The 72,089-nt window shown below is 38.0% G+C and overlaps 1 protein-coding gene and 1 long non-coding RNA gene across 8 annotated transcripts; both read left to right on the forward strand.

Moving 5' to 3' along the window:
• Window positions 1-13,258: 13,258 nt before the first annotated feature.
• Window positions 13,259-55,624, forward strand: LOC148848954 (bZIP transcription factor (DUF630 and DUF632)). 7 transcript variants are annotated; one of them, XR_016100845.1, is made up of 9 exons: window positions 14,343-14,463; window positions 15,096-16,235; window positions 16,687-16,758; window positions 18,379-18,593; window positions 44,202-44,437; window positions 44,710-44,876; window positions 45,180-47,300; window positions 48,392-48,615; window positions 54,437-55,624. XR_016100845.1 is itself a non-coding variant. In XM_088950153.1 (7 exons), the coding sequence occupies exons 3-7, from the start codon at window positions 15,125-15,127 to the stop codon at window positions 55,113-55,115; spliced, it is 2,301 nt and encodes a 766-aa protein (XP_088806279.1). In that variant the 5' UTR covers window positions 13,323-13,489; window positions 13,579-13,822; window positions 15,096-15,124; the 3' UTR covers window positions 55,116-55,624. The 7 variants fall into 7 exon arrangements, 6 of the variants coding, with proteins under 6 accessions (XP_088806277.1, XP_088806279.1, XP_088806280.1 ...); XM_088950153.1 differs by lacking the exons at window positions 14,343-14,463; window positions 44,202-44,437; window positions 44,710-44,876; window positions 45,180-47,300 and adding exons at window positions 13,323-13,489; window positions 13,579-13,822; XM_088950151.1 differs by lacking the exons at window positions 14,343-14,463; window positions 44,202-44,437; window positions 44,710-44,876; window positions 45,180-47,300 and adding an exon at window positions 13,259-13,489.
• Window positions 22,425-22,969, forward strand: LOC148848955 (uncharacterized). The gene is made up of 3 exons (XR_016100846.1): window positions 22,425-22,553; window positions 22,628-22,726; window positions 22,844-22,969. It is a non-coding gene; the product is annotated as an uncharacterized LOC148848955 (long non-coding RNA).
• Window positions 55,625-72,089: the final 16,465 nt, after the last annotated feature.

The raw sequence follows: 72,089 nt of genomic DNA on the forward strand, positions 1-72,089 counted from the left end.
TCGACTTTGATGAAGAAAGTCATGGCCGGCCTCTACAAAAAAATGTGAAAAGGAAGGCTAGTGGAGGTAATTTCTGATGTAGCGCGATCTGGTCACTCCTATCTGGCGGTGGCCTAGCTCCTAACCGGCAACGGACGATACCTGATATAGAGAAGACAGTGAAGGATTCCTAGGGAGTTCGATCGACGGGAACACTCTGATGCTTAAGTTAGAACTTTGAGAGAGAACTATAGAGAATAGTAAGAGAGCTCAGAGTGCAGATAGCGTGAAATCACTTCGTAGGAGTCCTACGTCCCTTGGGAATCGGGACCTTTATACATTGATGTCCTATCAAATTGGGTGTAACCGCCTTTGATCCTCTACTACAGCCGTTATTCGTCAGGCTGATTCGATTGGGGTAGGTATCTGTCGCAGAGTACGGTCCTGTCGGTCGAGAGACGTTATACAGAGCTGGTGTGTACCATGCCACATGATGTGAGACGTGGGTGCAATCCTCTGGGCTGGCAGGTGTTGTGCCGTCAGACAAGAGACGTTGGAGTAGTCTGACAAATACAGTCTTGTCGGATAGGAAGTTTCCTGAAGACTCTGAGTTACTCAGTAGCGAGCTCCTTTGTAGTGAATTCCTTTGTAGCGAGCTGCCTTGAGCTATAGCGAGCTGTCTTATGGTGAGCTATTCTGTTGGGGTTTCAGCGAGCTCATCACACTGAGTCTTGGCCAAGCTGCCATGCTGAGCTCCCACTTACGCTGAGTCATGTCCACGTGTCACCTGGTTAGGAGGTCAAGTCAAATCACCCTCCATCAATTTGCTCGTTTGTTTTTCCATCTATTACCATTTAGCTACTTCTTTTGTTTCAATTGTATCCTAATTTTTTGCTCGGTTCATTCAAAATTCAAACCGAGACCATTAGAATTTCTGATTTTTTTGCAAAATTATTGTATCATAACTTCTACAATTTTTGCTTTTTTGGTATTTTTATGCATTTTCTGCTTTTTTATTTTCATTAGAGGCAAAATTGGAAATCATGGCTGATTCCGATTCTATTCTCTTGATGAACCAAACAATATCAATCGGAATCTGATTCCGATTCCTGTTTGAACCAAACAGGTAGGGGGAATAGACCATTCCGATTCTGATTCCAAGGGATTCCCATTCCGATTCTAATTCCGATTTCAATCACGAACCAAACAGACCCTTAGATTTAGACAGGGTCCTCTGCTACAACGTAGCCTTGTCAATTAGATTGCTAATTGGATCTCTATGGATGTAATTCTTTGGAATATTTGGCTAGCCCGCAATGGAGCCTTCTCTCAACATATACTTGTTGGAGCCTGGAACAAATCATAAACAAAGCTAATTTAATGACTTATCTTGGGTATTATTAGTCATGCACTACAATCCATCCACTACGATGTCCCTGGCCAATTCAACCATCACCCGAATAGTTGTCTCCATCGACTGAAAGTATAAAAAATAACTTCCAGAGCTGGTATTGTATTGTGGGATGATAATTGCTCTTCTTGAAGGTGATTGAAGCAATAACCCTTCTTGAATGTATTAAATTTGCTTCCAATTTAGGTATCCAATATGTTGTTATCGAAGGTGATGCAGATTCTTTGACTAATTCCTTCTTGGAGGATTCCTCTTCACCTCCTTGGAGTGTTCATACACTCATGCTCAATTGCAGGAGATATTTGCATAACTTTCCACTTTACTTAGTTACCTTTGCTCCATGTACTTTTAATTGGGTTGCTCACTGCCTTGCCAAATTGTTCATACTCCACTAGCTTTTCAATGATAAAAACATTGAAGTTACCAAAATACCCTTATCATTGTTAAGGTATTATCATACACAATTTAAAATTTCAACTTCACCCTCCACCAATTTATTTTACCTAACAACTTTCAAAGGTAATTCTCTCTCTTGTTTTTCAAGGTATTTTAGTAAATTTACATTTGAATGATGTTTGTGAAGGGTAAATTTGATATTTAAAAAAAATCAATGCATTATATCAGTGTTTTCCATTTGCAATGCTGATGGAAGTAAAGTATTTGTACCTTTTTCCAAAACAATAGGGGAGTTTTTGTTAAGGTCTATACATAAGGGAGGTTCATAGGATTCTTAGAAAACCCAAGGAGGTTTTTATAATTTTTCCTATTTTTAAATGGATTTTAAATTAATTAAACTAGATTTAAAATTAATTAAACTATATTTAAAACTAGTAGAAATTGCTTATAAACTAATAATTGTTAGATAGTTCGGTTATTTTTGTAGTAGTTTTAAATAAATTTAAAATAGATATTAGTTTTTAATTTATCTTATTACTTTTTATTAATTAACTTGTTTTATTATATTATACAATGTTTTGACGACTTTTGAAGGACTTAACTTTGTACCCAATTGTTCGATTGGGTGATAACTTTTTCTATTTTCGGTAACTTTTTGCAATATTCACAACCCTATTATACAAAAAACATAATGTTTTGCCTCAAATTTCAATTTTCAATCTTATTCATAAAAAATTAAAAGTTGAACAAAAAGAATAAATTAGAAATATTATATACACACACAAACAAGATGTAATTATGTTATTTTAGTACAGATGGATAATGTGTTTATTCATCCAATTCGCACAATTGAATCATTGACCTGTTACCTAGAGGCAAAGGCTACTCAACCTCTAAGCTAGTTTTTAAAACAGTAATTTTATTTGTTGAGTGAAGTAAATTATATTTATTCTAAGAAGCAAATAACATGATTAATTAACTTAAAAGTTAAATATCTTTTAAATAGAACTAGATTGTTTAACCTAGTAATATAATTAATCATTGTATATCTCTATTTCAATATAATTTATTTTTATTAATAATTATAATTTTATGTAAATATGTCTAATTATCTAAAATTATAGTTAAACTAAAATGGATACAGATATAGATAAAATTAATGAATTTAATGGAGTAATGAAGAGGAGAGAGAGACTTAATGAGAAATAAAAGTATTAAAGGTGATTGACCACTTTAGCTCTTTTTTTAATTTTAAAATTAGAAAAAAAAATAAAAAGATAAAAGATAAAAGATAAAATATAAATGCCTTTGAAGAACAACAACTAGAAAGAAGGAAAATGCCAACTTAGCACATTCCATTTTAATATGTAGATATAAATTGGGTTTCAATACTCTCAACATGTTTGTGTTGGCCAATACAAAAACTATATGGTTCTAAAATTCACATTTTAAAGTAAATTAAGTCCATGTTAAGGGTAAATCTATGATGTAGGAGAAGTACGACATTGGAAGAACTTTGTATCCCCTTAATGCCCATTAATTGTAGTTAGATACAGATCTTCCACATTTAAGTTTGTGCGTCTAATTAAAATAAAGAACACCACATATGATTTATTGTATTAATTAAGACACTCCTATAAGTTTATTTACTAAAATACCCTATCATTTACACCCACCTGTCTTATTTAATTCTTTAACCCATTAAGGGCCATTTATAGTGTTTGAAAAGGGCCACATAACTAAAAATAGTGAAATAACATGGCCAATTTTTACCAAAAAAAAGAAAGAAAAGAAAGAAAGGACATGGTCCATAAGTCTCTAGCTTTATCCCAAAATACCCCTAACATATTGTTCATCTTCTCCAACCTTACAAACTTGAACCAGAACCATTGAAATCATCCCTCTCTCTCTCTCTCTCTCTCTCTCTCTCTCTCTCTCTCTTCTTCTTCTTCTTCTTCTTCTTCCTTCCTTCCTTCCTTCATTCTCTGTTCCTTTCTTTCTCCCTTATTCTACACTACAGGGAATTAATTTTGCTCCATCCAGATGTTAGCAACCAAATTACTACCATCGTTGGGTTTTCAAGAGGAATAAGCCATAGAGCTATAATCATTTTGGCCTAAGAGTAAGGATCCGGAGTCCATGAACAAATGGGGGGATTTCCATGACCTTAATAAGGCCTGCCCAAAGGAGAGTTCCCTCTACCAAACATAGAACTCCTGCTACACTCAATTGTGGGCCATGAAATGTTCTCCTTCTTGTTAGACATTGTATTCCCTTATCTCTAATCAGAATGATGTACATTATGACAATTAATTTAAATGAATAAAGTATATATTTGATTCATGTTATTATGGTGTGTTTCTATGTAATGCCCTTAAACTGGACACATATGAGACTCGTGTTAATTTAGAATCTTCACAGCCTTTGGATAGATCTGGGGAGATTTATCCTGCCAATGTTGACATTGATGTGCTGCCAAATTGGTTGGAGTGGCTTACCTTAGTTGCCAGGGTGAGACCTAAGGTACATGTAGTGTGGATTTTCTTGAAACCCTGAACCAGAGCAAAATTCCAGTATTGCCCTGGACCTTGGAGATAGATGGGCAAAACTGGAATGTTACACCTGACCCCTAGACTCGATTATGATGCTACACTAGGTGTTGGATTGGGTTGTTTTTGATATGCCAATCAGTGAGATCCTTAGAGGGGTCAAAACCTAGGTATGTTGGGACAGTCCAAGGACAAAGTGAATGATCGGGGATGCACTCTCTCTGATGGAAACCAAAATTGCCAACAGTTGATTTCAACCGTTGAAATTTGTTTTGAAAAATATATTTATATAGAGATATACATACACACACACACACACAGATATATATATATATATTATGGTTTCAAAATGTTTGCAAAAGTTTTTAATTCCCGGGATCCATGTGAGTAGAGAGTGCAATAGTGTACCTTGCAACCGAGGGAGAGGTCCTCTCTTGTCGGGTAGTGTTTGATCATTATAGGCTGAGAGGTTCAGTGTAAAACCATTGAGGGTAATACCTGATGGGCTAATCTCCATCTACCCATATCCTTGAGTTTTTATAAGGTGGCTTGACACAATGACCATTTAGTGTAAATGCTGGGCCCATTAAGAGCCCATGGTGATGGAATCAAGGGTTCACTGTCTCCTACAGTGAATTCAGCCAGGTCTTGTAACAGAGGCTGAGCTGAACCCATGTGGCTGATGTGTAGATCAATGTTTGGGTCCCATGCCATACAAAGATATCCAATTGGGCAGTAGTTTGGAGGGTAAGTGAGCAGATGGACTTAATGGGCCTAAAGCCCAATTCGAACTGGCTTAATGAGATTAATTAAAAGGGGGCGGTTCCGGGATTTAGATCAGCGATAGGATAAGGGATTGTCCCTATCCACTCAGAGAGTCTAGATCCAAATAAAGATTTGGATCAGGAAACTCCTAATTAGATTAGGAGGGCTGATCTTTATCTGTAAATAAGATAAGGGATTATCCTTATATCTTAAAGAGAGCCCAGATCCAAATACAAGATTTGGATTAGGAAGCTCCTAATGGGATTAGGAGATGCTCTCTTTAAAGATTGTAAATAGAGGAGCAGGGAGAACCTCCAAAACACAATTCTTAGTTCAGAGATTAAAAAGAGAGAAGAACTTGCAATTCGACTAATCCTGTCTTCTGCTCTTTCATGCTCTTGCCGCCATACCAGATCGATCTCCATCTGTGGGAGCGATCAAGAAGTGTTTTTGATATTACCTTTTGGCAAAAAAGGTAATCATAAGTCGTGCTCACTAACTCTCCATCAGGTTCTTGCTAAAGAATCAGGTTCTTACTGAAGAGCCATCCTACTGATTCTGCTTCATCCTGCACCGTGTCATATTCGGTGGAAACAGTCTTTGGATCTTTTGTTGAGCGTGAACACCTTCATTGGAGGTTATTGTTACTTTGTATCAGGTATAACCCTCCACTCCCTTTTGGTTTCAGATCTGATCGGGTTAGGTTCAAGATTAATCATTGAAAATGCAGTTTTCTAAAATAGGGAATGTGATTCCCACGTGGGAGAGAGAGAAATTTTTGAAATTTCGCTTAACTTTCCTGTAGAGTTCGACCATCCATATGATGAATCTCTCATCCCTTCACTTCTTAGATGCCTATAGTAGTTATGATCAGATCCACTTGAGCCCCATAAATGCATTGCATAGAGCTTTTAGAACACCCATTGACAAATTTTACTACAAAATAATGTTCTTTGGGTGAAAATGGCATAGCCACATAGTAGAGAACTATGACATATATCTTCTATGATATGGTGTATAAAGACATTGAGTGCTATAATGATGACATGGTTATCAAAACAAAGAAATAAGAGGATCACCTAGCAGTATTAAGGATGTTAGGACTGATGGCCTTACCTAAGAGGGGGTGAATTGGGTATAGCATAAAAAATTTGAACTCTAGAAAGAGTTATCCTAAAAACCCTTCCCCAAAAATTGAAGTTAAGCCTTCTTGTTAGTTTGAAAGAAGATGTAGCAGAATAAGGCTTAGTTAATGGATTCAACAATTAATCAAGAATAAGATCTTAATAATTAGCTTTATTATTTACTACTGAATATAAATATGGAACTTCAAGGCAAATAAACAATATAACAACTAGTGGTGCAAAGATTAATACTTAAAGAAATATATAACAATGAGCACAAATACTTGCTTGAAAGTAAATAGCAACTAAAAGTAAATATAAACGAGAAATAAACAAGATGTTATGAGGTTAGATGTAATGTAGTTATATAAAGAATGAATAGTGAATGTAATTAGCTGTAGAATGTAAATGACAGTTGGGAGTAAATAAATTGAAATGTAAATAGTAGCTTTTCAAGTGAGTGCGCCAAGTTAGATAGTTAGAGAAGAAGGATCAACCACAAACGTAATAGCTATAAGATAGACCAACTATTCAAAATAATCAACTTGGAATTCAAGAAATTATGAATTGCTATTGGAATCTTAAGGACAAGATAACTGCCTAAAGTAAATAATACAATTGAATAGTAAATAGAACAATGAAAGTAAACAAGTATAAATGTAAAACAATTAGATAAGTGATTTATGGTTGGTGAGGCTTTTTTACAAGGCTTTTTTTTGAAACCCTAAAGTTTACTACATTAAAATTTTATTAAAATAAACATTAATTATTGGGAAAACACATATACAATGAATGCATTGCTCTCAAGAAAAACCCAACAATACAAGATAATAATTAACTATTTCTAATACGAGGAAAATAGAGAGAGTCATAAAAAACTAACGCATGGTTATAACATGGAAGAGAGGCCTTAAGTCAAAGACCAAATCAGATAGCCCATGTTGATGCAATGTCTACCACAAATAAACCACTCCGCTCATCATGAAAAATACCCTAACCAAATGTCAAAATTTTGTCATGTATCAGTTGGTACATATCATATCGGAGCCTTCCTGATACACCCCTACAGAGGATATTTCGGGTTGGTGAGTGGTTAAACTCCAAACTAGAAATTGAGTGTAGGGTTAAGGAGAGCTTGAGAGAACCCTTCGATCTGGAGAGAAAAACTTAAATCGCAGGTTGATATTGAAGGCCTGAAGTCCAAAAAAAGGTTGCAGTCCAAAAATGGAAACTGTAAGTGTTGCCGCCCCAAGAAGAAGATCAGAACTCCTTTGAAAACTTACCAAATCAGATGTTGTTTGTAGGTGGAATAGATCAAGTCTAGGCGACACCAGATCTGAAGTCCAAAGCTATTGCAGTCCAAAAAAGGAACCTGTACAGTGTTACTACCCCAAATCAGATGTTGTTTGTAGGGAGAATAGATCAGGTCTAGGCAACACCAGATCTGAAGTTTGACCTCAAACCAATGTCTCCCAAGAGAGATCTAAAGAAATCTCTCTTGCTGGTTGCACAAAGAAGAAAGAGCAGAAAAGGGTTGATCAAGACAACCCTAATACAAGTTTAATGCTTCTAGTAAGGTTCAAGAGAGCGAGAAAATAGATTAGAGAGCAACCTGCTCTGATACCATATCAACACTCTTGGCCGAATAGAAAAAAGAACAAGAATAATATTAGAGGTGTTAAGAATGACCCCCACCTCAATGAGTCTCTTCTATATGAAAAGATATGTATAATTACAAGAATGCCCATACATGGCTGAAAGAGAAAAGAAGAATAAGATGTAAAAGTAATATACAATAGGGACTATACTAATAAGGTACACCAAGTTATAGAGTCTCCACAATTCAGAGGGTACATGTTGTACGGAAATGAAACATGTGAGAAAAGTTTCGAAGAAAAGAACAAAAGTCAAATTTTAGGAAGAAGAATTCTTCACTAAACAATTAAGAGAAAATTGATAACAAGAGAACTGGCTTAACATTCCCCTAGCTACTCCTTATATAGGCATACACCCTTATGTCTCCTAATCCTAATATGAAAATACTCCATAATAGAATCATACTAAAACTTCTTAAAAAATAAAATCCTAATCTAAGAAAACACTCCAAAATAGAATCCTACTAAAATCCTTCAAAAAGAAAGTCCTAATTGAATATAAATTCGAAATAATGCTAATTTGGTAAAAACAAACTAAGATAGAAACTCTGTGCTGGAGCCAACTTGGTAAAAACGAACTAAGATAGAAATCCTATGAAGATTCTATCTCGGGAAATATTTACTAAGTTGGGTTGGTGGCATCATCCCTACTTATGTGTCTTGTCTTGGAATGGTCCCAACTTGCATAGAATTTATTGGCCTTCTCATGTATTGCATCAGCATATCAATCTTAAACCGATCTCTTTGAATCAATTTCGAGAAAAAAAAAACATAAAAAACAATGCCTATACAAGTTGATACGCTCGTATCGGCCTGTATCGATATTTTGAACCTTGCCACCCCTAGAGACATTGGGGGTCCCATCAACATTTACTTTAGTCCAACCTTCCCTAGATAAGAACCACAACATGGTTCTTGTCTTCTTATTCCATAGAAGAACAACTTGAATATTAAAGTTTTTCATAGTAATGTAATCACCAAAAGATGGTTCTTAGAGTGGAGAGGACCAAGAAAGCTCGTGAAGACATTCATAAACCTTATGCATCACCGTGGCAACAAACTTAGCTTTACCCTCCATTCTTCTATTGCATCTTTCCTTCCACACCTCCCGAAGAGTTGATCAGTTGTTTTAATCGTACACCATTCACAATAGTTTCAAGATGAGACAAGGGGAATCAATGGGAATACCCAACCTTCTTATGCTAAGTACATCACCTCTCAGAATTTTCTAGGCCAAGAAAGATATTTATGGAGGGATTCTCTTATTCAAAATCACCTTGTGCCAAGGAGCTATAACTAAAGGCTACCTAGTGACCAAACAAGCTGATTTGCATGTAAAGTCCCCATGAAAACTTCGTCTCCAAATCCTTTGATCCCTACCCTCATATAGAGTTCACTGTAAGTTGGCTAGTGTAGTTTTAACATCTTTAGGAAGATTATCTGCAATCACCTCCAAATGCCATGCCCCATCTCTATCAAAAACATCCTTTAACGTAATTGACATATCCATAAGAGAGGGATCCAAGGAAAATTGGAAAAGTGGAACATGTCCACACCAATTCTCATTCCAAAAAGGAATGTTACTGGCTCTAATGTGCCACATAGTATGTTCAAAAGTTTAATAGTTTGATGTTTCTCTTCCATGAAGAGGAACCCTATACTCCATCAAGCCCACGACACTATCTTGATGATCAAATTTTTGCATTGAAAAAATTGACTAGTAACAATCTTGAGCAAAGGTTCTCCAAAGTGCCTTGAGTCTTAGTGATGTATTAACATCCTTCAAATGTTTGAGACCTAAACCCCCTTCTTCATCTTGTTTACAGACTTCAGACCAAGATACCAAATTGTGCTTGCTATCATCACTAGTTTTAGCCCAAAGTAAAAAATTAAGTTTCTTCTTAAGGGTGCACTTTGGAATATCAAATGCCAACATGAGATGCAATTGCGTGGAAGAGAGAACATATCGAAGGAGGATTCCCAAGCCCTAGTAGAGAGTAGTTTACCCTTCCTAGAGTCAATTTTTTATTCTATTTTATTCAACAACTCATCAAATATAAATTGTTTGCCTTTACTTTGCACCTATCGCAAGCAACATGGGCATATATAATATATGAATGCCTCACTTTTCCATGGTCAATTCAGATGGTGGTACTATCCCTTCCCCTCCAACACCTATTTCAGTCAAAGATGACTCCTCTTTAACCATTTCTTTTGCATTTTTTGCTATTAGTCTATCTGGTGAGCCTTTCATTTGTTGTTCTTCTCCTAATCATTTTTGGCTATTTGACAATGGTGCCTCCAATTGTTAGATAGTGTATGCCTTTAGATCCAATCAGCTTGATGTATATTATGGCATTTAATATAAATGAATAAAGTACATATTTGATTCATGTTATTGTGGTGTATTTTTGTGTAATACCCTTAAACTGACTTCACAGCCATTGGATAGATCTGGGGAGATTTATCCTACCAAGGTTGACACTGATGTACCACCAAGTTGGTTGATGTGGCTTGTCTTATCTGCCAGGGTGAGACCTAAGGTATATGTAGTGTGGGTTTTCTTAAAACCCTAAACTAGATCAAATTCCAATGTTACCTTAGACATCGAAGACAAATGGGTAAAATTGGAATGTTACACCTGACCCCTAGACTCGAATATGATACTGCACTAGGTGTCAGATTGGGCTGTCTTTGATATGCCAATCAATGAGATCCTTAGCGGGGGTCAAAACCTTGGTATGTTGGGACAATTTGAGAATTTACTTGAGTGGGTGATCATAGTGGTAGGATCAGGCCATTTGTCGGACAAAGTGAATGATCGGGGAATTGCACTCTCTTTGATGAAAACCTAAACTATCGGCAGTAGATTTCAAATGTGTTTGAAATTTGGTTTTGCAAAATATATTTATATGAGATAACTTATATATTATGTTTTCAAATTGTTTGCAAAATGTTTTAATTCTCGGGATCAATGTGAGTAGAAAGTGCAACATTGTACCTTGCAGCCGAGGGAGAAGTCTTCTCTTGTTGGCAAGTGTTTAATCATTAAGGACTGAGAGGTTAAGTATAAGACCATTGGGGGTTATACCTGATGGGCTAATGTTGCATTTGCTCGCAGTCCTTGGGCATTCATAAGATGGCTGGACCCAATGACCATTTAGTATAAGTGTTGGGCCCATTAAGAGTCCATGGTGATGGACTTAGGGATTCACTATGTCCTATAGTGAATTCGGCAAGGCCATGTAACTAAGGTTAGGATGAACCCATGTGACTGATGTGTAGATCAATGATAGGGTCTCGCGCCATACAAAGGGAGCCAAGCTAGCTAGCATTAAAAGGAAGTGATCTTGAAAGCTTAATGGGCCTAAAGCCTATTTCGAATTGGGTTAATTGGATTAATTAAACATGGGCGAATCTGGGTATGGATCAGTAGATAAGGATAAGAGGATAACTCTTATCCACTTAAAGAGTCTAGATCCAAATAGAGATTTGGATCAAGGAATTTCTAATTTGATTAAGAGTAGTTGATCTTGATTTACAGATAAGATAAGGGATTATCCTTATCACTGAAAGAATTCAGATCCAAATAATGATTTGGATCAAGAAACTCCTAATCATATTAGGAGATCATATCTTTGAGGATTATATATAAAGAGCAGGGCAGACCTAAAAATCAGATCACAGTTTGACTATTCTACCTCCAGATTACTCTCTTTGTAGGAAATCTGGACAACAAATATTACGTTGCTTCACCCCTAAACTAGCATAATAACAGTTTTTTAAAAAATGGTTTGGGGGACCTCCCACCTTATTACTTAGCTCGTCTCTTGCATGTATCTATGTATTATATAGGTATAAATATGTATTATATAAATAAAATAATGCATAATTATATTTTACAAGTAATATATGTATTATAAGTATTAATTTATGTTGTTAATTTAGTTTTAATTTTTTACTTGTATAAAAAATGCTAAAAATTACATTCATAAAAAGGATTTTTTAAAAGCATATTAGGATGCATACATGTTGAAACGCTATCCAAAATAAGAAAAAATCATTCCAAATTCCAATTGAACATGCAATTGAAAAGTTTATACCTTCTAAAAATTTACATGCTAACTTGTGATTAGTGACGGAATCAAATGGATCACAGTTCAACTGCCTGATAGGTTTTTCACCGAAAGTCCGGGTTTTAGAAAAAAACCGAATTGAGAATCTTAACGACGATTCGACCATCTGCATCAATGGCGGCGAGTGGAGGGTATAAAAACATTGGACAGGAGATCCCTATCTCGCCCTGACCCTTGAACACTCATCTAAGGCTGTCAACGGGTTGGAACCAGTTGGAATTTGAACCGACCCAATACGAAAGGTTGAGGATTTGGACCCGGACCCGATAAGGTTATAATTTTTGGATTTCGAATTGAATGGATCGGTTCCCACGACAATCGGGTGTGACTGAACAGACCCAATTATAATAAATAAAAAGTAAATATTTATGTATAATATATATTAAATATTAAATATTATTATATGTATAGTATATATATATAATTTATTAATATATTATACAATTTATTTATAGTATATAATATTATATATTATATATTGTATTATATATATATTGGGTCAGGTTTAAATGGATTTGGGATTAGGTAGAACAGGTTTCAAACTGATAATAATCGGGACTCTATATCAGGACCCATAATCGATTCATCGGTTCCAATTCTCAGAACCAGAACCGGTCCAATCAGTTTGGATCCATCGCCCTATATTTAGGTCGGACCCGACCCATTAACAGCCCTACACTCATCTTCCTATATTTAGGAAAATAATTTTTATTTTATTTTTGAAAATATCACCTCATCATCACTCTCTCATTACATTACAACTTTGGCAGTACTTGACCGGACCTAGGACACATTTTCCGGGTAAATTAGAATGCAAATCCAATTAATAAAGTGGGCCCAAATCTGCCTAGATGGTCCAGATCCAACTCGACTACAAGTAGGAAAAATATTTCTTCTCTCGACTTATTACTATCAAGTGTCAACCAAACAGAATTCTCCCACTTATGACGTTCCCCTCAAAACTGTTTTCTTTGGAAAACTTTAACAGCATTTTTTTTACGGCCTGGGAGAGAAAACGTATAATATCTAGTGGTATTTCCGTCATTTCGCGTGTTACTGAACATGAGTACATGGCGGTGATGCAATATGACTGTACATCACTGAGATAGCAATTGGATTTGAATCATCAACCTTTTCAGATCAGAAAAATTCCAATCCAAGGATCGTGGTACTTATCACAGACTAAGAATCTGTTCCATGGTGTTCTATATCATATTACTAACTTTGGATTTCCTTTCTATTCCATAGAGGGGGCTCCACATACACAGTCGTCTGTCTTCATGCTTCTTTTTTGGTTCTGTAAGGATGTCTTTATGCTTTTCAAGTGGTAATATACTCTTTCTCATGAAACCATGGCCGGTTTGTCTCTCTCAGCAGACGCTTCTTAATTCCATTCTCGATGTTTCATGATTCCCTTATATGGGTCGTCTCTGAATTCCAATATAACCGTACACTGATTGAGATTTAATTGCAGGTACTCAATTTTTTAATCTTAATTCTATATTTTTTTTGCTTCTTTTCCATGTCCGTCGAGATTTCCAATTTTCTGTATCTGGGTTTCAGTTTAGCTGGTCGGTTTGATCGAGTTATTGTGAATTCGATAAGAAATGGGTGTTCTGCGTCTGCCTTGAGACTCTCTCTAGGGACTGAATTTTGGTGTTACTTATTCTTCTTTTGCGGAGTCTTTCTTCATTTTCAGTTCAGAGTTTCTGTCTTTTACCTAAACGGTTTAGAGTTTCTGTTTATTTTACCGAGGCTTACACCTTGAATTTGAGCTCGGATTTCTATGATTTCAATTTTTGACAAGGTGAGTACTTCATTTCTTTCTTTCTTTCTTTCTTTACTTGTGGTGTTCTGAGTTCTGAAGTATGTCCTCTATCTCTATCTCTATCTCTTGTTTTGATGGATTAATTATAGTAAGAAAGGGGCATGTTGCTCTTTGATGGGTTTACAGATTAATCTTGCAAGTATTAGAGTTCACATCTGCGCCCCACAATGTCTTACAGCGCATCCCCGCCGTGTATTGGGAACATCTCCCGATGATAATACCATACCTGATGATGTGATCATCGGGAGATGTTCCCAATACAAGGCGGAGATGCGCTGTGGGACGTTGTGGGGCGCAGATCTGAACTCACTTGATTAGTGATTGTTTTTCAGGTGGGAAAAATGAGCTTTTTGTATTTAATTTGAAGATTAAACAAGAAATTTATTGCTATATACAGATTTTTGTTTCATATGTACTTTTTAGATCTTTGATTCCAATTATAAAGGTTTACTTTGAACTCTCAGATGTGAATTTTTGTAAAGTTTCTCTCTCTCTCTCTCTTACACACACACAACACAGCTAGAATTTCTCCTCTTAGTTGCCATTCCCTTTCTCTTCTATCATACCATTGTGCTTTTAATTCGGGCTGACCACCTAGAGTAAAGATACCATATTAATGAGTAAGTTGTGTCAGTGGCGATAGTAACTACCTTTCCGAGGTTTGATCTGTCTGACTTAAATTTCTTGTTCGTAATCGGAAAAAATCCTTTACTTTGTTCTTGTATGTTAATTTTTCAAGGTTCTTTCAAATTTGTTTTGGGTCTGGATTTAGAATTCAATGAATATTTCCGTCAATTCTTTTGGTTCCTTTTCTTTCTTCTTTGCTATTATTTGTTATGCGGCTGATTTGATTTTTTCCCACTACAGTTACTAAAATTGGTGGTGTTAAGGTGCTTCTGGGATGATTCTCTGTTTCTTTAATTCCACTCTGAAAGTAGTTGTGTAGTTGGGTACCTCGGTTGTTGCTTTTGAATTTCTTTAAAATTTGGTTGAGCTATTGATGTTTCATTTAGGTTTCTTAGTTGTTTCTGTAAATGAAGATGTGGAGATTTAAATTGTGGATAATTATATTTGGAAAGGTTGGGTCTTGGGCAATGTGTTTTTCTCAAGGAAGAGAAGTTCTTGAGTAATGGTTTTTATATTCTTCTAGATTTTGGGTTGGACTGAAATGAATGCGTGAAATTTGGAGAAACTGGATTGTCAACTTTGGTTGCATGCCTCTTATTTCTTTCTGAATAATTTGAGATTTCAGGAGAAATATCTGTCAACATTGTCTTGAAAATGGGAGTCTCAAGCTCTAGAATAGAAGATGACAAGGCCCTGCAACTCTGTCGGGAAAGGAAGAAATTTGTTAAGCAAGCACTTGATGGAAGATGTTCACTAGCAGATACTCATGTTGCTTACATTCATTCACTAAAAAACATGGGGACTGCACTCAGGAAGTTTGTTGAACCTGAAGCTCCAATAGAATCTTCATTGTATACTTCCACAAATGCAACACCTGAACCACTTGTTTTGACTGACAAGTCGCTTTCCCAATTTTCATACTCTTCTCCATCTATGTCACAGCATGTTGATGCAACTGAAACCTTTTCTCCAACTCCTTCGCCTCCCTACTCTGGCCGGTTTCAGGTAAACTACATGAAAACAGGCAGTTCTTCCACAACAGTTGAAGAGAAGCCTCCTTTTGCAATAACTGGGACTTTAGAATCCTCTATGAGTACTCATCAAAATCTCACACCTCGAACTGGAGAAAGACCTGAAACATCACCATTTCGAGAAAGTCCCCTTGCCCCTGCAACTCCACCTTGGGATTATTTTGGTCCATTACATCCAATTGATGATCAGTTTTCCTTTCAAGATTCTAGGGGATTGATCCATGGGCTGGACAATGCTGATGATATAAGACGGCTTAGAGAAGAGGAGGGAATTCCTGAACTAGAAGAGGAAGAAGAAAAGGCTGTTTCTAATGGAAGAGCAGAGTCCCAGGAGTCTGAAGATGAATTTGATGAGCCTTCTACAGTTAACCTTGTTCGAAGTTTTAAAAATCTTACTCGGGTGTCGGATTCTCATTTGACCAACGGATCCACTACTATGCCATCTACCAGAAGTATGAGCTCAGAAACTGAACTCTTGAATGGGGAGAAAAGTGTTTCCCCTGATTTGACTCCATTAAACACTAAATCTTCCGTGGTTACTCTTCCCTTGGATGAAAAGAAAGCAGTAGAGAAAGAAGGCAGTTTTGAAAATAAACATGGTACTAAGGATTTCTTGGCAAGCATAAAAGAAATTGAGTTTCTATTTTCCAAAGCTGCTGAATCTGGAAAGGAAGTTCCAAGGATGCTAGAGGCTAATAAATTGCATTTCCGACCAATATTTCCAGGAAAAGAAGGTGAGGTGACATTTCCCATTGTTCTTTTATAATAATATTTCTCTTTATATTTCTCCGGAGTCTTTCAAATAATATAGAAAATGTAAGGAGGTGCTCTGATAACTTCTGGATCTTTTCCCAAATCCACCATCTATGTGATATTACAGAGGTCTAGACCACCCTGAAGATGGGTCTACCTGTAAAGCTCCCTAATAGTGGTAACCCCACTACATCCTATATGGTTGATTTGGTAGTGTAATTCTGAATGGGAGATTTTACTAGTTTAGGCTGATTAAATTGAACTATTTGAAAACCTTAGTCATGAGAAGGATAGATGATTGGCTGCATAAGAGCATTGATTACATTGCCTCATCACCATAGACTACTTTAAGAGGCAATTCTAGGTCTTGATTAGGAAGATTTTGACATGAAGAGTGGGATAATCTAACCAGGAACTTTTATGATGTATCAGGGAGTTCAACAGCATCTATGTTATTCAAGGTTTGTTTCTCATGTGGTAAAGATCCAACTCATTTTCCTGAAGGTAGGTCTCCCCATCTTTGTTATATTGCTCCTACTGAATTTACCTCTTTGAAAGACACTTAAATGATATTAATTTAATATTGTTGTTCGACCAGGAGGGCAGTTTCTCATTGAGAGGTGATAAAAGAAAGAAAGAAAGGGGGGGGGGACTAGTAGACAAAAACATTGACCTGTCTCTGATAAGAGTGAAGAGATTCTATTCACAATTTCATATCTATAAGCATCAACCCATGATATGATATTATCAGGTTTCTCATTTCATTAACTGATTAACATAAAGAATAGAGGGTGATTTAGGGAAATCCATTTCTGATAAGGGGTCACCCCAAATTACTAGTTAAAAAGTGCATGCTTTTGAAAGGTAAAAGCATCCTATGTATTAATCATTATCATAATAAACGGGTCCTTTTGATTTGATCTTGAACTTATGCTTGGCAGCCTGAGATTTAAACATTGCACCAAGCATGGTCCCTTAAACGTGGATGTGCCTGATTCATAAAAAAATGGGACATATTCCCAAATCAATCCCTAACAGAAATATGTCAAGTTGTCTCTTTGGAGGTGGAATGGGGTAATTGTGACAGAAATATTGCAAATTAGATTAAATTTTACATTACTTGGCAAACAAAGGTCAATGGTATACATAGTTGTCAGCCTAGGCGACAAGGCGCCCTTTGAGGCTCGCCTCACCTAATCGCCGAGTAGTTTTGTACTATGTATTAAAAAATACTTTTTTATTCTTTAATTTTTTGATATTATAATTATAAAATAGGCACTGTTAAACTAAAATATTCATTTTGTGTATTTATGTACTAATTTCTTTTTATTATTTTTTTATTTGTTAGATTTTAATCAATAGAAACATTACTAAATGCTGTATTGAACCCTCAAAGACTTTAAAAACTGAACCAATAAGTAAGGAAGAAATTAAAATTTTGTCCAATCAACACATTTTTTGAATTTTCTTCTTTCCTTTTCCTCTTTTCCTATAACAAAAATAAGGGTTCAGCTCCTATATTTTTTGAATTTTCTTTTCCTTCTTTTTCTTCTCATTAATATGTTGATTTTCTATACTTTAACATGAACTCTATACTTTTCTTATGAAAATTATGAATAATTATTAAGGAAGTATGGTTATGGTACCTAGGGAAATACCCTAGGATCTATATTTTCCACATAAAAAATCCATTGCCTAGGCGACAAGGTGCCTCCCTGTCACCTAGCTTCGCCTTGGCGCCTTGAAAACTATGATGGTATACTTTGTTTAGGAAACCTGATTGCACTAATTAGGGAGCATCGGATTATCCATTTTGTGTTGAGTCTTGTGATTTTGTATTTAAAAATTGCTACTTTACAGATAAATGAAGTATACTTTCTTTTTTTTTTATAAATTATTTGTATATGTACATTCTTCTACACAAACATGCATATTTCAGTATCACTGACAATATTATGAAATTTCTAGTGATTAATTATAAAACCAGATAAATTTCTTTCTTTTGAAAACTAGCTTCTTGTGTTTCATTGGTTACAACCTTATACCTTTCTAATTTAGCAAATTCTATGATATTTCTTGTTTTGATTCTGATTCAATTCTGTTCCTTTATTCATGTATGCTTAGAGTTAGAACCTGCTCCAACTGAAGTGAAATACTTAACTTGGCATAGATCGGCATCATCTTGTTCCTCATCATCCAGGAATCCCCTCTGCTCAACTTTGAAGGATGACATGGAGGACATAAACAACAACAACAGTTTCTGCATGAACTCGGGCAGCCATGCATCAACCTTAGATAGGCTATATGCATGGGAGAGAAAACTTTATGATGAAGTCAAGGTAAACTTTCTTTAAATGTAATTGTGATACTGTTATAATGATGGGTGGTTGTGATTCTACTTTATTCATTTATATATTTTTAATTAGGTAATTGTAAAATGGCTTGAAATTTTTTTACTTGTAACTTAGCATCATGGCCTAGTGAATCAAATCAGATGGAGACCCAGTCCATTACCAAGTCTCTGAACATTCAATTCTTCTAATGTTTTGAAGTATAGATTTCACAAGCTGAACTGGCAAGATATTACTTGATGGCCTCATTACAGGTTTCTGGTGCAAGGGATGACTGCTAGACCAATTATGGAATTGAATAAAAAAAAGGCTTTCTAGATAAGATTTAACTTTGTGTTTTGTTGCTGAAAAATATTCAAGTACCTAATTTTTTTTCTTGTTCTTCCATTTGTCCTGGAGAAATTCATGGCAACTCAACATTCCTTTACTATGGGCTTTGTTTTTTATTTTTTATTTTAAGTATGTCCTCTCTAATACATTGAAGTTATATGGTGACGTAAGGATTTAGGTTTTATTTTAAGTATGTCCTCTCTAATACATTGAAGTTATATGGTGACGTAAGGATTTAGGTATCCTAAAAGTTTATATAATAACATGAAAAACGTCCTTTCGATTAATTGATTAAGATAGTGCAAATGTTAATACCACAAAACCAGAGGAAAGAGAAGCATAAATATGTTGTCCAACTCAGTGTTATAAAACCTTGATCAGAGGTTGAACAACTTTTTCCTCTTGGTCATTGGGTCAGCGGTTCAACTGTATGGGCCACTTTTCCCTCTGGGTCATCAGGTTAGTTGTTCAACTGTATGGGTCAATGGGTCAATCCATAATGTCATCAATATTAAGATATTGACGAAAAAGCAAAAAACCAGTAATCCATTGAATATGTCAGACAAGTCAATTGTTTAACCTTCAGGGTTGACAGGTCATTGACCGAGTCAACAGTTTTTTGTAACATAGCTGGTTAGAGGTTTACCAAGCTGGGGTTGAGATTGGGTCACTGGGTCACTGGTCTGATCAGTTGGGACAATGATGGGTTCAAAACATTGATCCAACTAGCTTTCTGGGTCACTGCTCCTATGCTCATTGGCATAATTATGAAGATGTGGGGCCACATGGGAGCTAGATTAGCAGTGGATCAACTTGGGAAGACCCTAGAGCCTTCAATCCACCTTAAGATGCTCTTTGTGTGGATATGTTTGCTGCTCGACATGATTTATTTGGTTTTCTTACATTTCTGGACAGTAAGGGTATTTTTTTTTTTAAATTTTGCATGCCTAGGGGGTTATGTTTGGGAACAGGTCTTAGTCTAGTATTTTCCCTATGTTTAGATTTATGTTTGTAATTGTTTGGGGCAGGTTTAGTCTAATCTAGCTTCTTTTTGTAAGTGGCTTGTTGGGCAAGCTAACCTGGGGGGCAAGTTTCTTCCTTTGGAAGCTGCTTCTTATTAAGCTTGCAAGTTTCATTTGGAAGGACAGTTTTGGGTGATGAACAAAGAAGGTTTCTCTATAGAATTTGGTGTGATTGCCAAGTTGGATGTGTGATTGCCTAGGGTTATCTTCTTTCATCTTCTCTTCTTTTCTCTTCTTTTAATCTGATATTTGTTTCTGTTCTGCACACCTACAACCTGAGTTTAGTTGCAAGAATAGTGCTGAATCACAAAGGTCCTGCATCAGTTTGGTATCAGAGCCAGGTTCAGCACTATGACAACTTGTAGTGGGAAGAATTTCAGAGGGAGATTGATTCATAGGCAACAGGATGATTTCCTTTACATGATCATGGAAAGGGTTGATGCCTTGGAAGCTCAAGTCAAGGAGTTACAGAAAGGTTCTTAACAGCCACAAGTTAATGCTACAAATACCACTAGAGAAGCTTCTTCTAGTGCCCCAAGGAATGGTGGAGAACCTGTGGATGAAGCTGAAACAAGGAGGGAGAGGGTTTCGGCATCACCAAGGCCAAACCCACAAGCAATGCCGCTGTACGAGAGGCCTCAACCATCTCTTTTGGAGATGGCACATGAAGTACTAGAGCATGATCTGCAGGAGAGATATGATACCCATGAGGTAGCTGGAGACATCACCAAGAAGGTACGAGTTGAAGTTCCCGATTTTCATGGTAAGATCGACTCAAGCTTTTTCTGATTGGCTTGATACTTTAGAAAGGTACTTCGATTGGTATGATATGTCAAATGAGAGGAGGGTTAGGTTTGCTGTCATGAAGCTTGTTGGACAAGCCCAAGTTTGGTGGACGAGAGTAACAGGAAGGTCATGGAAGCTCACAGGGCTTTGTGGAGGCGACAAGGTGGAGGAAAGCCCTGAAAGTGGAGGCTAAAGATTTTATGTTTGAAGAAATAAGAATCAAAGGGTGTCATAGCTTGAAGATAAGGGAGTTGAAGAAAGCTACAGTTCTGGTGGAAGGCTTGGAGATAGTCGAATGGCTGAAGGAGTTTTTGCAAGAAGCAGCAACAAGAGGAAAACAGAAATGCTGGAAGGAAAATAACACAAAGTCTGGAAGGAGATGTGTGGTGGAAAGTAAACAAAATGCAAAAGGTTTATTCATATCTCTCTCAGAGTTCTTTGACAGAGGAAGGAAACAAGTGGTCTGCTTCCCTGCTGGAAAAAATAGTCAAGGATGGCAAGGAGTGACTGAAATCTTGACCAGTTTTTTAGTTCGAAGGAACCCAGAAATGAAGAAGAAGGAGGAAACTGCAGAAGTAGTTGAGGGAGTACCTGTTGGAAACAAACCATCGGTGGAGGAAATGACTCTTAACCAGGACTTTCTAGCCATGGCAAACAGCAACAACAATCCAATACTGAATGTAAATTTCAGAAAAAAATCACTGGAACAATATGTTAGTGGTTGAAGCTAAAAATCAGATTAAGGATTGAAGGAAGACGGCAGACTTGTTGATTAGTAAGCTGGGACTGAGGAAGACATTTATTCCAACTCCTTTTGACAGTACGAAGGCAGTGCTTGATCCTCTTCAAAACATGATGGAAGTTGAGGCTCTAAGCATTCAAGAGGACAAGGAGACCTTTACTTTGTATAGATGGTCCCCTTTATCCAATTCGAAACCTTTTGCCATTGAAGATGGAGTGACAGTCAGGGTGATTGGGTTGCCTTTCCGCCTGTTGAAACATGATGTTGCATGTGGAGATCATTTGGTGGGGGAGTTCTGGGGAGATTTAAGATCTGCTGCTTTGCTGTTAAATGGAGTCAAACCAGAAGAGATACCTAGGAAGATTACTCTTCAGGTTGAAGGACTGTCTTTACAGGTTTGGTTAGCTTCCTCCATTGAAGCTTCTCTGTGGTTAGAGGCTAGACAAGAAGAACTGAAGATGTATGGGTGGAAGAACAGGCCCTGCACAGCTGCCTAGGATTGGAGTTTCAGAAGAAGATGGAAAGTTTCACTAAAATAGGCAAGCAAAACTTCGACTATTCAAAAGATATGGGTAGTAAGGTCGGTCAAATATGTGGGCTACAAGGCAAGGGACTGACAACAAAAAGATCCTTTGCCCAGGTGTTAGTTTCTGGAGCCAAAACTTCAAACAAGTTACACTATTCATTTCCAAGAGGAAAAACCTGTCGGGCCAAGGACTTTGAACCGGTTTATCAGAAGGTTGAGCCATCGGGTCAACCTGGAAGGGGTGGCTCTTTAAAAACTCACGTGACTGAACAGTTAAGTGGGGCTGGGCTTAACATTTCGTGTGGGCCTTCTCAAACAGGAAATGGACCAACAAAAGATGGCCCATGTTTTAAGTTGTCACATGAGGTTTTAAAACCACACGTGACAAAGGAAGGATTGATGCTAGACAAGTTCAATCGTCTAGCATCATCCTCTTTGTGCTCTTCTAAGGTCTCGAAGAAGTCGAACCAGAGAACAGGTTCGCTACAATGGATTCCTTCGAAAAATCTGTCGCAACTTTCCAAAGATCGTCATAATCCAAGGTCAGTTCGAAGCCTTGACTTGGAAAACCTTGATGCAGAGATGTCATCTGTAGCTGAAAGTGATTTTGGTTCAGATACAGACGACACGATCAGTATAAGAAGTGTACATCTGAAAGATTCGAAGGACTTGTGGGAAGATGAAAACACCCAGAAAACAGAGGGAAGGAGCTCTGGTCAGAATTCTATTACTGATATCCCAACACAACTTGTTGACTTTTCCCCTCCTATCATGCCAGGTATGTTTGTCCATTCAGGTTTTGTTACTAATCGAGGTTTTGTGCCTGAAACAGGTACCTTGGCATCACAGCTGGAGAGAACAGCCGGAGGTGAAGGAATAGAAGTTGAAAGAGTGAGGTCAGAAACAGAGGGAGAAGCTTCATTGTTAGAAAAAAGACAGAGGAGTTGTTGGAGGCAACACCAAAAAAACTAGAACCCCTAGGGAGCAACTGTTGTGAGAAGAAAGGAAGGGGTAAATCAGTGATGTTAGGAAAAGAAACAATTAACAAAAGCAAAAAGAAAAAGAAAAGGTCCGAGGTGGAAAGATTTCAGACATAAAAGGGAACTTTGAATTTAGTGGAAGAGGGGAGAGGAGGAAGGCTCTAAAGTGAAGGAAAAAGGAAGGTGTGGAGGGTCTCGTTCTACAACCGAGTTGATGAAGATCATTAGCTGGAATTTGAGGGGTCTAGGAAGTGCGAGAAAAAGGAGGGTGATAAAAGATCTGTTAAAGAAGGAAAGGCTCGAGATTGTATTGATACAAGAAACCAAACTAGCTGATCTAGACAAAAAATGGGTTAGAAGTGTGGAAAGCAAGAGGTGTGAGTTGGTGTTCAACTCCATCTTGGGGGATAATTACTCTTTGGAGAGAGGATGTGGTAGAACCATTAGAGGAGCTGATAGGTAATTTTTCTATATCACTAAAGTTTAGGATGGTGGAGGATGGTTTCATATGGGTGTTAATCAATGTGTATGGGCCGAATAATTATAGAGAGCGGAATGAGCTATGGGAAGAACTCTATGGAATTCAAGGACTATGGGAACGCCCTTGGTGTTTGGGTGGAGATTTCAATGTAATAAGGTTTCTAAATGAGTCAAATAATCCCCAACAATTTATCGCAACTAGCATGAGGAGGTTCAATGAATTTATCAATAGTTGTAATTTGAAGGAGTTTCCTATGCTACAGGCTAATTTCACTTGGTCCAATTTCTAGGAGAATCCATCTTGTTTGAAACTGGATAGATTCCTCTTCAATGAAAGTTGGGAAGCACACTGGAGGGGTTTGGTGGCTAGAGCTCTGCCTAGAGTTGCCTCGGATCATTGTCCCATAGAGCTAGGCCAAGAGACCTTTGGGATTGGACCTAAACCCTTTAGGTTTGAGAACATGTGGTTGACACACCTAGATTTTGTGCATAAGGTGAAGGAGTGGTGGAGAGAAGAGATTAGGGGAGTAAAGTAGAAAGGGGTTAGATTCCAGAAGAAATTAAAAAGTCTGAGATCCAAAATAAAAGATTGGAACAAAGAGGAATTTAGGAGATTGGAAGAGGTAAAAGCCAAATTGTTAGCCCAAATTGAGGATTTAGATTTAAAGGAACATTAAAGGACCATGAGTGCACAAGAAAGAGAATTGAGATGGAAGTTGAAGAAAGATTTGGAAGATGTCCTATTGAGGGAGGAGATGTCTTGGAGGCAAAAATCTAGGCATAAATGGATCAAAGAAGGGGATGGGAATACCAAGTTCTTTCATGCTATGGCCAATGGGAGAAGGAGAAAAAATTGTGGCCAAGATTGAGGTTGAAGGAGTAGAAATTGAGTCACAATAGGAGATAGCCAATTGCTTTGTAACTCACTTCAAATCCATTTTGAGTAGGCCGTTGGAGAGAAGGGTGAGAGTGGAAGATCTAGATTGGCTAGGTCTATCAGCCGTTGAGGTAGATTGGTTGGAAAGAAACTTTGAAGAGGAAGAGATAAGACAAGCTGTTTTCACTATGGACAGGTCAAAGGCTCCTGGACTAGATGGTTTTACCATGGCTTTCTATCAAGAGTGTTGGGACATTATCAAAGAAGATTTGTTTGAGGTGTTTAGGGAGTTTGAAAACAACCATGTGATTAGTCGTGGAGTTAATGCCACTTTCTTAGCTCTCATCCCAAAGAGATCAGATGCCAAACACCCTAAAGATTTTAAGCCGATTAGTTTGGTGACTAGCATCTATAAGGTTGTGGCAAAAGTGCTTTCTTTAAGGATTAAAAAGGTCCTTCCATCTCTCATTACTCAAACCCAAGGAGCTTTTGTCCAAGATAGGCAAATTATAGATCAGATCCTTATAGCAAATGAATGTGTGGAGGAAATGAGGAGATCAGGCAATCAAGGTTTTATTTGTAAACTAGACATTGAGAAGGCCTATGACTTAGTGGATTGGGATTCTCTATTAGAAGTGCTAAGAAAATGTGGATTTTGGGATAGATGGTGTAGGTGGGTGAGAGGATTTATAACATCTTGCCAGTTTTCAATTCTAGTTAATGGAGGGGTCAAGGATTTCTTCCCAGCATGTAGAGGGCTCAGGCAAGGAGATCCTCTTTCCCCCTTTTTGTTCACACTTGTGGCAGATGTGCTTAGTAGAATGATTTCTAAAGCAAACAAGGAAGGGCTAATAAGTGGTTAGAGGATAGGCAAGAATAATGTCACGGTGACTCATCTTCAGTTCTTTGATGATATCATCATCTTTTGTGAAGAGGGAGACTTAGGGAGAGTGAGGAACCTAAAAGATCTTATTAAATCCTTTGGTTATGCTTCAAACCTAACGATTAACTTTGACAAAAGTTGTATGGTCGGAATCAATTTGGAAGTTTGGGAGGTAAAGGCTATAGCAAATTCTCTAGAGTGTTCAATGTTGTTGAAACTGAAGATAGGAGAGGAGACTTGTGTGTTTCGGCATGAGGGTTCTGAGAAGAGTTTTCGAACAGTCTCTATCTCAGCCCTCTAACACTGTTTTATTAGATATTTTTGAGTAATTACAAGGAGGCCCTTAGTTGGGCAGAATTTACAAAGAACTTAAAAAATAACTTAACATTGACAGGATGGGCCCAAAAAACAAGAAGAATAAACAACCTATGGGCCATTCGGCCCATCTTCTCTACACTCCCCCTCAAGCTGAGCATAGATGTCAATCATGCCAAGCTTGCTCGTATCATGCTGAAGTTTTGCCTTGGGAATGCCTTTGGTAAGAAAATTTGCCAACTGTCCTATAGATGTGATGAAAGGAAGACACACTTCACCTGAAGAAACCCTTTCCCTAATGAAGTGTCGATCAACTTCAATATGCTTGGTCCTATCATGTTGCACTGGGTTGTGAGCAATGTTGATGGCAACCTGATTATCACAGTATAACATCATTGGCTTGTCATATTCAACTCCAAGTTCTTCCATCAAAGATTTTAGCCATAATAATTTAGAAACCCCATGTGCCATGGCCCTGTATTCTGCTTCAGCAGAAGACCAAGCAACAACCGATTGTTTCTTGCTTCTCCAAGAAACAACATTACCAGCTACCAAGCTGCAATACCCAGATGTAGATCTTCAGTCATCAATGTTTCCGGCCCAGTCAGCATCGGTGTAAGCTTCAAGTTTCATATGACCATGCTTGGTAAACAGAATACCCTTTCTTGGGGAGCCCTTCAAATAACTTAGGATTCTCTCTGCAGCTGCCAAATGAGTGTCTCGAGGAGAATGCATGATATGGCTAATGCAACTGACTGCATATGCAATATCTGGCCGAATCATGCATAGATATAAAAGTTTCCCAAGAAGTCTCTGAAAGATTCCTTTGTCTTCTAACAATGTCCCTTCTGAGGCTGAGAGTTTATGACTCATATCAATAGGAGTAGCAGCTGGTCTAGCACCCATCTTTCCAGTTTCAGAGAGCAAGTCAAGAACATACTTTCTTTGGGAGATAAGAATCCCATCATTGGATCGAGCCACTTCTATGCCAAGAAAGTATCTCAATTCCCCCAAATCTTTAATCTCAAACTCTGTATGGAGAAATGATTTTAGATCTTGAATTCCTGAGGCATCATTACCCGTCACTACAATATCATCTACATACACAATGAGGTATACTGCCAGAGGTCCACTCCTCTTCACAAAAAGAGTATGATCGGACTGTGTCTGCACATAACCAAAGTTAACAAGTGCTGTTCTAAATCTCTCAAACCATGCTCTAGGGGACTGTTTTAGTCCATAAAGAGATTTCTTCAGCCTGCATACCTTCCCTTTTATATCAGTTCCATACATCCCTGGAGGAAGAGACATGTAAACCTCCTCATGTAATTCACCATTCAGAAATGCATTCTTCACATCCAATTGATAAAGGGGCCAGTCAAGGTGAGCAGCTAAAGATAGAAGAACCCTCACAGATGTCATCTTGGCAACAGGTGCAAAAGTCTCTAAATAATCAATCCCATATGTCTGTGTATAGCCTTTTGCAACTAGCCTAGCCTTGTACCTTTCAATGGTACCATCAGCTCTGTATTTGATAGTAAAGACCCACTTGCAACCAACAAGATCCTTCCCTTCAGGCAAATCCATCACTTCCATGTGTCATTCTTGTGTAGGGCATCTATTTCAGATTTCATAGCATCCCTCCATTCTGGAATCTTAAGAGCTTCTGACACAGACCTGGGAATAGGATGAGAAGCAACAGAAGAGAGATAGGCAAAGTATGAAGGTGAAAGCAAACTGTAAGAAAGGTGCTTGGAAATGCAGTGTGCAGTGCACTTCCGTTTTCTTTTTCTAACAGCAATGGGAATATCAAGGTCAGGGAAGGATGAATCCAAAGGTGCTGAACCAGTACCTGTTGTCTCTTCTGTGACTAGAAGTGTAGGAGGCTCATGTGTTGTAGGAGAAACAACCTGCACATTTCTAGATCTTTGCCTTTGATACACCTTGGGATTGAGGACAGGACGAGGAGGTAGGGTACCAGGACAAGGAGAATGGAACGACTGATCCAACCTTGATTCATTTGAGGGAGAGGCAGATACATCAAGGGACTCAACAGGGATAGGAAGAGGAAGAGCAAACACCTGTGTCAAATTCTCCCCTTGTGGACAATGTCCTTCTGGAGAGGAACCATAAAAAGGGAAGACTCATCAAAGGTGACATCCATTGAGACATACCGATTGCCAGACTTTGGATCAAAACAGCAATAACCCTTCTGTTTGGGGGAATAACCAAGGAAGATACACTTTTGGGCTTTGGGTTCAAATTTATGCCTTTGGACACTTGGAACATGTACATAACAGGTGCAACCGAAGACATGAATAGGAATAGGAAAAATATCTTTGTCCGGATGAAGAAGAGTGAAGGGAGACTTAAAACCCAAAACCCTGGATGGCATGCGGTTTATGAGATAGGTAGCAGTAAGTACAACATCACCCCAAAACCTGGTAGGAACATTTGAGGCAAATAAGATACTTCTTGCAACCTCAACAATATGCCTGTTTTTCCTCTCAGCAACCCCATTCTGTTCTAGGGTCCTAGCACATGAGCTTTGATGAATAACCCCCATGTCAGAAAGATAGCATGATAGGTTTTTCTCAAAGTATTCTTTTGCATTGTCTGATCTGAAGATTTTAATCCTGGTATCAAATTGGGTTAGAACAAATTCATGGAATTGTTTTACAAGTCTTGGGACTTCATCACGGGATTTCATCAGGAATATCCAAGTGAATCGTGAAAAGTCATTAATAAACAGGATAAAATATTTGTAGCCACCCATGGAGGGTAAGTGGTATGGCCCCCACACATCAGAATGCACAATATTAAAAGGAGCAGAAGATCTTTTATTTCTCAAAGGATACTTGCTTCTACAATGCTTTGACAATTCACAAGACTCACAATGAAGACTGGACAGACTAATTCCCTTAAACAGTTCAGGGAATAGATGACTCAAAGCCAAAAAAGACAGATGACCAAAACGGCAATGACACAACGTAATCTGACTAACAGACTCTGAAGAGACAGATCCAAGAGCAACATTCCCAAGATGATCAGTGCATTGTCCCGGAGTATCAAGCAGGTATATTCCGTTCACCTCATGGCCACTCCCAATCACCTTCTGAGACTCCAGATCCTGAAAAACACAGTAGGAAGGAAAAATGTTACATAACAGTTTAGTGACTTGGTTAAACTGCTCACAGACAACAAATTTGTATTTAGTTTAGGTACATGAAGGGCAGAAGGGAGGTACAAGCAATCTGTAGCCTTGATGGTTCCCTTACCAGAGATAGGGGCAAGTGAACCATCAGCTAAAGTGATTTTATCACGTCCAGGAAGTAAGTCATATGAAACAAACAAGGTAGATAGATTGGTCATATGGTCAGAAGCACCTGAGTCAATAATCCATGGGATCTTGAGATTATCTGAAGAAGTAGCATGATTAGCAGAAGCCCTTATACCTGAATGAGCAAATGCTGAAGTAGTAGATTTTCCTGAATGGTCGGTAGCAGAGGTCACATCACTCAGCTGACTGATCATCTTTCCAAACTTTTCATATTCTGCTCTCATGGCTGCCAACTATGCAGAAGCAGACATCTCTTCACTATCTGGCCCCGCAGTTACATTTGCACTTCCTGATCTTTTACTATCATATTTTTTCTGAAACCTGATGGGAACAAGATTAGGATGTAACTTTCAGCACTTGTCTTTGGTGTGATTCGGCCTCTTGCAGTACTCACATACAACTTCTTTCTTTCCTGTGCCACTAGAAGTTCCAACATTCCCTTTAGGTTTAATCCCCATATTGGCAAAGTGATCATTAATATCAGCCCCTTGAACCTATACAACTCTTCTGCTCTCTTCACTACTCACCAATGCATAAGCTTGTGACAAAGATACACTCCTTGGAAAGAATGTTCTGTTTTGTGATATCATATTCCGGGTTTAGTCCGGTTAAGAACTCAAATACCCTGTTTCTTTCAACCAGTTTCCTGTAGGTCTTTGCATCATTGGTGGTGTCCTAGGTTACAGCTTCTATCAAGTCTATTTCTTGCCACAAAGACTTCAAAGTTGAGAAGTATACAGATAATGGTTTCTCCCCCTGTCTCAGATTCTTCACATCACTTCTCAACTTATAGGCTCTAGCCACATTTAGTTTTTGGGAATAGGTTTCAGCAACACTATCCCATATTTCCTTTGCTGAATTCATCCATAGATAGTGCTGGCTGATCTGTGGCTGCATTGAGTTCACAAGCCACCCAATGACAGTGTAATTTTCTTGCATCCACTTCTCGTAGGATGGATCATCTTCTGGGGGAGCCTTCTTACTCCCGGAAATGAACCCTCACTTTCCTCTACTACAAACATGAATCTTTACTGATTGTGACCATGCCAGATAGTTAGTTCCATCTAGCTTAACTGTGGTCACAGTCAATAAGGAATCACTTGGAGTCCCCTGACCCAGTCCATATTCAGCACCACTTTTGTTTTCAAACTCTGAGGAGTACATCATGTAAACACTCCAAATATGATTTCAGATGACTTCTACAAGTATGCTGGATAAGAACAAGCAATAACTGAATTCAGCCGACCACAAGGAGACAACACACTGAGTTCAGGCTTCAAGAAGAAATCAGAAACTCCTAGGCACTGTGCACTTAGCCGAAGTATCTTCTCAAGGTTGTACACTCAACCAAGAAGAGTAAGTACCAATCGGTATTGCTGAATAGGCCCTTTCACAAACACAGTGTGGGCAATAGAGACAACTCCACTGTCAAAGAAGAGAAAAGACCCCAAAAACTGTTTGTACAGCCCTCTAAAGACAGCCGAACAAGAGTAACAATACACAGCCTTGTTACAAGGATGTTTCGGCAGGTTTTAACAGTCCAAGAAGAAGAGAAAAACAGCCCAGAAATTTCTGGGTTAAATCAGATTTAATGCAGTTGAAGGTAGTACAGAACAACTAGAATTTTCGAACACTTCAATAGTCCAAACACAGTCGAAGGTAATGCAAAACAGAACCAGAAAACTGAGCACAACTTACAGTTCGAGCTTCAACAGTCCAAACACAGTCGAGCTTCAAAAACAGAACCGAGCTGTTCCTCTTCCCTTTTTTTCTTCTTCTCTGATTCTTCTTGGTCACCGAACCCCTTCTCCAAGAGATTCTAGTCTTGGGCTTGTCCAATGACCTCCAAGAATCAGGCAGTACGTGACTAATACTCCAGCCTTAGGACGTTCAAGTTCAGATATGCTCTGATACCATGTTGAAACTGAAGATAGGAGAGGAGACTTGTGTGTTTCGGCAATGAGGGTTCTAAGAAGAGTTTTCGAACAGTCTCTATCTCAGCCCTCTAACACTGTTTTATTAGATATTTTTGAGTAATTACAAGGAGGCCCTTAGTTGGGCAGAATTTACAAAGAACTTAAAAAATAACTTAACATTGACAGGATGGGCCCAAAATAACAAGAAGAATAAACAACCTATGGGCCATTCGGCCCATCTTCTCTACAAATGTCTAATTGGCCTTTAACCTACTTGGGTCTTCCATTAGGAGCTAACCCAAAAGAAAGTCGGTTCTGGTATCCAACTGTGGAAAAGTTTGAAAAGAGGTTGGCTTCTTGGAAAAAAGTCACATTTTGATAGGGGGTTGAGTGACCTTGATTAGGGTGACACTTGCTAGTATTCCGGTTTATTTTCTTTCTGTATTCAAGATACCCTCAAGGGAAGCCAAGAAGCTAGAAAAGGTGATAAGGGATTTCTTGTGGGAGCCAGGGAAGAGAAGAAGGATCATTTGATTAGGTGGGAGATAGTCAGCAGGAGTAAGGAAGAAGGGGGATTAGGATTGGGAAATCTAGTTCTTAAGAATGAAGCTCTACTAGGGAAGTGGCTTTGGAGATGGCCGTTAGAGAGAGGTTGTGGCACAAGGTGGTGAATAGTATTCATGGCTGTTCACAGAATGGTTGGGATGCCGGGGTATCTCGACGGGTGACTCTTGCAACACCCTAGAAGGCCATACATGGAATTCTTCCCCATTTTCTCAATTTGGTCAGGTATGATGTTAATTCTAGATACAATGTTCTTTTTTGGGAAGATATTTGGGTGGGAAACCTGTTAGACAGTTTTGTATGCCCTTAGCTTCAATCTGATTTGATGTACTTTTGTTATTTAGTGGAAATAAATAAAGTGCATATTTGATTCATGTTGTTTGGTTTAATTCTGTGTAAAACCCTAAAACTGAACACTTAATGGGCCAAAAGCCCATTTCGAGGTGGGCTGATATGATCACCCATCCTTGGGGCGAATTTGAGATTAAAGTTAGTAAAAGGATTGGGCCTTTAGCCTTATCCACTCTTAGAGACCAAATTCAAATTAGATTTAAATCTGGTAACCTCCTGATAAGATCAGGAATAAGCAAACTCTATTTGCAAAAGGGATTAAGATTATCCCCTATCCAAATACTAATTTGGATTGGGATAACTCCTAAAAAGGAGGTTTCTTAATCAAGAAGAAAGGAGGAGATTTCGAACCACCTTGAAGAGGTATAGGATACCTCTTGCGAATTAAGATCTGATCTGATTCATACTCTCCAGAAAAACAGAAAAAGAAGTTCAGCCTTTTTCGATTTGGAGATCTCCTCCTGCCGCCGCCATCTGCCATTGCAAGATTAGATCTTTGCAGAAAAGAAAGTCAAGAAATCTGTTCTTGACATCAGTCTTGCAAGAAAGACTGAAAAGGATTCAGTGTTTAGTACTTCCAGAGGATTCTTGTGTAGGATCCAGTGTGTAGGACGCACCCTGCTGGTTCTGTTCCATCCACAGCTGTGTCATCTTCAGCAGGAACGGATCTTGGAGCATTCTTTGGGCGTGAACACCAACTTTGGGAGATACTGTTTCTCCGGATCAGGTATATTCCTCCCATTTATCTTTTGGTACAGATTTGGTTTGATTATGGTTCAAGTAGGATCCTTGAATATTGTATTCTTAACTTTGGGAATATGATTCCCAGTTGGGAGAAGGTAGGAAATTTTTGAAATTCGCCCACCCATTCCACAACCTTTATGGCGTCCATTAGATGGATCCTACCATTCTTTCAAAACCAACCTCTTAAAGACCTTTTCTCCTCTCTTTATTCTCTTTCCCTTTATAAGGAAGAGCCAGTTTCCAATTTTATTTCCTCCTTAGCTTCTTTGGTGGCCCTAAATTGGGATTTTGGTTTCCATAGAGTTACGTGATGATGAAAGTGCTTGTGTTTCAGAACTATTGTCTTCACTTGAGTCTATTTATTTAGATCCCCTCAAACCTGACACAAGAATTTGGACCCCTAATCGAAAGGGTTTTTTACTTGCTCCTCTTTCTTCAAGTCCTTTTGCTCCACTTCTGCACCTCAGAACTTCCCAGTTAAAGAATTCTGGACTAAGCCCATTCCCCCAAAGATTGTTGTTTTTTGTTGGGAAGTTTATTATGGTAAGATTAATACCTTTGAAAACCTATAAAAGAGGAGACCAAATTGGTGCTTATCCCCTACTTGGTGTGTTCTTTTTAAATCTCAGAATGAGGACTGCCACCACTTATTGATCTCTTGCTCATTTGCTACAACTTTATGGAATTGGAGTCTTATGTTGTTTGAGTGTAGGTGGAACCTACCATCTGATACTAGCTTATTGTTTAGTCCATCTATCTTTGAATGACACACAGAGAGGGAGAATTATGTGGAAGTGCATAAGAGCAGTTTTGTTGTGGACAATTTGGGAAGAAAGGAACACCAGAATCTTTTGTGAAAAAGAAAGGAGTTTCTTGGAAGTTAAAGAGTGTATTCTGACAAGGGCAATTCAGTGGCTGAAAACTCTAAAGCTTTTTGATGCATACTCTTTTGATGACCTATGGAGAAGCTGGTTAGCAGTGGCTAATACTTCTACCAGGAAGAACAGACATGGGGTTGAATGGATGCCACCAGGGAAGGAGTTTATCAAGCTGAACTTTGATGGAAGTAACCGATGAAATCCAGGACCTTCAGGCATAGGAGGAGTGCTGAGAAACAAAGATAGTAGCATTATATCTTTGTACTCAGATCCTTCGGGTGTGGGAGACTCTTTAAGGGCCGAATTACTTGCTACTATACAAGGAATCCAGCTTGCAAATCAGCTAGGGTAGAACATTTGTTTATTGAAGGGGATTCCCAGGTGATAGTGGGTTGGCTGAAGGATCCAGACACTATGATTTGGGGTTTTAGAGAGCTCCTCAAAAAGGTTGAATGGTTAACAAGGAATATGACAATCAGAGTTCACTGGGTAGGCAAATCAGCAAACTCAATGGCTGATTCACTTGCAAAACAAAGGGGTTCTCCGGGATACTTTATTTTGGGCTTCTGTGTAATTTCTTTTGTACTTATAATTCTGTAACTAGCTTTAAAGGAAAGGTCGCATCTTGTGCCTTTCCATGGGTTGCATGTAACTCTTATTTGCTGGTTTAATAAAACCTTACTCATTTATCAAAAAGAAATGCCCAAGTTTGGTGGGCTGGTGTCGAGAATGATTGAAGAGATGTTGGACAACTGCCCATCCTCCATTGGGAGGAGATGAAGCTAAAGCTGAAGCGGAGGTATTTGCCTTTTGACTACCAAGATGATCTCTTTGATCAACTCAACCATTTGAAACACGGAAGCATGTTGGTGGTGGAATATATGAACAGATTTGAAGAGTTGAAAGTTTGGTGTAGAGGAATTGAAGATCCACGCCAAACACTTTCACGTTTCAAATCTGGACTGAAGGCTGAAATAAGGAGCCAGATGGTTGTTCATCGTTTTTTTGATGTGGATGAAGCCTTCTAAATAGCCTTAAAATTTGAGAAGAGCATGCGGCAGCCTCCTATTAAGAAATTTCCTCCTCAAATTGGGGAAATAGCAGCTAGAAGGCCTGCTGATTTGTCCAAACCTATGTGGCCAGCACCTCCATATAGCACTACCAATTGGCCAAATAGCCCTAGAGTTAATGATCCATATGATCCTGATGGTCAGCCCAAGGGAGATAACAAGCCATTTTGCTTTCGTTGCCAAGGACATGGCCATATGGCTTATGAGTTTCCAACAAGAAAATCTTTGCATGTAGCTATTGAGCAACATGAAGAGAGGCCTGAGCCACAAGCCCATGATCCACAAGATTATGGGTATGACTCACCCAAAGAAGATGATTTTGGAAACTGACAGTGCTGATTTGCAAGATGTAGATGCTTCCCTTGTGAATGCGGTGAGACGAATACTTTCTATTCCAAAGAAAGAGGAGAATTGGAGGTGAACTACTATTTTTCAAACATTGGTTAGGTGTGGAAATCAAGCTAAAAAGCTTATTATTGATGGTGGTAGTTGCATGAATGTGGTGTATGAATCAATACTTGAACGCTTGAAATTTCCAACAGAACCACATCCTCACCCATACAAAGTTGCTTGGATCGACAACACCTCTCTTATAGTAACTAAACGATGTTTGGTTTCTATTTCTATTCATCAATATTCAGATTCTATTTGGTGTGATGTTATTCCCATGATTGTTACTCACATTTTACTTGGACGACCTTGGCTATATGGTCAGGATGTATACTATTGTGGAAAGCTAAACACCTATGACTTCATGTTTAATAACCAACAAGTTATTTTAAAGCCAATAGTAACAGAAAACTATGCTAGCAACTAGAGTGTATCAGCTTTATCAGGAATACTTTAATCTACAACAGGGTAATTAGAGTCTTGAGGAGTACTATGCTAGTATGAGAAACATTCACAATGAGCTAAATGTGTACCATCCCCTTACCTCTGATGTTAAAATTTAGCAACAACAGAGAGAACAACTAGATGTGACCAGATTTTTGGTAGGACTGAAACCTAAATATGAACAAGTGAGGGCACAAATACTAGGAGGGTCATCTCTTCCATCTTTAGAAGAGGTGTTTGCTCGTCTTCGGAGGATATCTATCGGGCCTATAGAGAATTCTAGTATCTTTGACAGGTTGGCCTTTGCAGTGTTAAGAGGGGAAGGTTGTGGTGTTAGAGGTGGAGCTTGAGGAGCTCAATCTAGCCGTAGTGGTAGCAGTGGACTGGTGTATTGTTGTAGTGGTGGTGGTGGACCTATGTATAGTCATGGTGGTGGACGTATTATCTTGACAGTGGTGGCAGTGTGTCAACAACTCTTCAAACATCTCTTTCTCCTCTTCAGTGGCACTATAGATTTGGTCATCCATCAATTTAAGTTTTGGAGTCTCTTGTTCTGTCGTTGAGTCATCTTTCTGTTTTGGATTGTGAGTCATGTCAGTCGGGGAAACATCACCGTGTTCCCTTTAGTCCTAGGGTTGATAATCGTATGTCAAGTCTTTTTTCTTTAGTTCATTAAAATGCTTGGGGTTCAAATAAAATAATGTCATACAGTGGTTATAGATACTTTGTTATTTTTGTTGATGATTATTCAAGGATGACGTGGCTTTACCTAATGAAAGAAAGGAGTGAATTGCTTTCCATTTTCCAAAAATTTTATGCTAAAATTTGCAACCAATTTGGTGTACACATTAAGATTCTCCGTTCTGATAATGGCCGTGAATACTTTCATACACCATTTTAGGAGTATTTGGAACAACATGGCATTATCCATCAGACTTTATGTACCTACATCCCACAACAAAATGGGGTAGCTAAGAGAAAGAACCATCACCTTTTGGAAACTGCTCGATCCCTTATGCACCATATGAATGTACCTAAACTTTTTTGGTATGATGCTGTGCTTACATCTTGCTTTTTGATTAACCGGATGCCCACGCCCATCCTTGAAGGTGATTCTCCCTTCACCACTTTGTTTCCTACCTTGTGTCCATTTCCCCTTACTCAGGTTTTTGGGTTTGTCTGTTTTCATAATCTTGGACCGGGAAGGAACAAGTTAGATGTACGACCCATTAAGTGTATTTTCCTTGGATATTCCCGGACTTGGAAAGGGTATAAGTGTTATAACCCTAACTCCCGATGTTCCTTTGTGTGTGCTGATGTTATTTTCTTTGAGTCCACTTCGTTTTTCTCAGGGTTAGGTGATGTTTCTTCTTCTTCACCACCTCCTCCTCTTCTAGTCCTAGTTGAAGACACCATTCCACTTGTTCTGGCTGTGACCAAGTCTTTGCCTCCGGTGCAACTTCCTGTTGAACGGCCACCTATTTGTCAAGTGTATACACATCGACAACATGTACCGACTCCTCCAGCTCCATCACCGTCGACAGATCCGGCAATTGTTCCCACACCAGCTACAACCCTAGTTTTTGATCTTGATCTTCCGATTGCCTTGCGGAAAAGGTAAACACAGTTGCACTCTTCATCCTTTTTCTAATTATCTTTCTGTCACTCATTTTTCTGCTTCCCATCGCCAATTTATCTCCTTTTTATCTTCTATTACTGTTCCTACGGATGTCCAGGAAGCCCTTGATTCTCTAGGGTGGTGCCATGCAATGGAAGAAGAACTCTTTGCCTTAACTCATAATCATACGTGGGATCTCACTACACTTCCTCCTAGTAAGCAGGCTATCGGTTGTAAGTGGGTATACACTGTTAAGTATTTATCTGATGGTAGTGTAGAGCGGTTAAAAGCTATACTGGTTGCCAAAGGGTATTCCCAAACATATGGTATTGACTACATGGAGACCTCTCCTGTTGCTAAAATTGGTTCAGTTCGTATTGTGATATCTCTAGCTGCTATGTATGATTGGCCTCTCTTTCAGCTTGACATCAAGAATTCTTTCTTACATGGTGATTTACTTGAGGAAGTCTATATGGAGCAACCACCGGGGTTTGTTGCTCAAGGGGAGGATGGTAAGGTGTGTAGACTAAAAAAGGCCATTTATGGACCTAAACAGTCTCCTCGTGCGTGGTTTGGTAGGTTCAGTGAAGTGGTAAAGAAGTTTGGTAGGAAACAGTGTCAAGTTGACCACTCAGTCTTCAGTCATGATTCGCAGGATGGAAAGATCTTATTGGTGGTATATGCAGATGATATTGTCATTACTGGGAGTCATAGAATGGGAATTGATAGGTTGAAGATCTTTCTGCAGAAACACTTTCAAACAAGGGACCTTGGTAATATGTTCTTGATTTGTTGGAAGAAATAGGATTATTAGGTGTGAAACCAGTTGAAACACCTATTGAATCAAATACCAAGCTGAGCAGTGATATGAGTGAAGAGTTTGAAGATTCTGGAAGGTACAAGCGGTTGGTGGGTAAACTAAACTACCTAACCATTATCCGGCCTGATAATTCATTTGTAGTTAGTATGGTGAGTCAGTTCATGCAGAAACCTTGGGTTCCACATTGGGATGCAGTTCCAAGGATTGTAAGGTATTTAAAGGGAGCTCTTGGTCGTGGTTTGATATATAAGAGTGGAGGATATCTCGAAATAAGGGATATACTGATGCTGATTGGGCTGGCTCTATATCTGACAGAAGATCCACTATAGGTTATTGTACTTTCCTTGGGGGTAATTTGGTGACATGGAGAAGTAAGAAACAGACAGTTATGGCAAATAGTGCAGAAGCCGAATATAGAGCTATGACACATACCACATGTGAATTAGTGTGACTGAGAAATCTTTACAGGAGACGGGATATTCGATTGACACTCCAATAAAGCTTTATTGTGACAACCAAGTTTCAATCCACATCTCTTCTAATCTGGTGTTTCATGAGAGAACAAAGCATATAGAAGTTGACTGTCACTTTGTGAGAAAGAAGGTGCTGAGTGGAGTCATAGATACTAATATTAACACAGGAAATCAGACCTGTTCACCAAAGGGTTGAGTTGCGGGAGAGTGGACTACATATGTAACAAGCTGGGACTATATGATATATACTCACCAGCTTGACTGTTGGGGTATTTTAGTCTTTATATTTATGTTTAAAGCTGCTGATGTGTAATGTTTTTGTTAGATGATGTGTCCCATACTTAAGTTGGGACAAAGTAGTCTTTTGTTATTGTTAAAGTGAGCCGAATAGGGGCAGTTTAGTCTTCTTATGTGTGTTAAGTAGTTTGCTTATGTGGCAGTTTTATTAGAGTACTCTGCCCCACACTTAAGTATGGGCAATTTAGTCTTTGTAAAGGTTATTAGAATCTAATTAAGATTAAGGGGGTCGACTGTATGGGAAGTCTATTAGATTTCAATAGACCCTTGTTTTCTCTCTTCTTCTTCCTTCTCTTCCTGGTTCGAGTTACTGTAGTAGCATTCGAAACATGGTATCAGAGCCATGTTCCTGACCTACTTCAGTTGGTAAAGCACCTCAGTAGTGTTCGTGACTCTTCTTCTTGCGTTTCTGGTCTGTCAATGGAGAGAACTGGTTCACCCTAGGTCTGAAACCTAACAGCTTGTCTCTCTCTGCCGCGCATATTCTTCTTCATCAAGAAAAGTGACTTCAACAGTGAATGGTTGGTTGAGACCCTCAAAGGAAGGTCGGTTATCTCTTCTTCTTGTGTTGCTGGTATTTCTGGGTAGAAACCCTTCAAGAGGCTGTTAGTACTATTCAGAACCTAGAGAACTAGGTTCATTGTTGCCCTAGAATGGGCTGTGTGTACAGCAACCGAATGGTGTAGGGGCTGCTGTAAGTTATTGAGTGGTGTTAGGGCTGCTGTAAGTGGCCGAGTGGTGTAAGGTGTAATGCTGTGACCTAGCCGAACTTTAGTGATTGTGTAGTGCCCTCTTAAAAGTGTTAAACTAGTCTGAACTGGGTGTAACAAGTTTGACTATGTTGTGGTGCTTGTGTTGCACAATCCTTGTTGAGTGGTTGTAAGAGGTTTTACATGTGATTAGTGAGTGTTAAATTGATTCTTATGTGGTTCGTGGTGTTGTGAAATCAGCAGTAGTGTGAATAAGAACAAGGCGTGTGTATTCACTGTTGTGTTTAGGGGTTGCTATAAGTGCTGGAGCATCAATTTTTGGATAACAACAGTCAGCTTGTTGCTGAGAATTCAGGTTAGAGGCAACTGTGAAAGGTACCATGGCAGCAATAGGAGATGGGTGTAATGATCAGAAACCTAGTGTGGTGGTTTCCCCTGACTACTTAGGTGTACAGATGGCCTCAATTAAACTGAATGGGGAGAACTATGTTCCATGTGCTAAATCTGTGGAAGTTTTCCTCAAGGCAAAGAGAAAGGTGAAGCACATAAAAGATGAGAAACCATCGGCTGACTCCCCAGGGTTTGATGATTGGGTACAAGAAGATGCTCAAATCATGACTTGGCTATGGAACAATATGGAACAAAAAATTAGTGCCAACTTCATGTTTCTTGATACGGCTAAGGATATATGGGAACATGCTAAGAAGTTGTATTCTGGACAAGATAATACAACAAGAGTATATCAACTTTATCAGGAGTAATTTGATTTGCAACAAGGAAACAAAACACTAGAAGAGTACTATGCTAGCATGAAGAATATAAGGAATGAACTCAATGTCTATCATCCCCTCACTCCAGATATTAAAGTTCAACAACAACAAAGGGAACAACTAGATGTTACAAGATTCTTGGTGGGGCTGAAATTGGAGTATGAACCAATTAGAGCCCAAATATTAGGGAGCTCCACCCTTCCTACACTTGAGGAAGTATTCTCATGGCTTCGCATAATTTCTTTGGGACAGACAGAGAATCCCACACAGTCTGATAGATCAGCACTTGTGACAGCTAGAGGAGGTGGACACAGTACAAGAGGGGGAGGACATACCTCTCGAGGTGGCCGTGATAGTTCCATGATTGGTCGAGGTGGTCGTGACTTAGGGGGAGGCTGTGGCAGAGGGAAGAATAACTCTGCAAGGAAGTGTACTCATTGTGGTAGGGAAGGACACAATGAATTTCTGTTATGACCTACATGGCCCTCCCTCCAAATGGGCTAATCATGCTGTAGCAGGTGAGGTTGACATCAGTGACAGTAAACAGGCAGACCGTACTCCTCTCCCATCTACATCTACTTCTGGGAGAGAGATGGTGAGTATACCGCGTGATGAGTATGAACGGTTCCTTTAAACTACTTCACAACATACCACTACCACACTTGCCCACTCAGGTATTGCTTGCATGTCATCTAAAACCTCTCCCTGGATTATTGACTCTGGAGCCTCAGATCATATGACCGGGATTCCAGGTGTGTTCTCTTCTCTTTCTGAAACCTCCACATCACAAACCGTTACACTTGCCAATGGGTCCTCATCTCCCATCTGTGGTGTTGGTAATGTTGACATGGCTTCTGTGCCCTTATCATCTGTTTTATATGTACCTAAGTTTCCATTCAATCTTATGTCTGCTAGTAAAATAACCAAAGCTCTTAACTGTTCTGTTACCTTCTTTCCTTCCACTTGTGTTTTTTAGGATCTCAAGACGGGGAAGAAGATTGGTGGGGGGCATGAAGCTGGTGGATTGTATTATCTTGACGGTGGTGGATCTTCAATTGCTCTTCAGACTTCACTTACTCCTCTACAATGGCATTGCCGACTGGGACATCCATCTCTCAAGGCTCTCAAGATATTGGTTCCGTCATTGAGTCATTTGTCAGTTTTGCAATGTGAGTCATGTCAGTTTGGGAAACATTGTTATGTGTCCTTCAGTCCAAGAGTTGAGAGTCGTATGTTGAGTCATTTTTCTTTGGTTCATTCAGATGTTTGGGGTCCAATCAAAATAGAATCTTATAATGGGTACAAGTATTTTGTCTCCTTTATTGATGATTGTTCAAGAATGACATTGATTTACTTAATGAAAGAAAGAAGTGAATTATTTTCCAATTTTCAAAAATTCAATGCTGAAATACGCACACAATTTGGTGTTCCAATCAAAGTTCTCCGTTCAGATAATGGTCGTGAATACTTTATTACTTCATTTCAATAATATTTAGAACAACATGGCATTATTCATCAGACCTCATGTGCATTCACCCCTCGACAAAATAGGGTAGCTGAACGGAAGAACCGTCATCTTCTTGAAACTGCTCGGTCTATTCTTCACCACATGAATGTTCCTAAACGGTTTTGGAATGATGCTGTACTCACTGCACGTTTTCTCATTAATTAGATGCCCTCCTTCATTCTTCATTGTCGGTCCCCCTTCTCTATCTTGTTTCCCACTTTATCTCCTTTTCCATTAACTCCTCGTGTCTTTGGTTTTGTGTGCTTTGTCCACAATCTAAGTCCTGGAATAGACAAGCTAGATGCACGCTCAATTAAATGTGTCTTCCTTGGCTACTCTCGGACTAAAAGAGTGTACAAATGTTATAATCCCATTACCCGAAAGTGCTATGTCTGCCCTGATGTCACATTTTTTGAGTTTGTACCCTTCTCAAGTCCTGAAGCTCCTTTGTCTCCACCCTTACTTCCTATTCCTCTTCTTGTCAGTGATCCAGTTCCAGATGCTGTTGTTGGAGTAGACTCATCACCTCATCCAGTGCAGATCACCACCGAACGACCACCGATTCGACAAGTGTATACACGTCGAATGACACCGGCCCCTCCTCCAGCTTCTACCTCATCTGCAGATCCTCTCATGGCTCCTATTGCTGAACCTTCAGACCTTGACCTACCCATTTCCTTACGGAAAGGTAAACGCAGTTCTACCCTCCATCCCATTTCCAATTTTGTTTCATTATCTCGTCTTTCTATCTCTCATTGCCTGTTTGTTTCACTTTTGTCCTTTATTTCCATACCTAACAATGTTCAAGAAGCTCTTAGTTCACCTGGATGGCGGCGGGCAATGGAGGAGGAACTTTTTGCTATTCAACATACTCAAACGTGGGAACTTACTACTCTCCCACCTGATAAGCATGTTGTGGGCTGTAAATGGGTGTATACTGTGAAATACTTGCCAGATGGTAGTGTGGAGCGTCTGAAGGCCAGACTTGTTGCTAAAGGTTACTCACAGTTGTATGGAGTGGACTACATAAAGACATTCTCTCCGGTGGTTAAGATTGGTTCTGTTCGTGTACTAATTTCCCTGGCAGTTATGTATGATTGGCCTCTGTTTCAGCTTGACATAAAAAATGCCTTCCTCCATGGTGATCTGGTGGAGGAGGTATATATGGAGCAACCACCTGGGTTTATTGTTCGGGGGGAAGATGGTAAGGTGTGCAAACTGAAGAAGGCAATTTATGGGTTGAAGCAATCACCATGTGTTTGGTTTAGGAAGTTCAGCGAAGTGGTGAAGAGTTTTGGAATGAAGCAATGCCAGGTTGATCACTCAGTGTTCAGCTATGACTCGGAAGCTGGGAAGATCTTATTAGTGGTCTATGTGGATGATATTGTCATTACTGGCAGTGATAAATTGGGGATCGCCAAACTAAAGGTATTTCTTTAAAATCATTTTCAGACAAAAGACCTTGGAACATTAAAGTATTTCTTGGGAATAGAAGTTTCCAGGTCAAAACAAGGTGTAAATCTGTGCCAAAGGAAATATGTTCTTGATCTACTGGAAGAAATAGGACTGTTAGGTGCAAAACCGGCTGAGACCTCTATGGAACCAAATGTTAAGTTGAGCAGTGATACATGAGAAGTATTTGAAGATCCTGGAAGGTATAGACGACTAGTGGGAAAGCTGAACTATCTGACTATTACGAGACCCGACATCTCCTTTGCAGTCAGTGTGGTGAGCCAATTCATGCAGAACCCTCGTATACCTCACTGGGATGTAGTTCTTAGAATTGTAAGGTATCTGAAAGGAGCTCCAGGCCGTGGACTATTGTATAAACCAGGAGGAAAACTTGAAGTAGTTGGGTATACAGATGCAGACTGGGCAGGCTCAGTGAATGACAGAAGATCTACTACAGGCTATTGCACATTTCTTGGAGGAAATCTTGTGACATGGAAGAGTAAAAAGCAGACGGTTGTGGCCAGAAGCAGTGCTGAAGCCGAGTATGGGGCCATGGCACACACTACCTGCGAATTAGTGTGGTTGAAGAATCTCCTAAAAGAAATTGGGTTTCACATGGATAAACCTATGAGGTTGTACTGTGACAATCAAGCTGCACTCCATATCTCATCCAACCCTGTCTTTCATGAGAGAACAAAGCACATAGAGGTTGGTTGCCACTTTGTGAGGGAGAAGGTTCTTGCTGGAGAGATAAATACAGAACATGTGGGCTCGAATGATCAGTGGGCAGATTTGTTTACAAAAGCTCTAGGCTCAGGGAAAGTGAACTACCTATGTAACAAGCTGGGATTATATGACATATATTCTCCAGCTTGAGGGGGAGTGTTAAAGTGAGCCGAATAGGGGTAGTTTAGTCATCTTATGTGTGTTAAGTAGTTTGCTTATGTGGTAGTTTTATTAGAGTACTCTGCTCACACTTAATTATGGGCAATTTTGTCTTTGTAAAGGTTATTAGAATCTAATTAAGATTAAGGGGGTCAACTGTATGGGAAGTCTATCAGATTTCGACAGACCCTTGTTTTCTCTCTTCTTCTTCCTCTTCTTCTTCCTTCTCTTCCTGGTTCGAGTTACCGTAGCAGCATTCGAAACAGTTATTATGGATAGAAACATATAAATTCAATCTGGTCGACTAGAGAGTGATCTGAGTTCTCTAGCTCGAACCAGAATTTTCTTCTTCTCTATTCTCCTCTTTTCTTCTTCTAGTCTCTCTAATATTTCTTTGACCCTAATTCTAACAGAATTCTAGTGCAGATTAGGTTTATAATAAAGAGTTGTGGTGAAAAGACATCCAAGCATGCTGCTGAATCGGAGAAGGCCTTACACATGATCACCAAGAAGGAGTTTGAGGTAGAGACCGAAGAGACAGGGGTCGTGTATGCTGTAGTAGCCAAAGAAGTGGAGAAAACAGCACCTGTACCACTTGTAGATGCACCTCCAGAAGTATACAAGTTATTGTCAGATTTTTCAGATGTGGCACCGGAATCCAGGTTCCCAACTTCCCAACTTGCCTGCATATTGTATGAACCCAATTACCAATAGAACATGCTGAACTTGAAAGGCAAGTTGAAGTGTTGTTGTCTAAACGTTTCATCAGAGAAAGTCTTAGTCCTTGTGCAGTTCCATCACTTTTGAGTTTTGACACCAAAGAAAAATGTTTCTTGGCATATATGTTTTGATAGTCGAGCCATTAATAAGATCACCACCAAGTATAGGTTTCCCATTCCTAGATTTGATATGCTTGACATGATGGCTGGTGCAGCAATCTTTTCCAAGATAGATCTTAAGAGTGGGTACTACCAGATTAGAATTTGACATGGTGATGAATGGAAGACAACATTCAAGACCAAGGATTCCTTATATGAGTGGATGGTCATGCCTTTTGGTCTCTCTAATGCACCTAGCACTTTTATGCAAGTTATGAATCAGGTACTCCAGCCCTTTATTGGTCGTTTCCTTGTTGTTTACTTTGATGATATACTAGTATATAGCAATGATAGTGATACACATGTTGCCAACCTTCAACAAGTTATGATGGTTCTCCGTCAAGAGAAGCTCTATGTTAACTTGAAGAAGTGTTGTTTTATGGTGCAGTGTTGTATTTCTTGGTTTTGCTGTATCAGCTGATGGTGTAAAAGCTGATCCAAACAAGGTTAAGGCCATAGTTGGTTGGCCTATACCTACCACACCACATGAAATTCGAAGTTTTCATGGATTGGCTACATTTTGCAGGCGTTTTATTCAGAATTTTAGCAACATAATGGCACCCATAACTGATTGCATGAAGAAGGGCCAATTCTTATGGTCTAATGCAGAAACCAAGGCTTTTGAGGAGATCAAAAAGAGACTTACAGCATCACCAGTCCTTTGTCTCCTATACTTTTTGAGGGTCTTTGAACTAACTTGTGATGCCTCACATGTTGGGATAGGAGGAACTCTTAGCCAGGAGGGTCACTCAGTGGCTTTCTTTAGTGAGAAGCTTAATGAATTCAAGCAAAAATACAGCACCTATGACAAGGAATTCTATGCTGTAGTGAAAGCCTTGCGTTATTGGCGACACTATCTTATTCCCAATGAATTTGTTCTCTTTTCTATCATGAGGCTTTGAAGCACATCAACTCTCAAAAGAGGTTGAATCAACGACATGCCAAGTGGGTTGCATTTCTCCAAGAATACAATTTTGTGATCAAACACAAGGCTGGAAAGGAGATAAGTAGCTGATGCACTTAGCCGAGTGGTCTATATCCTCTCTAGTATGGCTGTAGGTGGTAGGCTTTGATGTGTTCAAAAGAGACTACCCTACATGTCGAGATTTCAGCATTATCTATGCAGATTTGCAGTCAGGACAGCAAGCAACATATCCAGAATTTTCACTACATGATGGCTTTCTCTTCAAAGGGACTCATTTGTGTCTACCCAATACCTCACTTAAGGAAGAGGTAATTTGGGAACTACACGCAGGGGGTGTAGCAGGTCATTTTGGAAGAGACAAAACCATTTCCATGGTTGAAGGTCGTTTCTATTGGCCAGGACTCAAAAGGAATGTAGTTAAGGTTATCAAGCAGTGCTGTGTATGTCAGCTAGCAAAGGGAAGGAAAAATAATGTTGGTTTGTACACTCCACTCCCTGTTCCGCATTCTCCTTGTTAAGATCTCAGCATGGATTTTGTGCTAGGCCTCCCTAAGACTCTATAGGGGCATGATTCCATCTATGTTGTGGTTGATCGCTTCTCCAAAATGGCTCATTTCATCCCTTGTTGCAAGACATCTGATGTTGTACACATTGCACAATTATTCTATAAGTTGTGTGTTTGCATGGCCGACTAAGTACTATTGTATTAGATAGAGATGCCAAATTTATGAGCTACTTTTGCAGGACTCTTTTATGTTAAATACTAAGTTGAAGTTCTCTTCAGCTTTTCATCCTCAAACTGATGGGCAAACTGAAGTTGTGATAGAGGTTTGGGGGATTTACTTGGATATTTGGTGAGTGATCATGTTATGCAATGGAATTTGGTGTTGCCTACAGCTGAATTTGCCTACAATAGCTACCTGAACAGAAGTACAGGTTGCAGCCCCTTTGAGATGGTGATGGGGATTCACCCTAAGAAGCCTATAGACCTAGTTCGTTTGCCATCAGAAGCAAGACCAAGTGCAGATGCAGAAAATTTTGCTAACCACGTCAAGGAAATCCATGATGAGGTTAGGAGGAAGATTGCGACCAGCAATGAAGCATATAAGTCCCATGCTGATCTACGATGCAGTTTTGCTGATTTTAATGAAGGGGTCATGGTAATGGTACGAATCAGGCCTGAATGTTTCCCTAAGGGTGTTTATAAGAAGCTACATTCAAGAAGCTTGGGTCCTTTCAAAATCAATAAGAAAATAAGCTCTAGCTTACGTACTTGATTTGCCGGAGGACATGGGTATGAGTAATATATTCAATGTGGAGGATTTAAAGTTGTATCAAGGTGATACAACCAATATGGACCAATTCGTAGGCCGCTTACCTCCAGCCCCCACTTCCAAGGAAGAGATTGAAGATGTTATTGATGATCAAATTCTTTCAACATGACATGGGGGATATCACAAGTTTCTTGTCAAATGGAAAGGTTGTCCTCATTCTGATTCCACTTGGATCACTGCTAATGAGTTCCAGCGCTTGAACTGTGATATGTATGAGAGGTACCTTTCCTTCTACTCGATGGAGCCGAGTTTTTCCAAGCTAGGGAGAGATGATGGGGATCAACTTAAGGCATATCAAAAGAGAACCAAAGCTGCTCCTATGCTCATTTGGCATCATTATGAAGACATGGGGCCCACATGGGAGCTAGGTTAGTAGTGGATCAACTTGGTAAGACCCTAGAGCCTTCAATCCACCTTAAGATGCTCTTTGTGTGGATGAGTTTGCTGCTGGACATGACTTATTTGGTTTTCTTACATATCTGGACAGTAAGGGTATTTTTGTAATTTTGCATGCTTAGGGGGGTTATGTTTGGGAACAGGTCTTAGTCTAGTAATTTTCCTTTGTTTAGATTTATGTTTGTAATTGTTTGGGGCAGGTTTGTCTAATCTAGCTTCTTTTTGTAACTGGCTTGTTAGGCAAGCTAACTTGGGGGGCAAGTTTCTTCCTTTGGAAGCTTCTTATTAAGCTTGTAAGGTTCATTTGGAAGGACAGCTTTGGCTGATTAACAAAGAAGGTTTCTCTATAGAATTTGGTGTGATTGCCAAGTTGGAGGTGTGATTGCCTAGGGTTATCTCTTCTTTCATCTTCTCTTCTCTTCACTTCTTTCTTTTAATCTGATATATATATATATATATATATTTTTTTTTTCTTTTCTGTTCTGCACACCTACGACCTGAGTTTAGTTGCAAGAATAGTGCTGAATCACAAACGTCCTGCATCACTTTCTCCCTCATGTATATATCAAAGGCCCATCATAAAAGAAAATTGTTGACAGCATCCCTTTCGTGTAGATTTTTTTGGTATTTAGTTTTCAGTCACTAGGTGCTTGATTCATTGGGCAAATGTTTCTTAATTTGATGATAACAAACGTATGGAATATGGAAGGGAAGGCATGTAACTAAATAAATGTGATGAAACTTCATAGTTGAACATTATTTAAGTATATTTATTTACTTATTTATTTATTTTGTTGGAGGGGAGGGGATACAGAAATCATCTATTCAAAACAATAGAAATATAAATTTGTTCTGCAAAAGAGCCCTTTTTACATGTTTCTGACCTTATAATTTGTTCTCCAAAACAGTAGTTTGTCTTAAGTTTTTTGTACACTCTTTGATTCATTTCTTTTTTTCTTAAAATAGATGCAACTTCTTGATTCATTAAATTTCTATTTATGTTTGGAGAGACTATAAAAGCTATTAAAACAACTATTTAATCTCTAGGACTAACACTTTTTTATCTAAATCTATATATTTCAGGCTAGTGGGATGATCAGAAGGGAGTATGATGTGAAATGTAAATTGCTCAGACAGCAAGAGTCAAAGGAAGAAAATATTTACAAGATTGATAAAACTCGCGCAGTTGTCAAGGATCTACATTCCAGAATTAAAGTTGCTATTCACCGAATTGACTCTATATCAAAGAGAATTGAGGAGTTACGGGACAAAGAGCTCCAGCCACAACTTGAAGAATTGATTGCAGGGTATGGCTATTTAGTTCTTTTTTCATGCTTTATGTGGATGAAATTGTCATAAACTTATTCAGTGCGTATAAACTATGGACATGGAAAAATATTTTGTGTATGAGATGCAGTCAAGATAGCACTGATTATTGATTAGTCTGGATATTTGCAATTCAATCAAAGTTTAGCTTGAATTAGCCAGATTGCAGTTGAATCCATTTAAACATGCAATCAGATATCCTGAGTGGATTCAGATAAAGGAAGATTTGTTCCAAATATGACATTTTTACAGCCTAGTTCAATCCTCCATTCCTAACAAATTTAACTTTCTTACACATCCCTCAAGTCGATAATATATGTTAGCTATAAAGCAAAGTGTTCTGAAATTAAGTTGTTATTGATCCTATATGGTGTAGAATCATCTTAATTGATATCAATTAATGTAGGGCAACTATCAAAAGAGGGTGAGATTAAGAGGGTAGAAATGTGTTGGAAAGGGTTTAGAGATGGTTTTAGAACTAAAAAGAAGGTTTATAGGGATTAGAAAGGTTTTGAGTTGAACCACTGAGAGCTTGAGATAGAGTCACACTTTCTCTTGTCAATAGGCCCCGACCCCCGGATGGGCTTGCACAGGCTTTTTGGCCCGCGGGCTTAACCTCGGGCCAAAAAGCTCGGCCCGCATAAAATTCGAGCCGGGCTCGGGCTTTGCCAAAATAGCCTGGCCCGGCCCGACCTATAGTTAAACCTAAGTAAACCCGGCCCGACATATAGTTAAACCTAAGTAAAAACCCTATGTGATGTCTATTTGAATAATTTTTTTGATTTGAGGTCATTGATTCACTTGTAGGCTCATTGTTCATTTAAATAGGGAAAAAAACATCTAAATTAAAATAAAAAAATGTCCATTTGAATAGGGAAAATTTTGAAATTCTTTTATTAGGTCGGGCTTCGGGCTCGGGCTCGGGCTTCGGGCTTTTTATCAGGGCCGGGCTCGGGCCCAAGTTATAGGCCCGTTGGTCGGGCCGGGCTTGGGCTCGGGCCTAACAGTTTTTTGCTAATAAAGAGTCAAAGCCCGGCCCAAGCCCGGCCTGGTCGGGCCCATGAACAGGTCTACTTGTCAATAGCTGTTGTCTTACAATATCATATTCAAAATTTAGGCCAGCCAGGAACTCAAATACTTTGTTAGTTTCAACTTGCTTTCTGTAAGTCTGTGCATCTTTCTGACTCTCCCATTCAATCGTCTCAAGGTGGTCAATCTCATGCCACGGTGATTTTAAGGTTGAAAAATAAATAGAGACTTGTTTCTCTCATTGTCTGAGATTTTTAACCTCACATTTCAGCTCACAAGCCCTAGCAACATTAAGGGGTTAGGAGTAAAATAACATCCCATATTTCTTTAGCTATTTTTGCCCATAAGTAATTTCGGCTGATGTGTGGCTGCATGGAGTTGCACAACCATGTCATCACCAAATAATTTTCTTGAATCCACTTAGCAGAATCCTCCTTAGTTGGTTCATTCACATCCCCCAATGGCCATCATGGCTGATTGGGCCCACTCTAAGTAGTTTGAACCATCACAGTTGTAATCTGGAAGGTGTTTTCAGTCATGCCACCTGAACCAGTCCAAACACCCTCTCCTTGGCCCTTAAACTCCATTGTTAGAAGTTAATTAAAGGGCACTTACTGTACCAGTCAGCCTACTGGGTCTGTAACTAGTAGCAGTAAAAAAAAAACTGATTCAGCTGTAACAATCCTGCTGAAACAGCTCTACTGGGTCTTCCAGAGAGTAAAGAATAACTTTAAAACGAGGGAGACAAATTTGATTACCTCCCTGGAATAATAACAGTCTTGAATCTCGAGGGTTTTTCTCTTAAACCCCAAAAGAAAATATAGAAAGGAGAAAAAATTTCTGACCATACCTCTTAGATCAAGTTATTCTCGTTGTCGATCTTAAGACAGATTGAAATCTCGCCAGGGTAAGAACTTCTGAAATTCTGATCGTCTCTCCAGTCTTGAAGGATGATCTCGAACCAAAATTCCTCTGAAATTCTGATAGCCGCCTCCAGTCTTGATCAAGAACTGATTTTGATCCTCTTATCCTTCTTTGATTCTTCCTGGTTATCAAGGATCAATCCAATCTTTGGACTGCTGCTGTAGATAACCTCCAAGAATCAACCGAAGAACTAATCTTTCTATTTTTCCAGCCCTAGGCAATTCTCATGTGGTCGGCTGGATCAAAACCACATGAGAAGCCCTAGATCTTGCTCTGATACCAAGTAGTCGTACAAGACTACAAATGTCTCTTAGGTTTTGAATAGAAAATAAAGAAAGGAAGAGAGAAGATGAGAAGAAAAAGAAGAGAGATGAAGAGGGAGAACTCGTGGAGAGGTATTAGAAAGAAGAGAGTGGTTGGTATGTTTAAAACAACCGCCCCACTCCTTAATTTATATACATAGTTTTCTAATTATAAAAGAACTTTAATGCTTACATGGCAATAAAAGATAAGATTAAAATAAAACTAATCCTAGATAAGATAGAATAAAAATAATCCTACTAAGGAAGCTGATCCTAATCAATTTAAATCTAAGTACATCTCTGGGTGTCACACGAATACACTTAATGTGGGGTCCACTATTTCCTACAAAGTACTTATACCCGCCCTCAAAGATTATAGTAGTAGGCCCCCATACATCAAAATACCCAAGATGGAAAGGAAAACTTTATCTTTTATTACTTGAATGAAATGTTGCTTTACATTGTTTGCTCAACTGACATGTTTGACACTGGAAATCTGACACTGAACATCACTAAAATAAAACCGGAAACAAAGACTTTATTATTTCAAATGAAACATGATCTAACCGACTATGCCACAAAAAAAAAATATTGACTCTTATTTGACTGACTATATGACTCCGGGGATGACGCTGAGAGACTAGCCTTGTTGTCAAGAATGTAGAAACCATCCACTAGGCTTCCTCTACCAATCGTCCTCCCAGAAGTTAGATCCTGAAAAACATATGAACCAGGAAAAAAGGTTACACTACAGTTTAAAGAGTTTTTGATACTACTGATTGAAAGTAAATTTATAGGAAATTGAGGAACATGCAACACATTATTCAGGTTAAGGCCATGGGGAAGGGATATTGATCCTTGGCTTGCAATGGAGGAGAATAGTTCATCTGCAAGCCTCACTTTATCCCCTTCTGACAAAAGGCTATAAGTCTGAAACAGGTTTGGCTTACCGGTTATGTGGTTAGAGGCCCCTGAGTCAATGATCCAAAGGGGAATCAGTAGTAGTGGTGACATGGAATGCAAAGGCCATATTACCTGATGTAGACGCAAATGAAGTAGAAGGGGTACCAGTAATTGAACTATCCATATGTCGCAAAGCCTTGCCATATGACTCCAAGTGATTTTGGAAGGAATTCACGATATCTTCCCTGGGGTCAGAACCAGTGAAGTGGTCCTGAGTAGTACCAACAAACTGAGTATCTTGGGTTGCCACATTTGTTGCATTATGTGTTGTATTTGGCTTCTTCTGACCTTGCACTTTACCTTGTCCTTGGTTCTTCACTACCCACTTGGGCTTCCCATGAATCTCCCAACATGTGTCACATGTATGTCTTGAGCGCCGGCTGTGGGTACAAAACAACTTGTCCTTATCATCACCCTTCTTGGAGTCACTTTTCTTTCTCATATTGTTTCCACCCATTGTAGCTAATGCTACCTATTGCTCCCCCTCAGTTGTAACCATCACACTCCACCTACTTTCCTCATATTGAACGAGGGCATACACCTCTTTAATTGAAGGAAACTCTTTACTTCCTAAAATCTGAACTCTCAAAGGTTCATAAGTAGGGTTTAGTCCCAACAAGAATGCAAAACCCCACTGCTGAGAAACCATCTTCCCACGTAAAGTTCTTCTTCACATAAGGTTCCATGGCTGTAAGGAGTCAAGACATCACTATACTGTTTTCTTGGTCCCACCTATCATCTTCAGCTGTCTACTCTTGGGTTCTTTGACTCTTCCATTTATGTAACCAGCTTTTCCCCTTGCTGTTATATAAAGTTTTACACTTTTAGCCCACTCCAGGTAGTTTAGGCCATTTAAAGGGGTAATTGGCATGGAAAACATCATGTTTTCACCACAAGTGCACCAAACCAGTTCCCACACAAATACTATCTTTACAGTTACAATCAGAATGCTAAACCCCAAAAAACTCTACTTCTGAAATGAGAAAAATACTGCTGAAATCAGTCCAGCAACAGTTCGGCCATTAAAACAGTCCAGTAATCAGTCCAGCAACAGTCCGACCATTAAAACAGTCCACTAACAGTTCGACCATTAATAAGGAGCCATACCAACTGACTACAACACATACCTGTGATAAAAAAGGGACTACATACCCCTGTCCAGTGCCTGTACGAAGGTGTAAACCCAGAAAAGAGGCCTTCACAGTATTGACCACAGAGAAAAGGGGACAACACACCCCTGTCCAGCACTTGTACAGAGGTGCAAACCCAGGAAAGAAGTCTTCACAATCAATCAAAGAGAAGAAAGGCCTTCACAGCATCGGCCCTCTTCTACTAGGGTTTCCTTGGTGCGACGACCAAGGAAGAACCCGAAAAAGGCAGTAACAAGTGGCCTGATCAGTCCAATTAGGTTTTTCTTTGTCTTCAACGTCCAAGGGATCAAGAGAAAAACTGGGAAGGGATTTGATTCAGATGAGAGAAAGGATCCCTATAGCCCAGAATTGTGCTCTGATACCATGTTTTCTTTCTTCGAAAGAGAGAGAAGAGAGAGGAGAAAAGGGAAGAGGGAGAGATCTGATTGAGATCAAAAAGTGTTGCTGGCGGTGCCCAGCTTCTTATTTATATTAACTTAACATAAAAGTAGGATATTACAAATATGCCCCTAAGGCACACCCTAATAAAAAGTTAATAAAAAAGGAAGAAAGGAACAAGCTAATAGCATCCTTGGCTAACAGGACACTAATAACAACTATAAAAAACAAATAAATAACCCAAATAACACAACGCTTAGCTGGGCCTAAAATCAAATATTTGCTCTTTATATTGTTTTCCTGAGCTATTCTGATTATGAGATGGCCCCAGTCCACCTACCGGTGATCCAATCCTCCCCACCCCCACTCCCAAAAAGATAAATAAAATAAAATGGACAAAGAATCAGAAACAAGATAGGAGCAAAAGAAAACTGAATAAATTTTTTGTGCAGGTTTCTAAAGCATTAATTGAACAAAAGATTCAAATATCGATTCACCCTGATATGGCGGAAGGGGTGTATTGGTATTTTGAACCTCACTCCTTATTTTTTTAGTTTTTTTTTTCAAAATTTGAGTTTGGGCTTATTTTTAGGTGTTTTAATTATTAAGAAAAAGCTTTCTTCAAAAACCATGGAAATAGGTGTATCAACTCCTAAAAGATACGATACGCCTGATATGTGCTCTATTTTATCAAAATTTTGAACCTTGATTGAACATAAGGGCATTGCATATTATAGAATACATGTACACATGCATGTACGTGTGTATCTTCTATATTCTCTAATTTGCTTCTTCACATGCTTATAATTTAAAAATGCTTAGTGAAAAGGTCTGCCGTTTCAACATGGCAAGAAGTTGTTGGGCTGAAACTTGCACCTGATTAGAGAGTTATGTGCTTAGCCTTCTGATGACTAATATAGCAACACATTCCACAAAAGTTCTTATGTCTGCACGCATGCATGTTGTGGTCTCTCATTTTCTGTTTCATTATTTTCAACTAATTTTAAGTGCATTTCTCTTGTCCATGTTGATGGCAAGCTTCTTTTATATCACAGGCTAAATCGAATGTGGGAAATGATGCTTGAATGTCACAGTCTTCAAGTCAGTGTCATCCATGCAGCATACAACAGTGGGAGCCCCATAGTCTCCATGCAGTCAGAATCACATCGGCAAGCTACTATGCATCTTGAATATGAACTGAGCTCTCTATCATCAAGATTCACTAAATGGATCAGTGCGCAGAAATCTTATTTGCAGGCCATAAATGGATGGCTCCATAAATGCATATTACAACAACAAAGAAACCGAAGAAAGAAAAATAGGTCCGCAGGTCCATCTTTGAGAGAAGAAGGCCCACCAATATATGTTACATGTGGTTTCTGGTTGGATAAACTTGAAGGCCTGCCTACCAAGGATGTTGTGGATTCCATAAAAACCTTAGCAGCAGATACTAGCCGTTTCTTACCTCATTTAGAGAAAACCCCAGGAAATAGTTCAAACAACTCATTCCCACCATCCTGGAAAGTTGGTAGTAGTGGTGAAGCAATGGTTGGAACCACAGAAGCACCACCACAAGACTGGAATTCAGGTTTTGATCATTTTAAATCAAGCTTGGTGGGTGTTCTGGAGAACCTAAATCAATTTGCACAGCGCTCTGTGATTATGTATTCAGAACTTTCTCAAGCCATCCAAAATGCTAAGGGTAATGGTCAAAATTCAGTCAATTCCCATTAATGCTCTTATTTATTAGCAGGGAAAGGAAATACAATTGAAAAGATGGAAACAGGGCAAAGGTAACGTAAACAGTTATTCAGCTGAATCAGATATTTAGCCCTGCTATAATAGGTTGATATAAATAGCATTTGCAAATTGAGGAAGGAATAATGGGTATTGTGCTCAGTTTTTTATTGAAGGTTCTTCCTGTGTTTACTACTGCAAATTGGTAATAAGTACCCTCAAAGCATGAGTATTACTTTTGTAAATGTGAGGCGTTGATGAGAGAGAGCATGGAGATGGGTTGTATGTCAAAGTTCAATCTGTACAGTTTTCTGAAGACAAGAATCAGGTAAAATCTTTCTCAATCCACCCACAAAAGGTTTCAGTGACGGTAAATAATGTTGTTACCAATGTATTCATTCATATTATGAACCTTTCTATATTAGCAGGAGAAATGGATATACATGTATGCTGTACAACAATCTGGAATGCGTATAATATAGAAAACAAAGTAATGCTATTGTCACCCAGTCTTTGCACCTCTTGGTGGTGTCGGTTGACGTTTGTTCAAACCTTAACTTATGTTGGGCTTAGGGCTGTCAATGGACCAGAAAGACCCATCAGACCCAAACCAAACCGACCCTCTAGTCTAATTCCTATTTTTTTGTTTCACCACAATAAATACTTGTTTTTCTCACAATATAATTGTAATATTTTGCAGATAAGTTGGCTTATTGTCAAATTACAAGTAATAAATATAGCTTTTAACTATATTTGTACTAGCGTGGGCCTGTGCAATGCACGGGATTTATCAAGAAAAGTGAAATAACCAATACTTATAACTAAGGAAAGAAAGCAATGTTGTTTAAAATAATTAAATCTTTATTTTAATAATTTATTATAAAAATGTTTTAGTAATTTAGGAGTTTGGTTAACAAAATAATTATTTTTTTCACATTATTTGTTACTGTTCTATTTTATTTATATTACTTTACTAATGAATAAATGTTCCAATTTTTAGTAAATTTCACTTAATTATTTAAAATAATTAAATATCAGTAAATATATAAAATTAGGCTATAGTCATAATTAAATTAATATATAGTTAACTTTTTGTTATTAACTAAATTAATCGAAGCCCAAACTCAGGGTTTAAGACTTTGGTTTAGGCTTGGATTGATCCCCATCTTGACCCAACCGACCCAAGTTGCATACATCGTAACATTCGTAATTTGATTGGACCAAAGTCACCAAACCAAGTGCAACCCATGCATGCATTATTTTTAGGTTTTTTTAACTATTTTTAGATAGTATTGAAGCCAAAAGAACTATAAGGGATGGGCCACCCACATTGTGTAGCCCGATAAACCAAAGAATTAAAAAGTTCGAGCTAAATGTAAATTGTGTATTAGTAGTTTTTAAGATTGTTTGGCCTAGCCCAACCCACACCTTAAGTGTATTAATATTTGTATAGGCGTACAGGATTGTCTGTGTTAATTATAAAGCTATGATTTTTTACAAATTAAATTTTTATTTAAATATTAATATATTATTAATATATTATTATTAATATATATTAATATAAATTTTGTTATCTATATATTATATAATAATATTAATATATTATTAATATTTTATATATATTAATATTATATAATAATATTTACCATATATGGATATAACTTCCAAGTTGAGTGTTTAGCTTGGGCCCTATCCACTAAAGCTATCATTGGACTCTAAAAGTTTGATGCTCAATTAGACTTCGAATCTGATTATCCTTGATAATGCGTGGGCTTGGTGCATATTTCAGTTAGGCCTAATTCAAAATAAAATAGTTGCTTGAGCTTGGAAATTTATATATCTAATCGGGTTAGGTTAAGTTATAAATGATTTGTTATTTTTTATTATTAATTTTAATTATCCTATTAATACTAAATTTTAATAGTTTATAGATAAAACCTAAGGGTGAGCTTTCAGTTTATTTAGTTAAAAATCTAACCAAATAAATTGAAATTTTAAAAATTGAACTAAAAAAAGAAATCGAAATAATTGAAACCAAAATTTTTGGTTTGGTTTTTGGTTATTGTGGTTAAAACCAATATATTCTATTAAATATATTTTATAACATATAATATATTATATATTATGAAATCAAATTTCATTATATTATATGTTACATATTATATATCATATTTTACATATAATAATAGAAAGTTTGGTTAATTTGGTTAACCGAATTTCTAATTCTAAAAACTAATTTAACCAAAAATCCAAACCGAAAAAAAATCAAAATTTTTGGTTTGGTTTTCCCTTTTAACCAAATGGTGCTCACTCCTAATAAAACCTATTAAAATTTAATTATCCTATCAATAATTTATACTTGGGTTTGGTGTAGATCTTAGGTAGACCTAATTAGAAAAAAATATTTGCTTGAGCCCAAGGTTGAGCTAAGTTATAAATAATCATCCCTAAGTAGGACTCATGACATTATGCAATAAATACTTTTACTTATTAAATACTGTATTTGTTAAAATATTGTTAATTATTAAAAGTGTTGAAATTATTAATTTATTGTTAACTAATAAATACTGTTGATTAATTGATAAATACATTATTTATTAATGTAATCATTAACACTGTTTTTAATAAAAAATGAATTTATTAGAATACTATTAATTATTAAAAATACTGTATTTATTAAAACATTACTAATTATTAAAATACTATTATTATTAAAATATTGTAATTATTAAATTACTATATTTATTTAAAATACAATAACTTTCTTGAAATTATCATATTTTCAGAAATATTGGTAATTTAATGGATAAAACTAATTAAATGTAATTTTCTGCTATTTATAGCTTAAATTATAATTACTGTTAATTACAGTTTAAAAATAATTATTGTTAATAGTTAAAATACATTTTTTTTCATTATTATCCAGTAATTTTTGCAATAAAATACAATTAATTTATTTTTTAGATTATTTTTAGTATTTTAATTAAGTTTTAGGTTTTTCAGAATTTTTGGATTTTTAATTAACTTTTGGTATTTTTTCATTATTATTCAGTAATTTTTGCATATGAGCATTTTTCAATTATTTTCATCATTTATTTTTTCATATTAGTCACTATAAAATTAATTTGTATTTTCTTTTAGTAAAAATAAATTAAATAACTAAATAAATGCAATTAATTTTCAACATTTTTTAGTCATTTCTGGCTTGGGTATTTTTTAATAATAAAATAGTTTGAGCTGTACTTGTTAATTATTTTTCAATAAATATCCTTTTTATTATAAAATACTATTAATTTCTAATATTTTTTAATTATTTTCAGTATTTTAATTATGTTTATTTTTGTAAGAATTTTCTAGATTTTTAGTTAATTGTTGGTATTTTTTTCATTATTATTCTATAATTTTTAATAAAATGGGTTCTGAATTTTAAAATTTCATTAATTTTTATCATTTTTAATGAGTTCATTATGCACAATAAAGGTCTCAACTCATAAAAATTATTAATTAATTAAAAATGCATTAATACAAAGTATTAAAAATGAATTAATACTATCAATTAATATTTTTATATTTAAATTTCTTATTTTTATTAGTGTTTATTATGTTTGATTTTTAAGTGGAATTGCAAAACATTTTTAATATTTATTAAGTTTTGTGAATATTTATTTTTAAGTGAGAGTTTAGTAGATTTTAAAATTAATATTTTTATTGTTTATGCCTGACCTATTTATATTATTACTACTCTCTCTCTCTCTCTCTCTCTCTCTCTCTCTTTGTGTGTGTAATAGTGTATAGCTTTATTGATCCAATTTTTATATTTAAAAAAATATAGAAAATTGAGAAAATAAATAAATAGCTTCTCTCAAAGGAGAGACATGTTGGCGTTGTACGTCTAATTTTATATATATATATATATATATATATATATATATATATATATATATGGACAGAAACCCATGTCCAAGCTGTTTTCAAATTTGGTCATTTTTTTATCTAAACCAACTAAATATGGATATGATGCAACGTTGGATCTTGGATCAAATTGTTCTATTTGATTCTCTAGTTAAAATGTTAAAGTATGTTAATTGGAGTAGTTGCTTTAAAAAAGTGTATGTGAGATTTTCCAACCTCACCTGATGAACTAGACCCCGGCAGCCTGGCCTGCCACATGTTGGGTATTTTATACACATCCAGTTAAACTGAACTCTATTTCATTAACAACTTAAGGATTTATTACATGATTTAGGGTTCAAATTTATGAAAATGCACAGGCAAGACGAGCCACTTGAGAGAGAAAAATAACGAGTATGAACTAGAAGCTAAACAAATAATTAAGGAATTAAACAAGTAGAGAGAAAAGTAGATAGGTTAACTATTAAACTAGTGTAATTATATGATCGATGAAGTTAGCTGACGATTAACTAATGAAATGATTGTTGATGTTGTATTTTCCAGATTTCTGTTTATCTTACTTGTGTTTGTAATCTGGGCATTTTCTGAATGGAAAAAAAAACAAAAGAAATAGCTATAAACTATGTGAAAAATTAAGTGGCTAAAGAAATAAATGAATGCCTAAGCAAATAGTTTAAAGCTAAAGTAACTAACCTAGAATGCTAAAAATGCTAGTGTTAATGAAATGCTAGGAGAAAATTGAATTGGAATATGATTAACTTGACAAAAGAGGTAATGCAACAACTATGCAATTCTGTAAATGTGCCACTGTTGCTAGTATGCAACCAATGATGATGCTATCCCAGCTAAGGAATGGACATAGATCACAAATTAAAATTGGACTTGAGATGAATTAAAAGGAAAACTAAATTTATAAAATAAGAAGGCAAGAACAAAGGAAACTACACAGAGGTGGTGTTCCTTTCGTGGTTTTGTTTTTGTTTCATCTGGTTCTCAAACACAGCAGCATTTTGTATGTCATTTGCATGTAATTGTTTCTTCTCCCTGGTTCCAAAACCAAGAAACATGGTTCACTATTGTAAGGATGGCATGGTAGTTATACAGTGTGTCACACACCAATATGACTCTATTCATAGCGTCTCTATTTGATGATAATGGAAGATCAAAAAGCAGATAGTGAAAGTACATGTACACATGAATCATACAATCAATGCTCACAATAGAACAACATTTTTTGCAATGTGAGGTTCAAAAAATGTTATAATTTCATTTAAAAGAATTAGTATAGTTCTTGCGAAACTTCTACCCTAAGCCTAATCCTATTGATTGAGAGAAACCAATCTTGCTCACAAGATAGTATGTGTTCCAACTAGTGTTTTAAAAGGCGGGGTGGCCCCAAAATGCCTTGAGGTGTATGCCAAAGGTGCTAACACCTCTGAGGTGTACACCTCATACGTTTTTTTCATGAGGCATGCTAGAGGTGTACGCCTCAAGTGCCTCATGCACACTAGACCTGTTCATGGGCCGGGTGGCCCGACGGGCCGGCCTGACCCCCGGACGGGCTTGAACATGCTTATAGGCCCGCGGGCTTAAATTCGGGCCAAAAAGCCCGACCCGCAAGCCGGGCTCGGGTTTTGTCAAAATAGCCCGGCCCGACCTAATATTAAACTTAAAATTAGTTATGTGATTATGTCCATTTGAATAAATTTTTTGATTTAAGAATGTAAAATTGTGTTTTAAAATATAAAAGAAAGGGAAAAATGCCATCTTGTAGGCCCATTGTTCATTTAAATAGAAAAAAAATACTATCTGAATTTTTAATTCTAATTTGAATAGGGAAAATTGTTTTTTGTTTTTTCAATTAGGTCGGGCTTCGGGCTCGGGCTCGGGTTTCGGGCTTTTTACCAGGGCCGGGCTCGGGCCCAAGTTATAGGCCCGTTGGTCGGGCAGGGCTCGGGCTCGGGCCTAGTATATTTTCATTAGTGACAAGTGAAAGCCCGGCCCGAGCCCGGCCCATGAACAGGTCTAATAAAGACAAAAAAAAAAAAAAAGGAAAGAAAGAAAAAAAAAGAAGAAAAAGAAAGGGAAGGGGAAGAAAAAGAAAGAAAGAGAAGACCCCCCTTTCAATTAGTGCTATGCATCTTCATTTTTCTTAATATAATTTTTTTTTATTGAAAATAAAAAAATGATATTTTTCATCTTTTTCCTCATCATCCCCTCCTCTCAAAGAGGCTCTTTGTGTTCATGAGGCTTATGCATCTTACATTCTGAACTACACCTTACACCTCTAGGTAGTCTTGTGTCACACTTCCGCATTTTAAAACATTGGTTTCAACCTTGTTAGAGCAAACTACTCAAATCTATTCAGTAGTTGAAAATATTTGGTCTACACATCAATTATGATTTTTTCTAACCATTATTATGATTATCATAATTTTATAATGCAGATCGAGGATTTTCACAAAAAAATACCCAATTGTTAGACATTGTATGCCCTATCTTCGTTGAGTATATTGTACATTAACTTTAGTATGAATAAAAGTTAACTTTATTTCTTGTTTCATGGACTTTTTGATTAGTAGAACAACTAATTAATTGTTGCATTTATTTCTTATATTGGTACTTAGCTAAGTATCATACTCATTTGTTTTTGATATGCCAACTAGTGAGGTCCTTCTATGTCAAATACCTAGAATAGTTCAACTTGGTACTTGTGATTAATGTAAGATTTTCTATTGTGTTAAGACATAATGAACACTTTGTATAGTTTCTTGTGATGGATGTTTGAATCTTTTAATAGTAGGATTGTAATAATCCTCTATCAAGGTTTATTTGAGAGGAAATTAGACACTATTAGTGTTAGGATGTGAGTGTCAGAAAATGGCTCACTTGAGTTGATTTGGAGTTGACACCCATTAGTCAAGTGAAATGGAAGTGATGAGACTTTTGGGAATTATATCAAAATCAAATTTCATTTTATAATGACTCCAAATTCAAGGCACCGACTAAACCAATTTATGTAAGACTCTGAGGGGAGAAGAAAGGGGCTAGGCACCCCTCTCCCTCGTCTAATAGGTGGGGCCCACATGGGATCCCGAACATGCACAAGCACAAATAAGAAATTCTTTAATTAACTAAAGACAATAATAATAAAAAGGAGAAAAACAAGCTAAGAACAATTCAGCAAAAGAAAATCCATCTTAATTCTATCTTATTTATTTATCGATTTTTAGTTAGTTTTTTTTGTCTATTTTCATTTTTTTATATATTATCTATTTATTTATATTTACCTGTATATTTTTTGTCTCCTTTTTTGTGTTTTTATTTCATCAATTGCTTTATTTATCAATTGCTTCAACCCCATCATCTGGCCGCGCACCACATCAAGGTGAAAAGAAGAGTGAATCTTCTCCTAAAAAGATTTAGATTACCTGTCAAACAAAATTCTGATAGGGGTGAAAGGAAGACTTCAATGCCATTACCCATTCGAAAGGTGGAAAAGTGAAGTAAGGATAATGCAAAACCAATACCCAAGTGGCGCTATGTTCCAAAGTCTCGCCTAATTCATACTTCCAAGAAGTATGCACTAGCATTCAACAAGTTCCTTGAACAGTGGACGTAACATGGTCTTTCCGGTTACTACATTAGGTGAGTCAATTGTTGCCAAAACTCCACAGGAAGAGATCATGCAAGCATGAAGTAATGGCGCATCTGTCCAAGACTTTGAAGGATGGTTTGATTCCAAAGTCCAAAAGCTCTTTAGGAATGCTGGGTGTGGCAAAGGTGAACTAAAAAATTTAGGGAATCTCCATCTGATAATCACAAGGAAAATTTCACAAACCTTAACAAAGACTCAGTTGAGGCTACAAAGGGAAAGTTATGCCATTCCTGAATCCAAATCAAGAATTGGTTATGTTCCAAAGAAAGCAATGCACATTTTAGGGAAGAATGCATCATCAAACCATACAACAGCAAAAGCTCTCAATAAGTCTGAAGCAAAGGGCTCATATCAAGCTCGGGTCTTAGTGTTTGATTAGACTAGAGAATCTACATCACGAGTCTTAGTGTTTGAATGACTCGGCCAACAAGCTATAACAATGCTCCAATCACCATCTTTATTCCCACGTAACTCCATCTTCTCTCAACTTGGTCCACAAACTACAAAGGTTGTTTCATTAAAGAAAAGGCTAATAAACAATACAAACAAAGCATACAACAAGCAACCTTGAAAGAAATAGTGAGCCTCGGAGCCTAGTGCCATCTCGTAGGAAAAGGCGACTAGTCCTAGAAGTCTTACAAGGTGATCCATTAACAATTAAGAGGTGGACAGTTGTGGTCATAATAAGTCGATGATGAGCACTACTTAGCAGATTAAGAAGTTGCCACTATGAATCATGTCATGGTGGTAGAAGATTCTCAACATTACTCTTCTTCAGAAGATGAGCTCGAAGATGCACCGCCCATCTTTGAAGAAGGGGGTAAGCAACTATGGATGAACTAAAAGAGATAAATCTTGGGACAAAAGAGGAGCCTAGACCCAACATATGTTAGTGCCCTTCTTAGCCCTAAAGAAGAGTCAGAATACTTTAAATTGTTGAAGGAATATAAAGACATTTTTTGCATGGTTATACAAGGAGATGCCAGGCTTGGACCCTAAAGTTGTAGTTCATCACTTGGCTGTCAAACATGGGTGTGCGCCATAAAGCAATCTCAATATCGTTTTCGACCTGAGTTAGTCCTTCAAATTGAAGAGAAAGGAAAAAGGTAGGAACACTGTAACAGAGATGTGCTTGGCGATGACAATATCGTCTGAACAATCAGGAGGTAGTGTACCTGCTAGAAATTCCAGTAGGGGTCCGACACTATCAAAAAGGTTACCTAATACTGAGATGGATGCTAAAATAAGGCCAAATTACAATATAAGAGTGAATAAACCCACGGTGGTGGAAAAACTCGATCTCAGACCAGAATATTTTAGAACTTGGAAACTGAGAGGTGTAAATGAGACATTAAACAGGAAAAGTGGGAATGAGATGAAAGGAGATAAAAAAACAAGATGGTAGGAAAACTAAATATATTGATAATCGAAAGATGCCCATCTTACTCAAGATTCACTTGCGTAAAGTAAACCAATAGCCAGAATGGACGGCAAAAAAGCTTTAAGCTCATATCTGGGAAGGAGTAATGTGAGGGAACGTCTGAGTAAAGCACAAAGACCAGGAAAAGGACTGCATGATCTCAATAATGGAGCGAGTGCGAGGTGGAGGAGAGGTAGACGCCCCATCAACTGAAGCAGTCGTGGGTTATGTAGTGTAACTAGGGGCACTCATCGAGGATGATCGTGGTGATGATGGAGTGGTAACAGAAGGAGCTGAAGAACTGGGAACTGAATCTTGCATGAAGGCTGTTGGTGGTGGTGGTGCTGAAGTCAACAGTATGGAAGGAAGAGGGAACCTTGGTGGAGGAATGGTGGAGGAGTGAGAAAGTGGTGGCAGTAGTTCTGTGCTGGAATGGAAAACACTGTTCATCAAATACCACATCCCGACAGATGTACACACGTCCAGTGCTTGGTAAAAGACACTTGTAGCCACGATGAGAGGAGCTATAGCCAAGGAAAACACAATGAGTGGATCAGGGCTCCAATTTGTTAGCATTATAGGGGCGTAGATAAAGATAACAATCACAACCAAATGTTTACAGTAAAGAATGGTCGGGGGCCGATTTAAATAGTACCTCAAATGGGGATTTAAACTGCAACATCGGAGTCGGCATTCGATTTATGAGGAAAACAGCCATAGAAGTGGCCTCATCCCAAAAGCTCTGAGGTAGAGACACATGTTGAAATAACGTAAGGGATGCTTCAATAATGTGTTTGTGTTTGCGCTCGACAAAGCCATTTTGAGTAGGCACATGAGGAAAAGAAAGTCTATGAGCGATGCCAAATTTGTATAGGTAAGCAGAAAAAGAACGAAATTACCCACCCCAGTCAGATTGAAAGGATTTGATAGTGGTGGAGAACATGTTCTCAACAAGGGCTTTATGAAGGATGGGAGATCCATTATATGGATGGCTGGACCTTGCAGGAAAGTTAGGCCAAATTTCAAAAATTTCTTTACTCCTATTCGGAAATCCTATTCCCAATTTAGAAAACTGCATTTTCAAGGTTCGTTCTTGTAACCAAATCGAGCCAAATCTAAAACCAAATTAAGGGAGAGATATACATGATACGGAATCCATGCAAGATTGCTCCACCCAACGTAGTTATCCATGCCCAAAGAGTGTACCAAATCCTCCCTCCACTAAATATGACACAACTTATGATGAGACAGGATCAACATGTAGTTCTTCATCAAGAACTAGTGGTTCTTCAGCAAGAATGGAATGGGACAGTGAACAGAACTTCTAAATTATTTCTTCTGGTAAGAAACAATATCAAAATCAAATCTTGATCCAATCCAAGAACTGGAGATCGAATAAGGTAGGGCAACAAGAGCAAGAAGAGAAAAAGAACAGAAGGCAAGATCAATCTAATTGTGTTGTCTTCTCTCTATATTCAGTGAGTGTGTATTCAATGTTTGTATAGCCTTAAAGAGACAATTTCCTAATCTTATTAGGAGTTTCATGATCCAATTTTTTTATCTGGATCTAGACTCTTTAAGTGATAAGGATAATCCCTTATCTTATTTGTAGATAAAGATCAACCTTCCTAATCAAATTAGGAGTTCCTTTGATCCAAATCTTTATTTGGATTTGGACTTTTTAAGTGGATAAGGATAATCCCTTATCTTATCTACTAGTCCAAATCCCAGATCCACCCCAATTTAATTAATCTAATTAACCCAGTTCGAAATGGGCTTTTAGTCCCATTAAGCTTTCATGTTCACTTCCACTTTAATGTTGGTTAGCTTGGCTCTCTTTGTATGGTGTGGGACCCTATCATTGATCTACACATCAACCACATGTGTTCAGCCTAGCCTCTGTTACAAGACCTGGCCGAATTCACTGTTGAATATAGAGAACCCCTGAGTCCATCACTATGACTCTTAATGGGCCCAAAATTTACACTAAATGGTCCTTAGCTCCAGCCATCTTATGAAGGCCCAATGACTATGTGCAGATGCAAGATTAGCCCATCAGGTATAAACCTTAATGGTCTTACACTTAACCTCTCGGATCACAATGATCAAATACTACCCGACAAGAGATGACCAGTTTAAGGGTATTACTCAGAAACACACCATAATAACATGAATCAAATATGTACTTTATTCATTTACAATAAATGTCATAATGTACATCATGTTGATTGGAGCTAAGGGCATACACTGTCTAACAGCTTCCACTTGCACTTACGTCCAATCGGGTATAAGCCAGAGTCCCATACTTTCCATGTGTTTCTCAAACACTTTCTGTGTTAGTGGCTTAGTCAATGGGTCTGCTACATTTTCTATTGATGCTACCTTCTGAATCAGGACGTCCCCTCTTCCAACTATCTCCCATAGTACATGGTACTTCCTCTCGATGTACTTTGACTTCAAGTGGGCTTGTGACTCCTTAGCCTGAGCAATGGCTCTAGTGTTGTCACACAATAGTGGAATGAGTGATGTGCTGGATGGAACTACTCCTAATTTCTGAATGAACTTCTTCATCCATACAACTTCCTTGGCAGCTTCACTTGTGGCAATGTACTCGGCCTCGGCTGTGGAATCTGTAGTGAACCCTTGTTTGCTGCTTTTCCAACTAACTGTACAAGACCCCACCATAAAAATGTATCCAGATGTAGACTTTCTATCATCTAGGTCTGATTGGAAATCGGCATCGGTATACCCAATGATCTTTAGTGAACTACCATCGAATACTAGACAAAACTCTTTTGTCCTTCAAAGGTATTTCAGTAAATTTTTCACAGCAGTCCAATGCACTTGTCCTAGGTTAGATTGGTATCTACTTACCACACTCATGGCCTGAGCAATGTCTGGCCGAGTGCACAGCATGGCATACATGATGCTCCCTACGACAGAGGCATAGGGAACTTCCTTCATGGCCTCAATCTCCAGGTGTCTTGGTAGATATACCTTTGGAGAGAGTGACTCCATGCTTGAAAGAAACATTTCCTTTCTTAGAGTTCTCCATACTATATCTCTTGACTATTTTATCAATATAAGTAGATGGGGATAATCCTATTATCCTCTTCGATCTATCTTTATAGAGTCAAAGTCCTAAGATATAAGAGGCTTTTCCAAAATCTTTGATGTAGAATTGCTGTGAAAGCCATACTTTCACCATAGTCAACATTCCTACATCATTCTCAATGAATAGAATGTCATCTACATACAGAACCAAGAACATAACTTTATCCCCACTGGACTTCCTGTAAACACAGGGCTCATCCGGATTCTTCTCAAAGTCAAATTGTTTGACAGTAGAGTCAAACCGATGTTCCAGCTCCTAGAAGATTGCTTAAGTCCATATATGGATCGGTTGATTTTACATACCATGTGTTCTTGACCTACAACTATGAAACCTTGCAGTTGTTGCATATAGATATATTCAATAAGATCTTCATTCAGGAACGCAGTTTTGATATCCATTTCCCAAATCTCATAGTCATGGTATGCTGCTACAGGTAGTAGGATCCTAATGGATTTAAGCATGGCCATGAGTGAAAAGGTTTTCTCATAATCAATTCCTTATTTCTAAGTGTACCATTCCACCATAAGACGAGCCTTGTAGGTCTCAACCTTACCATCGGGGCCCTTCTTCCTCTTATTGATCCATTTGCAACCAATTGCTTTTACCCCAGGGGGCAGATCTACTAGAGTCCAGACTCCATTGATCTCTATTGAGTCCATCTCAGCTCTCATGACATTTACGCACTTCAAGTAATCTATGTCCAACATAGCTTCTGTTTAAGTCACGAGATCCTCCTCACTGGTCATGGCTTCCACCAAGTAACCTTCTTGGTCATAGCCGTAATAAACTGGAGGCCTGGATGCCCGGGTAGATCTCTTAGGTTGGTTATTAACTGGAGCTTGTGGGACATCTCCCACTACTCCTGAGCTTTCCTCATCAAGAACAACTTCCTGACGATGATTGTTTATGATGTAATCTTCCTCCAAGAAATGGGCATTTCAACTACATCACACTTGGTTTCTTAATGGTCTAAAGCTCAAAGGGAGTGTTCGAAACGGATTTGGTTGGAACCCGATTCAGCATGTATATCGCAGTCTCTAATGCGTAACCCCAAAAGGATGTGGGTAATTCCGAGTGTACAAGAAGTGATCGGACCATATCCAATAAAGTTCAGTTTCTCCTCTCTGACATACCTTTTAATTGTGGTGTAGCAGGAGGAGCTAGTTGTGATACTATCTCATTTTCCTTTAAGTAGTCACTAAATTCATTAAAGAGATATTCGCCTCCTCGATCTGATCGAGGGCCTTAATGTGTCTCCCCAACTGTTTCTCGACCTCTTGCCTGAACTCTTTAAACTTTTCAAAGGATTCAGACTTGTTTCTCATTAGGTACACGTAACCATACCGAGAGTGATCATCGGTAAATGTTCTAAAATAAACATGCTGGTTATGTGTCCTAACATTCAGGGGACCACATACATCAGTATGTATAATGTCAACTGTTCTTGTAGATCTTTCAAGTTTACCGGTAAATGGTCACTTCATCATCTTACCCTGAAGGCAGGGTTTACAGGTTGGAAGATCTTCTACAGTTGGAAAATCCATAGGACCATCCTTTACCAACCTTGTAATATGATCTATGTTAATGTGGCCAAGTCGGTAATGCCACAGGTACATGGGATTAACTGTATCATGGATTCTTTTCTTGGGGTTATTATCCGACGTTGTTTCGATTATATTTGTTTCCAAAGAATGATGGAGAACATAGAGACCAATCTCAAGTTCTCCATTGCGAGAAATTTGTTATTCCTTTTAATAGTAATCACAATACTAAAGAGAACAAAATAACCATCCACACACAGTTTTGAAACAAAAATTAAATTTCTTCTCAAATTGGGTACATAAAGACAATGTTTTAATGTAATTATTCATTCTCTGAAATACAATTCTATAGTTCCTATGGTTGTAGCTGCAACGCTTGCAGAAGTCCCCTAGTAAAGAATAACTTCATCGTCACTTAGTCTTCTGCTTGTCTTGAACCCCTGCAATGTGTTACATGCATGAGTAGAAGCCCTGGAGTCAATACACCAGGAAGCAGAATTCACCAATATATTGGTTTCTATGACAAAGGATTCGAAATTACCTTATTTCTTGGTCTTCAGGTATTGAGGACAGTTCCTCTTCCAGTTGCCGGTCTATTTGCAGAAGTGACAAGCATCTGATGTCTTGTCCTTCCTTTGCTTTTTAGGGTTTCTAGTTAATGAGACTAAAAAGTACCCTATTTTTATCCCCAAATATTCACTCTTTTTCATTAATTTAGCACTTAATTGGACTCACTACTTGTATTTCGATTCAGGGCAAGCAAAAAGGCAATTGGAAGAAAACAAAACAAATCGGATGATTTTTCACAATTTCGGCACCATTCAGTAATCTGGGCATAACACTCTATTCCAGACTCTAATTTGGATAATTCAAGATGAAATAGAAAGATGAGGGATATGCCCACAACTTTTGTGTTTTGGGTTTTGATAGATTTGGTCCGCATCAAAGATGAAATCAGGCCCGAAGTTGGAGCAAGTCCGTAGCAAAGCCTATTTCACAGCTGAAGCCCAATTCGCAGAAGAGCCTTGTAGCAGCCCAAGTTATTAAAGCAGCCCAACTTGAATTCAAGAGCCAAGAGTCCCAATTTCAAATATAATCTCCAGAAAGAGAGTCTTACCAGATTTAAGTTTTGAATGTAATCCTACAAAGATAAGATGATTGAGATTAGATCACTAGATAAGAGATAGGATAGAATTAGTTCAAAGCAGATAAGGACTTTCTTAATTGAGGTTAATCTCCTAAAAGAAGTTGGAAAACAGCCCTCTCCCTCATCTATATAAGGGGGGGGGGGACTAGCTTTAATCATCAATCCAACAATCCAACAATCCATCAATCAAGCATCAGGCAACTCAAGCTACCAAGAAGATCAATTCGGCCTACTGAGAAGCAAAGTCTGGAGGGTTCGAAAACCGTGAGCAGCTAGCCTTTTCTTTTTTGGTTCAAGGGGGGAGGTTCGATTGTGTCATCGTGAGGTTCTATATTTAACTCAAGTTCTTGCTTTTTAATTCAAGTATTCATTGGTTCTTGTGAATATTCTCAATGGATGTTAATGTTAGTTAGTTTGACAAATTAATTAATGTTGATTTTCCTATTGCTATCCATGGTTCAGTGATCCATAATTGTCACAAATAGTGGTATAAGTAGCAATTAGGTTAATATCTTTCTGGGTCAATTGTTCGTGACAGCCTTTGACTAATGTATTGACATGTTTTAACCTAAGGGGAATCAAGGGAACAAGATTCGATAATTACAACTATCTCAATTATTGTTATTTTGGTTTAACTGTTTTCACAAAGTTTAATGCTATCACTAGTTAATATGGAGCGCTATCGTACCCAGTTGATTAGTGATAAGTGTTGATCGAATGCTGGGTTTGGCCAGCTGATTTAGGAAAACATAAGGTTTATTATGGCTATCCTAATAAATCTAAGGTTAAATGCTTGAATTGCAAGACTGTCGAAGTCTACCTATGATCGATGACCAATTGACTAACCCGAACCCTTGAATCAGAATTCAGTAAGATTGATTACATCTTGTTAGTTGAAATTTTCTATTGCCTTCTTGTTATTTTAGAATTTTTAATTATTTAATTTTTCCACTCCCTTATATTACTCATTCGGCTAAGAAATTATTCCCTAGCTCCCTGTGGGATTCGACCTAGTACCACTATTACTGCAAAAAAAATTATTGTGGGATTAGCATTAATTTTGAGGGCTTTGACAACCCGTCAAAATTTTGGCGCCGTTGCCAGGGAGCTACTTTAATTTCTTAGTTTGTTACCTTCTATTTGTGTTAACCTTCTTTGTTTTATGACTCGTGCTTCTCAAAGATGTGAACTAGAGTACAACCCCGAAATTGAGAAGACTACCCATCGTTTAAGGAAGGGGGAAAAGCAAAGGAAGGATCGTTCACCTCCAAGAGTGAATTCTGAATTCAACTTGCCAACTTGTGTTTCACCTATTTTCAAAGAAGAAGAAAGGATGGCTGATAGAGAGAGAACGCTAAGGGAGTTGGCTGCACCAATCATGAACCAACAACCTCTGTGCATAATCTATCCCACTCTCGAGGTAGCCATTGAACTAAAATCTGGTTTGATTCAACTGCTTCCTATTTTTTATGTCTTTCCAGGTGAGGACCCCATAAACACCTTAAAGAGTTCCATGTTGTCTGTTCAAGCATGAAACCACAGGGTATAACTGAGGATCAGGTAAAATTAATAGCTTTTCCTTTTACTTTATGAGATAAAGCAAAGGATTGGTTATACATTCTTCCTCCCAGTTCGATACGTACATGGGATGAGATGAATAGAATGTTTTTAGATAAATATTTTCTGCATCCCGAGCTACAAATATTAGGAAGGAAATTTGTGGAGTTCGGCAGTTTGGTGGTGAGACACTATACAAATATTGGGAAAGATTTAAACAACTTTGTGCTAGCTGTCCCCACCACCAAATACCCAAACATCTCTTGATCCAATACTTCTATGAAGGACTCCAACCTATGGATAGAAGTATGGTAGACGCATCGAGTAGAGGAGCCTTGGTCAATAAAACATCCGAAGTGGCTAGGGAATTGATTTCCAACATGGCCGAAAATTCACAACATTTTGGAGCAAGAACATATGGTACTATTAGGCATGTTAATGATGTAAGCCATTCTAATTTAGAAAATCAAATTTCTAATCTAACTGCCTTGGTTCGACAACTGGCTGCAGGGCAATTGCAAACAATAAGGGTATGTGGTGTCTGTTCGATTCCTAGGCATCCTATGGATATGTGTCCATCACTACAGGATGGTTTGATGCAACAAGTTAATGCCGTAGGAG

This window comes from Nelumbo lutea, chromosome 6, assembly GCF_056320005.1.
Source record: "Nelumbo lutea isolate HS-2025 chromosome 6, American lotus-T2T, whole genome shotgun sequence".
Taxonomy (NCBI): domain Eukaryota; kingdom Viridiplantae; phylum Streptophyta; class Magnoliopsida; order Proteales; family Nelumbonaceae; genus Nelumbo; species Nelumbo lutea.

Bases quoted from the DNA above. Each gene is read 5' to 3' on its own strand.
- LOC148848954 (XM_088950150.1), top strand. The intron at 16,236-16,686 runs GTGAGGTGACAT...ATGATGTATCAG, and splicing joins AATATTTCCAGGAAAAGAAG to GGAGTTCAACAGCATCTATG. The intron at 16,759-18,378 runs GTAGGTCTCCCC...ATGTATGCTTAG, and splicing joins TCCAACTCATTTTCCTGAAG to AGTTAGAACCTGCTCCAACT.